The sequence below is a fragment of the Lepisosteus platostomus genome, chromosome 17 (genome assembly GCF_059453375.1).
Source record: "Lepisosteus platostomus isolate fLepPlt1 chromosome 17, fLepPlt1.hap1, whole genome shotgun sequence".
In the NCBI taxonomy this organism is placed as follows: domain Eukaryota; kingdom Metazoa; phylum Chordata; class Actinopteri; order Semionotiformes; family Lepisosteidae; genus Lepisosteus; species Lepisosteus platostomus.
Window position 1 is genome coordinate 5961200 of NC_142627.1, and position 67747 is coordinate 6028946.

A 67747-nucleotide genomic window follows, 5' to 3' on the forward strand; every position below is an offset into this window, starting at 1 on the left:
AACTTGTTCTTAGTTGGAAAATGTGTTTGTCCAAGAAAGTTTGCTTCTACCCGGTTCTGAGTTACTGTATGAGGGGCGGCAGCAGGTTTCCAGGTGAAAAATGCACAGAAGGGATCAGAGGTCTGCTGAAGGAGGGTGAGAGAGACTGGGTCTCACAGTGAATGTGGAGGTGAACGCTATCTGCTCACAAGCAGGGCAGGGTGCTTGAGCGGGACGGGTAGATAGAAAAATCCTGGTTGAATCCTGATGCCAGTTTGGCGTCCATGAACGAACGCCAAATAATCTTCTCCCTCCAGTGTCCCTGTTGTTGGTGGAGGTGGTTGGGAGCGTGTGCAAGAGAAACTGCCCATTCCGCTAGCCTGGCTCCCGAAAGAGAGACCGAAACTCTAAGATTTCCAGGTGTCCAGAATGAAACCTTACAGGCTGTACAATGTGTTCTTACACGAATGTCAGGAAAAATTCAAAACAACTCGGCATCTCTCAATACAAAAATACCTTTTTTCGAAACCATGAACTGTTTTTTCAGGAAGAACACAAAACATTACGCTTCGGTATTTAGGAATGTAGATTTTATACTGAAGATAACAGTTGCAATTTCCCATTAGGCTGAGCTCTTCCACCCAAACAAAGACACTTTCCACACTCCAGAGCTGTATAGATGTGAATGAATAGTTATGCACATTAACACAGCATTGTTAATGCCAGCGAAAAAAGCACTTTCATCTCATTACGTCTCTGATTATCAACTTGTTCCACCTGTCCTCCACACTGAGGTCCACCCTCCTGATTTTTAAAACAATAAAACGTGTTTATAAAATCAGAAGAAAACCGTTTGAAGATACTGGTGCTAATTAAAGAGCAGCCCTGGGACTACACAGATGTTTGTTTGTGGGAAATATGGTGGGAAATGAGTAGATTACTGATTCAAATTCTTAGAGTGGGCGGCTGACTCTCAGAATTGCAGGACTACAATGTCATAAAGGCTACAGATGAAAAGATACAAATCCATAAGATATTTTAATGCGGTGTAAAAATGTTGATAATTAACAATATTTGCTTCAATGTTTCTAATACATTTCCTACTCTGTAGAAGTCAGCAGATTTTTTCCTTGTCTTGAAAATTTCAGAGTTACAGGGGAAAACCCAAGCTTCACGGCTTATTTTACACACTCTGCCTGACTCAGTGCTTACTTCAGTTTGCTTGGGAGTTAAATTTTGTTTTGCTAAAAGTCTGAAAGCAGAAAGCCTCGAGAGAGAGGGAGTAGGCGTCCCAGAATACTGACAAGGGTAAGTTTGAGGAGTTTGTATTTACTGTTTCAGGAAATTTGCAACTTTTGAAAGTAACTTGTATCTGAATGACATTTTTTTTCCTGGCGTCATTTTTTCCGGCCGCTGGGCTCATGAATAAATCCTGAGAAAATGATTTGAGACTGGAGACGAAGTTGGGCAGGAAAAAGACGACACAGGATGAATTACCAGGCCCCCACCTATTTCCCAGCCCCTTGTTGCCACGGCAAATGTCACCGAGCGACCATGGGATCAGTTCATGGCCCAGCAGGGAGACGCAATGTACCGTTATGTGTGACATGATATTCAACAATTCCCATCCGTAGCAACTACATAAGAATGCTGCTCAGCCTACCGTTCAACAAAAATGTATGAAATCGCATTAATAAAAACAAGATTTCGAAGTCTTTGTCGAACAGAGGTTCTTTAACAAAAACATACCTTGATCAAAGGCTTCTCCACTTGCTGTAGATTTTGCAAGGGTGATGTTTTTGCAGTTAAGAGGTGGTGCATCCTTAAAAGAGTAGATTAATTCTGCCACATTGTTTCCCGAGCTGCTGGTCTTCAAATCCACAGATTATTACCTACAGTAACTCAAGCGTGAGAGAAAGAAAACGATTATGAAAAAGGCATCGTTAAGACAGAGTTCGCTATTGCCTAAATTCAGATAAACACAAGTTGGCCAGACTTCAATGTCTGAAGCGCTGTGCAAGATGTTACATGTGTATTTATATACAAGACATATACTGACGAACAGCAATAAACGGTTTAAACATTTCGCGTAATTAAATGCATATTTGCAATTAAATGAATATTAAACATATTTAATATTTAATTTGCAATTAAATGCAAATTTAATTGTTTCTGATAAATTTGGAATAAACTGGAATAAACCTTTCTATTAATTACAAATGAAAATGGAAAAATCTTGAATGACTTTTTCTGTATGCCCTTATTCTTACTTTTTATGGAGATTTGTGGCACTGGTTTGTCTGTACCAACTGGAATTAAATCCTCTGTGTTTCAGTTTCAATGTCACTTATATTGTGTGATGGTACACATCTCCTTTATAGAGGAAATGCTGTATGAGAGGTTTATTTAACAACAGAACCTGGAGAATATTATTACAATTTTCAAAACAGTAGAGACTGACTCCTCCTAAATCAATCTAGTCACATTTCACTGGTTTCACAGTGTGCAAAATTCTAAACCAAATATACAATTTTCTTTGCACTGTTCCATCAGTCTGATGGAAATGATGTATGTTAGTGTCTTGTTTTTAAGAACTGATAATGGTATCTATTGGAATGCGCTAGCAGTCAGTGCTCACTGCTTTAATTTGTTTTGCAGCTTGTTGATGCTTTTTTAAAAATAAATCGCTAATGGATAAAAGACCAATGCAAACCGCCAGGGAAATCAGAATCCCGCTGAGACAGAGACACGAAGTTTGTAAAAGTCTTAATAAGCTGAGGTCCCCAGAGTGTCTTCCTTTTGGAGAGCAGGCTGGGCTGTTCAGTGCACGATCACGGTATGAGTATGAGTCCTTAACTTGAGCACAGTCGCCTCTCTGGTCTGCTGATTCCCCTTGAACCTTGCAGTGTTATTAGTGAGAGCTGTTCCAGTCCCACACTCCAACCTGTACAGTATGGACTCCAGGAAACCAGTACTCCAATGAACACCTTCATTAATGTAGCTGAACTACGAAAGAGACCTTGGACAGTATAGCTGTGTAGTGTGACGGGGAAAGGTATACATTTAATATACAGTGATAAGATTGGGATGAATATTCTTTAACAAAATACCAATAAACATTGCAAAAGAGTGACAAAATTAACATTGTCTTCCCCTGTTAGTGCTGGCATGATCACTGCTGAGATTCTAAAAACAGCTCCCCTACTTTCTCTTGGCAAGCACAGCCTTGAAATGAAGCAGGGAGTGGATGTTATTGTGCCATGTTGCCTAAGCAGGTCACTTAATTGCTAATTTACTAATCAGATAGACCCGGGGCCGTTACATGTGTTCCTTCATTCTAGGTATTTTCCTTCTGTTCTCTCAATTTTGGCTGTGTCCGCACTAATTAAAGCAAAGCATAACACATTTGCAAAGTGTAGCATCTGGTTCCGTAGACTGGCAGTCACACATCCACAGAACTCACTCCAGCAACTGTAAAGGCCTGTTTGCCTTCTGCCGCTGAAAATCTGAGAAAAAAACAAAGGTTGCTTGCCCTTATTTGCGATAAATGTGAATTCTGAAACCAGGGTATAATGCAAACAGGATCGCTGTTGTTCATACCTGTGTATATCGCTCATCAGGAGAGCAGAGGGAGGAGGAGAGCTGAAAAGGTGGATTCTGCTGCTTGCATTATAATGTCAGGCTAATATCACTTCTGTCTTTGACAGCTTCATTAGGTTGGCTTCCAATAAGAACTTAAAGCAGATCTTAAGGTTGTTTTTTAAAAGTAATTGCTCAGTTAATTATGTGTCTCCCCTTTCAAACAGGCTGCCCAAAAATGTTTAAAAAAAGCTTCGTAAAGTGATTGTTTTGGCTACTTTATCTATGCATCTGTGGCCTCTTTCTCCCTTCATTTCATTTCTGATTCAGTGGGTTTTATTCCTGTGTCCTAAAGAAGACATTTGACTAGGTTTTCAAGAATTAGTTGGAACACACGGTTAGCTACATGACTAATGGACTGATGGATTCCTTTTCTACACTTGCTTGAACCTGCTTTGATCAGAGAGACTCCTATGCTCAAAAGAATGTCCTAAATGGGCAGGGTAACACTCCTGAGTATCTTAACTTTCGAACAGAGAAGATTGGGAGGGGACCTGATTCCAGTTTTCAAAATTCTTAACATCACTGACAAAGTCGACCTCCCGACCTTCTTCAGAAACAACAAGCCAGGAGACTCAAGGGAAGCGCATTTAAAACTGAGAACAGGAGGTGCTTTTTTACACAGTGGGGTTGAGGGAGTTTGGAACAAGCTGCCCAGACATTTCGTTGAAACCGGTACCCTGGCTTCTTTCAAGAATTCTCTGGCTGAGATCCTCGGATCAATTAAAACAGTGTAAAAATGAACCAAGTTAGGTAACCCGACTCACCTCCCCTCAGATCTTTTTTAATGTTGGTAAAGGGAGTGAGGTGTTTCCGGCAACTGGGACACGTAGTCATGGTTACTGCCATGCAGACATGTCCAACGTTACCAATTTTATTTGAACGACACACAAAGCTGATTTGCTTGCAACATTCTGATGATTCAGCACTGCAGTGTTCAATAACTGTGTAGTGAGCACTCCCCATCACAAAACTAGACATTTGAAAGCATACCTAAAAAACTAAGCATGCTTGACTTTGTAGTACAACCACTACTGAAAAAAAAATCTTCAAGATTTCTTTTTTGCTCTCCCTGGAATCAGGAGGTTACTGCAGGGATGGTGGTGGTAGGAGAAGTGAAAAAAAAAATTACATTGGAGAAAATCTTATGCCTCATTTTCTGTACAATATTGTGATCTTTTAATTATTAATTGTTTAAAACATATTTATGTGTACATTGCAAGAAACAATGCAGACATGGAAAGGGTTTTTATTTCACATTGAAACATAGACCTTTGAGGAAATGCATTTAAAACTGAGAACAGGAGGCACTTGTTGAAGAGTTGTAGGAGAATGGAACAAGATACCCAGCCTCATTGATGAAGCTGATACCCTGACTTTTGAATACAATCTTTGCATCAATTACTTAATGACAACAAAATAAGATAGAGGGACCGCCTTGTTAGTGAATCTTTTTATGTTCTTCTTATGTTACTGCTTTTAATTCACTGTTCCCCTTTCACATGTCTTTAGGTTGATAAAACTGTAAAAATCTGTTGTTTGTCATGTAAATGCTAATCAACTTACCTGTAAAGCGCTTTGAGTGGAGCATCCAGAAAAGCGTTATATAAGTGTAAGGAAATATTATTATTATTTATTCCCTTTAGAAACAACTCATGCTCATTATTTGCAACTGTTTGAACAAAGGAGTTTATTTTGTGCACAAAGCTATTCTCAGAAATTAGTCATGTAAGACACATTCACACGTGATCTGTTTCACTTATCTGTGCATTTGAAATACATCATCTTTCCAATTAAAATGCCTTTTAAAATACAGATTAAGGGACAAGCGGGTTGGTGCTGTAAACTAAGCAGTGCATGTTTATATTTTTACAGTACAAAATAAAAGTTGGCCAATTTGGCCCAAACTTGAAAAAGCTTATAAAACAGATTGCATGTGCCTGAGATTCTGTGGTCTGTCAGGCTGCATTTAAGTTCTAAATCCATTGTGATGTTATTCAGCTGGCACCCTGCGAAGAAATGAGCCTTTATGTTTAAAGATGATCACTAGAACATCTCCCTGCCTTCTTTCGAGACTGGGATGGATGAGGTTCTTGGATCAATTAGTGTCTAAATACTAAGCAGGCCAGATGGGCTGAATGGGCTCCTCTCATTTGTAACCTTTATTCCTATATTCCTATAATCACATATAAGCTTCCTAGAAAATCTGCATATCCACATCCAGAACAATCTCGGCTCTCATGTCAGGAGGAGGACAGACACATTCATCACCAATAATACCACAGACTCAAAGGCAAACCGCAAGCAGCCATAGTGAACCAAAGGGAGTTTGATGGGCCAAATTGGCTCCTCTCGGTTGTAACAACCCTTGTGCTCTTAAAGATCACCATATAGCCCTGGTGTTTGACCAATTATCTACCACCACTGTGGGACCTCCCATTAGTAGCGTACAGTAGATGTGGCATAGACTGGATTTGAACCGGAAACCTCCAGGTGATTGGCCTTACTCTGCAATCTGAGTACGCACCTTTAGAACAACTAAGAAATATGATCATTGTTTCATTCAAACTCTGAGCTTTGTTAGGACGCCACATCAATAAACACCACTCATGTACTCTAATGGCATGGCCTATTGCAATGTAAGCTGGACAGCTTTCCAATTATTACCGTTATTCTGACTCTTAGTCAGCTGGGAAACAGGAACACTTCACAAATCTCTTATAAGTGATTGAACTTTGATTCGTCTTCTTTTTTTCCAGTGCATTGCATGTAGCTGTGGAAGATACTGTACTGAAATACAGTAAATATGCTCCTAATCTAAGGAATGTTAATGCTAATCTCCACATTTCGGGAATTTCTTATTAATGATTTATTATGAGGCAGATGGACAGGTACTGTAGATTGACAATGGTTTGATTTATTAAAGCAGTTGTTTTTGTATTAATATCAGAGAGAGCGGGACACTCTTTGTAACTCAGAGCAGACCCATCAGGTTACTTCTGAAAGATGGTGGCCGTCTGGAACAGCAGAATGAAGTCTGCAGAGCAGGAGGTGTCTTTGCGTGGACTGGTGAGCCTCCTAACGCTACAGCGGTAGAGCAGCTGGACAGTCACAGCACTGCAGAAACTAGACCCGCATCCAACTCACCAGGGACTCGAAACTCTGGTCCGACCCCGAGCTGGCCGTGTTCTGTTCCTTCGAGTGTACTCTGGGTTTTAATTAAAACCGAACCTTAACCTAAGTCCCTTTTAATTTGAGCAGTTTTGCTTGGCATGCTTATGACGATGGAGAAGCTACTGTAATTGTAAAGAAGGAAGGGTGAGCAGCGATAGCTACAGATTATGGGGAGATACAGGGAGTTTTCGTGCTGTCATGTACATTAACCACACATTACAGTGACAATAAACATTTTATCTGTGCCTTTAATTTGATAGCTGTAAAAGCAACATAAAGAAGCTGTTTGTCATTTATGGATTACACAACTGGCCGCGTTCTGTAAAATCGTATGGTCAAATTAAGCAATTGGATTTTGTACACAGGGATAAATCTACTATACTCTGTTATTATTAGTTTCTGCTGGAATATAAGTCTTCCACCGGCAATTTGTAGGAAAAAAAACACTCTACATACAGTATGTGGACCACCTTAGCTTGGAAGAACAAGCTTTTTTTTCCGTAAAAAGGGGTTACACCGCCACCATGTGGAAATATGGAATATTTGTAATGCAGCAGGGGATCGGAGATACTTGGGGTTCTGTGTAGTCGAAGACGTTAATAAAAGTAGCAGTTCTTATTACTTCTCTGTGACGATGGTGATTATGCCAGAAGAAACAAACTGGGGAAAATAAAGGGGAAATGTGTGGTGACTTTAAGACTTACATGGGGTTGGGTACGTTACCACCAAACATCGTGTTGTTTGGTCTCTAGCGTTCGGCGTTTGCTTAGGTGCTGAGCCTGTCAGTACGCCTGGCAAACATCACTTAAGAGCAAGAGACGGGTGTGGTTCGGTAATTCTTAAACCCTTTTTTCTTCCACAGTTTCTCAAAAAAGGGATATTATTTATACTGCACAATGCAAATGAAGCTCTTAATTAGCGGCGACCCCCTTACCAAGCGAGCGTCCTCTTGGTCGAGGACCATGAAGTACCACTTTTCATCAATTTCAGTGGAATTCCCCATTTCCACATGACCTGCACTGCCTAAATAAATATTAAGACATAATAAGAATAACGTATTGCCATTGCTTCGTTTTTAAACTCTCCAAGTTTTTTTTAAGGAGTGAGTTTGTTAAAAAATATGTAATTGAGTAATGCAGTGCCTGAGATTTTAAATCCAACGGTGTTAATCGCAACCTGCTGAACACTGTTGTCGTTGGTTGGTATTCATTTATAAACTAAGAGCATTGACAAGGAATTCTTCAAGGTAGAGTAGCACAGTAACAGCTCTCAAAGCAGCTTTAAAGAAAACTGAGAATCCCTGCCAGGCTGGCATCATTTTAAGGACGAATCCCATTCGTTTTAATTATTTAAAAAACGGAAACAGAAACTCAGTCCATACGGGAACATACAGGGTAAGTGCCTTTATTCTGTATGTCCCCCACAACGCACATACAAGCCCACACATTTCTGAAGTGTAACTATGAAACCGCAAATAACCCACCCGAGATCTCATGCGCAGCTTTGCAGAGTCCTGAATAATTCAGCGCCAAGCAAGGAGCGCGAACTGGAAAATGCAGGTGGGGGGTAACAGATTCCTGGCCAGCATGTTGTACAGCAGTCGTAAAGAACATGCAGTGGCGTCAGGCCAGCGTTAAAGGACTTGATCTGGTCATCATCTCTTCGTTTCCTCTCATTCCTACTCTTACCTGTTCCTCTAGCTGCAGGGCACGTTCTGAGCAAGACAAGTCCTTTTCTGTTGGTTCTGCTTCGCTTTTCCATCTTGGTAACTACGTTTAGCCGTCAATAACACCATTCCTATCAATGACGTTCAACAAAACGTTCATTGCTTTCCAATACCAAGGAGGGTTCGCACGAAATAAGTAGTTCAGGTGGGTAGCTGCGTCAGCATGCGTAGTCCGCAAAGGAACAAGTAATGGGTTTATTCCACGCTGAAAAGAGAAGTGAGAAAACACAAAGTTTCGGCTGTGAAGCCTTCTTCAGGTGTTCAATTCAATTATTTTCTAGCCTCTTCATCCAATACAGGGTCACAGGGGAACAAGAACCTATCCCAACATGCCATGGGCACAACACACCTGAAGAAGGCTTCACAGCTGAAACGTATTTTCTCTCTTCTCTTTTCAGCAGGGAATAAACCTATTAGTTGTTCCTTTGCAAAATAAATATGTTCTACCTGTACATAGCAGTGCTTTAGCCTTGGCAGAGTAGGAGAAGCTGCTTGACTGCACAGCTTGGATAACAGGACCCTTCACACCTCTGTCCAAGGCGACAGCCAGGACAACACAGTAGCAGGAAGACTTCTACACTGGGGATATTTAACTTTGGTGTGAGCAGCACCCATTGGGATCCTCCATTTTTGTCACAAATATATCTGTTTCTTGCCCAGAAAATAACAAAATCACATTTTTTTTTTACCATTTTCCAGGTCATAAAACCAATCAAAACGAAACAGTAAATTTTTCACTGTTGAACGAATGTTCCTTGTCTGTCTTAATCTGAGAGACAGACAGTTAGACAATACGTCAGGATGGAACATTTCAGAAAAGTACATCTGGTGACAGTGTACAGTGTCTACTGCTAAATAAGAACAGAAGAAAGTATTCTTTCACTTTTCTTTCAGTGCCCTTTCCTACACCTCACAGAGACTCTACAGTGTAACCTGTTCCAAACAGGAAGCAATAATCAGAAATTCATTCTGGAGTTTTGGAGTTCAAAAGCCTTTATTTGTATTTGTAAAGTGTTTTCTTGCACTGCAGACAGAGGAGTGGGCAGCAGTTCACAAATGCAATGACAAAGGGGAATATGACTGCAAATTATTAATTCAGTTTTGGAAATAAACCAGTTCTCAACCTTACGGGTAGTCAATATTCACTAGTCAAATACTGCAATGTTTCATATTTTACACATCTAGCAAAGGATATGTATACGAAAATCCTGGGTGTACCGCAAAGGTTTACAAGTATGTAAAAATTAACATTGGTAACAGATTTTTATAATTTGTTTTAATACATTAAGGAGCATCTACTATGCAAAGAGAGGCCTACCCTGATTCTGCAGAGCCACAGTCCAGCGGATCTTAAGATCATGCCTGAATTAGCAGTGTGTACACTTGGACCAGATGAATGCTGATTAATTTAGCCAGGTTATCATTACCATGGCCTGCCATGATGGTAGCAAGCTTTAAGGCTACAGTGTGTTGGTCGTCATTTCAATTTCAATTTCAATCTTAATTTCAAATTAAAAAAAGAAATCACCTGCTTCAGTGGAAAATGTTCCATTGGTTTATAAATGGATGATTTAAGTATGACTGTTGTACAAGAATTGCACAGAAGAGGGCTCTGCTGCAGCGATTGTTCATTACGGTTTGAGGGCAGCCCATTGAAATTTGCTAATAATTAAAAAATAAATATCAGTGTCGTATCCTTTCAACATAATCACCTAAATATACACAAAAAAACACAACTGTGGAATATAACCGTGTTTGTGACCTGGAAAAAATACCCCAAGTGTGTCTTAACATTGGTTAGTTGTTTTTCAGCTGAAGTCAAACTAGGAACACCTGTATGTTTTATACAAGTATGTGTCATAGAAAATAGAAATGTCTTATCAACACTGGAGTGAAAAAAACATAGAAGATACTTGCCACTGGGTGAAGTGAAAAATGCATGAAAACGTGAAGGAATGTTATACTAAAAGTATACACTGCTCTAGTTAGACCTCACACATGATAATGTGTACAATTTTAATCTGCATAATACGGAAAAAAACAAAACATTTCCTGGTCTGAAAATCAGTTTAGAGAAGGGAAACCAGCTACTGCACACAGCTGAACAGAATGTACTACACTGACAGAGTTCTTAATCTTTTTAGTCTTAAACTAAAGACTATGCGTGGTGCTGATTTAATAATAATAATAATAATAAAAATAATAATAATTGCTTACACTTATAAAGCGCTTTTCTGGACACTCCACTCAAAGCGCTTTACAGGTAATGGGGATCCCCTCCACCACCACCAGTGTGCAGCCCCACCTGGATGATGCGACGGCAGCCATAGTGCGCCAGAACGCTCCCCACACATCAGCACTCAGTGGGGAGGAGAGCAGAGTAATGTAGCCAATTCATAGATGGGGATTATTAGGAGGCCATGATTGGTAAAGGCCAATGGGAAATTTGTCCTGGACGCCGGGGTTACACCCCTACTCTTTTCGAGAAACGCCCTGGGATTTTTAATGACCACAGAGAGTCAGGACCACGGTTTTACGTCTCATCCGAAGGACAGCGCCTGTTTACAGTATAGTGTCCCCGTCACTATACTGGGGTATTAGGACCCACATGGACTGCAGGGTGAGCGCCTCCTGCTGGCCCCACTAACACCTCTTCCAGAATTTAAGCTTTCAAAATCTTCAAAGACAATGCCAGACAACTCAGTGGACTTCCCCAGAACCAAGGGTGAAAGACTAACCAAAGGATGGAAAGGGTAACTTAGAGGAAGTGCAGTTAAAACAGAGGACACTTCTTTATGCACAAGGTTGGAGGAGGTCTGAAACATATAAGAAGTCATCCTGTCATGTTGTATAATTCCCTTGATAGAACCTGTTAACATGACTTCTTTGAAGAAATGTCTGGACGAGACCCTCACATCACTTGGCTATGAACAATTGAAAAAGCTTCGAGGGGTTGATTGGCCTCCTCTCATTTGTATCTTTTATTGTGTTCATATGGTAGGAAATAAGACCTTGTTTGCGCAGTAGCTTAAGTAATTCGAGCTTTTATTATTAAATAAAGCCTTATTTGACCTATTGTATATACAAACAGCAGAGACTGGTTATGTCTAGTGTTTTAGTCTAAGTATGTCAGAACATGGAGTTAAATTATATTAATCTATTTTCATTTCTGCTTCATTGGCCACAGGAGAACATGAGCCAACAGCTCAGCATGACGTGAGTCAAACTGCTGTACCACAGGGAGTCGTATTCCTTTCCTGTTATTGCACACGAGCAGCAAAACAATATAACAGTGCTCCACAACGGATACTTTAAAATAAGCCGCCACTCCAGGGTGACATGCAAGCAGCATTTGATCAAATCTTGTTGCCCAAACAAAATTCTCCGTTTCCCAGCGTGCTGAGGCCATGACACCTAACGTCATCCAGTTGCTCCTAGTTTATTCAGTGAAAGTGAATATTTGTGGGATAAACATGTACCTAAACGTTTCTCCTGAACGTTCCCTGGATTACACGCCCTTCCTGCTGCAAGCCTGCCTGACCTCACTGCTGCCAGCACTACTGTGATCTCAAGCTGATGGGGAATGCACAGCCTCTGAAACACTATACAGCAAAGGCACAACTGAACTCAGTCCAGTACACATGTCCAGGACAGGCCACATTATTCTAAACTACCTGTGCAGTATTAGTCCCAGAACACTGATGGAGACACACCAGTCTCTTTTAATGCTGCACAAAGGTCTGACTGTCTTCAAAGCCTGCCTTTTGGCAGTGAAATGGGTTCAGTTCAGTTCAGTTTATTTGACCCATAGTGCAATGAAATGCTTATTTGCATGAATGCCCCGATACAAAGACATTAAAGGAATCAGCAAAAAGCACAGAACAGCAGAAGCAACAACAAGAAGTTAAATAACATACAGCTTAAAAAAGGACAGACCAAAAGTGTGAGAAAATAAAAAACATCAATGTGAGCCAATGGTAGGGGCAGAGTTCAGTAATGTGACAGCTTGCGGACAGAAACTTTTTCTGAATCTGGAAGTCTGTGCTTTTATGCTCCTACAGTATAACACTTACCAGAGGGAAGGGGGGAGAAAAGTGAGGAACCAGGAGGATTGTCTCCTAGCCTTCCTGAGACAGCGAGTTATGAAAATGTGCACAACAGAGGGGAGCTGGACTCTAATGAGGGGCTGGGCTAACCTGATCAGCCCCTGTAATGCTTTCCGGTCAGACGTCAGGGTAATAGGCAGGGAATAATTATTTGCAATGCAAAGGGAAAACAAAACTCTAGATTGTATTGCAGCACGCGAGAAGAAGGATACAGGTTACTGTTTGGTTGCTACTGTATGACTGTCACGGATGTCGGAAGGGACAAACCGTGGAGAGGCAGGAGAGCGAAAAAGACCCTATGCGAGGCGGCGGAATGGGGAGTTAGCCCGGGCTCAGCAGTATAGAAACCTATGCCCTCAGGCCACGGACGTAGCGGCGACCTGGTGCTAGGCGGGTCTCAGGACATCCGAACGTCAATGCCGAGCGAGGCAGAATAAGTGACCCGGAAATATATAGCCCAAGGAAAGAGGGAAACCGGAAGGACAGCAAAGCGGGAAACTAGGGACAGGACAGAGTAGGAGCGCCCTCTGGCTGCAGAGCGCATGACAATGACAGGTAGGTAAGGAGTAACATAAGAAAGGAATTGCTACCTTCTTTTAAGGAACGCTTTTTTAATCTTAATGACCATGCAGCAGTTAGTATGGCCTAACTGAAAGCATCACAGCCAGTGATTTCAGTGAAGCTGAGAGCAATGACAGGGGAGCAGTGAACAGGACTCCAGACAATAGACAATTGTGTGGTTGTGGGTTCAAATCCAAGGTGAGAAATATAGGTGGCCTTGGATAAATGCATCTTTCAAACAAATAAATACAAGGGCATGCTAAAAAAAATGAACATCCTGAATCACTGCAGTCTGTCTGTTTTGGCAACGGAATTAACTTGATATAACCAGGGGTCTGGAAAAAAAACCCCATGGGAAACAGGACGTGTTTGTTATTCTGAGCTAACGCCCAAGACACCTAGCTGAAATGAGCCCACCCTAGGTGTAACAGAACGAAAACAAACAGGACACACCTTATAAGCAGTACATTCAAAAATGAAAAGTCTGCAGCTTTTTTCAAAGGAGATTGTCAACAAAATGTACGCCACATCATTCTAAAACCATAAATAACAAAAACATCATAAGCAAAGCAATGCTTCTGCACTGTTTCCAAAAGCACTTGCTGTTGGCTGAGAGCAGATTCCAGGGTGAGGCGAGAAATCGCCCAGCCTGCAGCAGGCCTGGAGCACGACCCAGCATCAGCGCAGCTGGACTCGGCAAGCAGGAATCAGGCATCTGCTCAGTAGAGGAAGGTTATAAATGTGTCTCCTGCATCTGGAAGTCCTGCTCGGGCCAAATGAAGGTTCGGGAAAGGAAAGCCGCCTTCACTGTCTCTGTGCGCTTGAACAGTGTAGGCCTTCAGAGTCCGTTTCCCTGTCAGAACGGAAAGGTGGATGATCGCAACCCTGGCCTCCGCAGGGAGGGGCCCCGCCGGCTCCCTGCCAATCACGACATCGTGGCTGGAGGGGTCCGCGTGCCAGTGTGGGTACGCAACGGACAGCTTCTCGAGCCGCTGGACCGCGAAGTAATCGTACGAGAACGCCTTCGCCCCCGCGGCATCACACTTCACCAGGGACAGGTGGTGCACCTCCGAGTTGTTGAGGAGTAGGGCGACATTGAGCGGGGAGGTGTACCACACGGTGATGTGGGTGCCGTGGACGAGGCCGGAGCTGCCCGAGCGCTGCAGGGCGGAGAACGAGTGGTCGTCGCAGTCGCACTCGCTGGCGTTGATCCTCCCGCAGGCCCGGAGGGGCCGGAGGCACGTGCAGGTGTAGAGGCTGAAGTCCGTCACGTAGGCCAGCTTGAACTCGCTCCGCAGGAAGCTGGGCATGGCCATCCAGACCAGGCAGGACAGCGTGGCGGCGAAGATCCCACCCAGGATCTGCATGTCTGGGGCAGCTCAGTCCGGACCCTCCCGGTACCTCTGCAGACTTGCTCTCAAGTCAAACGGGAACCGTTCGCATCGAGTACGTCGATATGAACTCTAGCTGAGGGAACTCGCCACTGCTCGGACACAGCCAGAAGGCACGCTGAAAGACGTGTCCGACACAAACTCAGCCCAAGACAAAGCTTCTGAATCTTCTACCTAACCCCTAAAAAACAAAAGGAAAATGTTTTATTTTTTACTTTGCTGGCCCTCATTTATAGAAAAATCTGTTAGGTATTACATGTATTAAGAAACAGCACAAGTTCAACATCAAGCCACCATTACGTCTGTTGGTTCTTTCATTCCTTCATGTCAAACAGCTATTATATTGTTCCCTGTGCAATTCTCTCATTCTTTCACTTACTGTCAAGCTCACTACCAATTTAAGAGAAAGCCTCATAAGAAGAAAACTTCAGAATGGGACAGTCTGTTCCAAATTTATCCCTCTGCTTCTCCGATGGGTGTGTGCTTTGAATTGCACATGTGTAGTGTGCAGGGTGTATATACTGTGGATTCCACACTGCCGGCAATCAATCAGAATGATCAGGTGAGCTGATGAGGTGGAAAACGGGATTGGGCCGCACAGACTAGTAAAGTTACAGGGACTAAACTGCAGCCGAGTAAAACAGATTTCAGATGTTCCCTGCAATGATTAGTGTCAACTGCACATGAACATTGTATTCCTGAAGGCAATCCCTCCCCTAACCAAGCAAAAAGACTGCAAGTGACCATTAGCAAGCATCAATGCCATCATTCAAATAACCTGTTTTGACTCATTTAGAGGGTGGCTCACTGTTCATAACAATCAGGGCACTCCCTTTCAACCAATTGGAACACCAGCATATTTCTGGCTGGGAAGACTGTTCATTGTTCTTTTCAATCTTGTTTCACCCAAAGCAATATACAATAAAAGAACATCCAGCTGCAGTTTTTCAGATTGCAAAATAACATGATTTATTGTACAGAACTGCAGGGCGTATCCAGATTCCTCTTGTATTTACATCAGAGGAAAACAGTGAAGAGGCTTCAGGTTTTCCCAGGCTTTTTTCCCCATTCAGGGAGAAGTCTTTTACAGAAAATATGACAAGATAAGAAAATCATTACCTGACGACATGGTGATACATTTTTGCTGTTTTGATTCATGTTGGCAAATCACCAAATCTGAAAAATCTGTGTTTACATCAGAAACTTCAAAAACCCCCAAACTGACCTGGAAATACTGCGCCCTAAGAATTACAGTGTTTGAAACTGAATATTGGTCACCTGGCTGTCCCCTTCTGTGTCCAGCTTTAAGAAATTTAGAGAAATGTATTTGAAATGCAGTGTTTAGTCCTTTTGCTTCAAGCTAAACACACCTGAAAAATGAACGGGGATGGTGGAGTTTAGGAACCTACACAGCTGAAAGACAAAAGACTTCATAACCCCAGAGTTAAATAAGATTATATCTTACTTACCGTACTCCCTTAAATTCTCTCCATAAGCTTGAGAAAAAGAATATCCTTTTAAATGCAAATGAGCGCTTCACTACGTATTCAGCATTTATATTGTATGTCCATATACCCCTCCTTGAACACAGTGTGTTCACACTCAAAGTGATAACATGCAGACACTTGATTAAATACTACAGTAAATATAGACGTACCTCCAGTGGTCAGAACTAGAGCTTGTGGGTGCAGCTGTATGTGTTTGCAGGAGTGGTGTGCTAGCCTCCTCAATGAGAATATGTGCATGAGATTGAAGGGTTATTTTCCCAAGCTGTGGTCATAGGAGTCAGAGCTCTTCCAGTCACATGAGAAGCAGACTATCAATACTGCTCAGCTTGCTGGAACTTACTGCAAGACTAATCCAAATGCATCATGCAAGAGATTGAGTGTCATAGACATGTCCCCAGAGCTTTTTTTTTTAAAGAAAATATTCTAAAAGATCTTTTAATTGTTTACAGACCACAACTTCCAGGGACTTTTAGTTTAAGTTAAGAGTTAGTTATGTAAGAGTTAAGAGTTTAAGGTTTGAAGAAATGAAATGCAGGTATTTTTAGAGTAGAAACAGAAAGTCCATGAACAATGCCTTTTTTTTAAACAAACAAACAAACAAACAAAGCTGAACACGCATTGCTTTTGTTTGCACTCTTTTCTCAAAATGATTCGCAACTGTCTCTGTGTTTGGTGTTTAAATGTCATTCTGAATTTGTATAAGGGAGGAAGGTTGTGCGACATACTGTAGCACTTGTATCACAATTCTCTGCTCTCCTTTCTAGCAGAAAAAGGACTCAGAAAACAACTGTCAAAAGCTCAGACTGGTTAGGACTCATCTCTGAACTCTAAAAGGAAGTGTTTAGAACACATCTTTCTGTTGATTTGGCTGTCTGCTTTTCTGGGATTATGTGCTGGAAAGGAGTCTGACTTACAGCACAAACACTCCCTGTCTTCCAAGACATGTTATGAATTAACTTATGGGTAGGCAGCCAAATATAGACTTAGACACTGTCTTCAGCAACTCGCAATATCAACCAGGCCAAACAAAACAAAAGGCTAAAGTACAGCTGCTACCAATGTGGATAAAATGGTCGTTCCTACTGAGTGATGTCATGAATGATGAGCTAAAACAGAAAAAATGGAACACTTAGTAATATTTAAGAGTACCTCTTTAGATTCGTGAAAAAAACTTAAACACAGTAACATTTCTTAGAATCTGTGATTCATTTAAGTTTAATTCTCACTTTCTTGAGCTTTAGTGTTGGTCACATTGCACAGTGTTAACCCCTGAAGCCCTGTCTATTTCCCACTCTGGATACTTCGCTCTGGGAAGTAATTTGTCACTCCTCCCTGTGTTTCTCCCAGCTGGGGCTGAACTTTGGCAATGAATAAAGTTGGGCCACTTCTGTATGTGAAGCTCTTTGGGGTGGAAAGTGCTGTATAAATGCAAGAATTTAAGTAATAAATAATATCACTGTACTACAGAGAATAAAGGTGCTATTATTTCCTTTGTAGTTCTCTGGAACCACATATTCCATTATACACTGTATATACAACACCTGCGTCTAAAACATTTTTATTTCACTGACATGTTGTATAAGTGAGTTTTAAGACAGTCACTGCCTAATCCTGATTTCTTACTTTATCTAATTTCTCTAATCGGTCAGCCAAGCGACAGCAATACCCCCAGAATAGCTTGTTTAATGGATTGAACCTCAGCTTTAATTGGATTCAGTAAAAGCTGTTTTATTCATTTTAACGGTTGCCCCACGGGTTTTAATATCACGGCGCTCTGAAACTGCTGAATGCCCCGTGCTGTCCTAACTGCCCGCAGACTTCCTACCTTGTCTTCTGGTGACGTTTGTCCTGTGGGTATCTCGAATTTACTTTTTCTTTCATGAAAAAAGCGCACATTCAACGGTGTAAATCCCTCTTGCTTTCCTGATCGTACTCTCATCACACTCCTTCCTGCATTCTATACACACAGACATCCGAGGGACCGCTCAGCAGTTATGGAAATGAATATTTTACAATGCCATTGGTTGTACTGATGTCGTAACTGACGGCGGCTGAAGAGATGCTCCGTGATCATCATCACTTGCTCTTGCGAATGCCGTGGATGCTGTAAGGTGTTTTAGGGACGTGAAATATACATGCTCGTTTTTTTAGCACAGGAAACGGTTTCTTTTAAAACCATAGAGCGACACTACATCAAACTACTCAAAGGTTAGCACACGTGGCAAACTGGGTACAGTACATTTACACACTGTCTGCTGATCAACGTACATCAGGCAACGCTAATCACTGCCCGCATGAACAACCTTCTAGTTTTCAAACTAACAAGTGAGAGTTTAAGTAATTCTGTTCAGAACTTACCCGGAATACGTTTTCGGGTTACCGAGAAACATTTGAACAGATCCAATTTTTTACACTTGAGTCACCGCCTCCCACACAAAACACACTCCCAAGTGAGATCCCAAATCTTTAAAATCAGAACTACTAATCCCAGCGCGCTTCAGTGCGCTGCCATGTCTCGCTCTCTATGGCATGATGGGGTTTGTAGTTCTACGCATTAACCCCAAAGACTTGCCACCTGGCAAAATACTGACAAACTTGCGTTTGCATTTATGGCTGTTTAAAAATATTTTAAAACAAATAATCTTGCAGCCTGTTCACACAATCGTACAGATGAAACACAACGTGTACACTTCTAGTACAGTGGAACTGCATAACAATTACATTGTGAAAAACCCAAAGGGCAGACAAATGTAATTCTTGATTTATTCAGTTTGATTCTGTTGACAAATGATGATCTTCATTGACTTAGCAGATGGCAGGACTGTACGGTTTTAGTTCAAGCACGTAGTAGATTTGTTGATGAGCAAAAAGTGGGCAAAATTCCCATGTGGCAAGTTGCACCAATGACAAAGAACTGGTTTTCAACATTACTTTAATGGCAGTGCACGGTGAAAAACGTTTTGCATTCCATTTAATGAAAGACACTTTAAACATTCTTTGTGAGAACCACACATTTTGTTATAGTCATTCAGAAGTTAAACTAAAGGCTCTGTTCAGTACAGGTGGGTAGGTTACATCACTAGGAGATAATGATAATGTTGATAATGTTTCTTTATTAGCCCTATACAATTTCTTGCTTTAGGAATTCATCTTTTCGCATACCCCAGCTTTTTCTCCATGGACACACAGACACACACACAGGGAGAGAAGCTTGGGGTCAGAGCGCAGGGTCTGCCATTGTACGGCGCCCCTGGAGCAGTTAGGGTTAAGGGCCTGTTCTCCATATACAGGAATCTCTGCGTCAGGTGCAGAGCAGCTCAGCACAGCCTGCAATACCCAAATGAACTGAGCAGTACGCATTTGAGCAAAGCACTGATTAAAGCAAATCTTTGACCCACTACATAGTGCAGAACTGCAGGTTTCCTATTAGTACAGTAAATCTAAGAACTATCAGGCAAACAATACACCACCATCAAACAGAAGATTTGAAATTTGAAATAGGTGGGTAAGAAGTTGAAGTTTTGATCGGGTCTTGGCCAGCATCAGATAATCTTTGTACCACTTTTAAAAAACAAATGAAGTTGTTTTTTATGGTCCCCAACAGAGATTCAAACCAAACCTTCTTGTATCTCCACCAGGTAGAGATCTCCTTAATATTGGGTCTGTTGTTAAAGCTGTTATACCTGTGAAATAGCCTATCGGGTTCAGCAATCAGACAATAGCACAGTTCATAAAGAAGTCATGTTCATGGATTATATCAAGACAGAAGATACAATGGAAATTCAAAAAGGCTTAGACAAAATTGAATACAGTATGACATTTAATGTAAACAAGTACAGTGTGTCACATACAAGCAGCAAAAATCGGAACTATAAATATTAGATGAGAAACACTGAATTTGAAAAAGTTACCTTTAAAAAAGTTTGGTCTGTACAGTATGTTTGCATCACTTTTCATCTTCTAAACAGCATGTATAAGCAATACAAAGTAATTAAAAATCAATTAATTATTGCTTACACTTATGTAGCGCTTTTCTGGACACTCCACTCAATGGGGACTCCCCTCCACCACCAGTGTGCAGCCCCACCTGGATGATGCGATGGCAGCCATAGTGCGCCAGAACACATGAGCTATCAGTGGGGAGGAGAGCAGTTTAATGAAGCCAATTCATAGAGGGAGGTTATTAGGAGGCCATGACTGGTAAGGACAAATGGGATATTTTGCCAGAAATTTGGTGGTAACACCCCTACTCTTTTCGAGAAATGCTCTAAGATTTTTAATGACCACAGAGAGACTGGACCTCAGTTTTATGTCTCATCCAAAGGATGGCACCTTTTTAGAGCGTACTGTTCCTGTCACTATCCTGGGGTATTAGGACCCACACAGACTGCAGGGTGTGCGCCCCCTGCTGGCCCCACTAACACCTCTACCAGCAGCAACCTTAGTTTTCCCAGGAGATCTCCTATCCAGGTACTGACCAGGCTCACACCTGCTGAGCCCCAGTGGGCTGCCAGCTGTGAATTGTAGGATGACACGGCTGCTGGCTAAGAGAAAAAAAAATCTTCTTGAAAGAGTGTGTTCTCTTTAAAGTTTACGTATTGTGTGACTCATCCTGTACTTTTGAAATGATGTTTGTCTGTAGAGAAAGTGAAAGGTGCTGGCCAGTTTCAATGTGAGCCTTTTGCATTGTTCAGCCAATGGTCTTAGACCTGACAGCATTCGGGCACTGCAACTGGTTTTGCTTTTAATCTGCCACTCTACTTCTGATTGTGACACCAGTGTCACTTGGCGAAAGGGAGGATAGGAAATTAGAAGCCATCATTTGATTTTCAAATTTTATTATACTCTTTTCCAAGTAGTATAAAATGGCAAAAATTAATCGGTTGTTCTGTTATGTTCAGTTAGTTTCCATTGGTGTAGCACTAGCAACAATTAATATTTAGAGAAAATGCAAGAAGAAAGCAAGATGTATGAAATAACAACAACTTTATATAAATACAGAGTTTCGTCATAATGCACATCATTGTTAAAGTACAAGCCCTAGCCTGCAATGCGATACGAAATTGAACCACCAGGTGGTTGTGTCAACATTTTTTCTAAATGACTGCCCGATCATTTCTTTACCCATAACATATTTTACCCATTTTTGTATTACGCAAAAAAAGAGGCATTCAGTCTTCAACTTGCCAGATTATTTATCCAATAGAAATGTATTCTTGTTCTGGCATGACTTTCTGTCAGTTATTGTCGGTCTACTCTAGATATGAATAATGAGCTAAAAATAATTATTTGCATATTACCTAAATTCAAAACATATTTTTAAGTGTCTTCTTTCTCCAACACCCACATGTTTTGCATATGAGGTGGTTTATAGTAAGTAAACTGCAACTCACAACTGGTAACCCCCTGAAGCTCAGCAGGTGTGAGCCTGGTCAGTACCTGGATGGGAGACCTCCTGGGAAAAACTAAGGTTGCTGCTGGAAGAGGTGTCAGTGGGGGCCAGTAGAGGGCGCTCACCCTGCAGTCTGTGTGGGTCCTAATGCCCCAGTATAGCGACGGGGACACTATACTGTAAACAGGCGCCGTCCTTCAGATGAGATGTAAAACTGAGGTCCTGACTCTCTGTGGTCATTAAAAATCCCAGGGCGTTTCTCAGAAAGAGTAGGGGTGTAACCCCAGCATCCTGGCCACATTTCCCATTGGCCCTTACCAATCATGGCCTCCTAATAATCCCCATCTATGAACTGGCTTCATTACTCTGCTCTCCTCCACACTGATAGCTGGTGTGTGGGGAGCGTTCTGGCGCACTATGGCTGCCGTCGCATCATCCAGGTGGGGCTGCACACTGGTGGTGGTGGAGGGGATCCCCATTACCTGTAAAGCGCTTTGAGTGGAGTGTCCAGAAAAGCGCTATATAAGTGTAAGCAATTATTATTATTATTATTATTATTAAACTATGGCTGATTTGGGATAATGGCAACATCTTTAATTGTTACACACATTATCTATAGTTCTTCAGGTGGGTAGCTGCGTCAGCATGCGTAGGCTGCAAAGGAACAAGTAAGAGGTTTATTCCATGCAGAAAAGAGAAGAAAATAAACACAACGTTTCAGCCATGGAGCCTTCTTCAGGTTTGGCCTTCGGCCTTCTTCCTGCATCGTGGACACCTGAAGAAGGCTCCACAGCCGAAAGTTATGTTTACTTTCTTCTCTTTTCAGCATGGAACAAACCTATTACTTGTCTATAGTTTACTATATCTATACTGTTCCAAAGAGACACCTTTTCTTTTCCTCCTTCTGCTCCTACTTGCTGTTATTATGGCCAGTCAATATGGCCTAATTCTGAAAGAAGATGGCGATCTGCACTCTTGTGCACACTGTGCATATAAAGAGTATCAGGGAAAGGAGCCCTCCTGGCAGCTGCTTAGGGGTCAAATCATTCAGAGAAAGGAGCCTGCAGTCTGTGGAAGTACAGTAGGGGAAATAATGGAGGTCAGTCTCTGGCTGTCACAGCACAGAGATTGCAACACAACACCAGATTGTGCAACATCTACTGTGCTGCTGCTGTCTTTTACAGGAGTGTCTTATACATTTTCCTCCTGATACAAGTGCAAGACTGCGCTGCATCTGACCATCTATGTGTGTCCACAGTGTCAGTAAGAGCCCAGGACTGCTTGATGTGCAGCGTACCTAACCCCCTGACAGCGGTCACTTCCTTACAATGTGGATCATTTCCTCTGCAGTCGCATTCCCCTGCTACTCCCTGCTCAGGGGCTCAGACTTGTCTCAGCTTCCTTTAGACAGTCCATCCAGATCTGTGCGCTGCAGGACAGTGTGCATCTGTAGTCAAATCCATAGACTTCTGACTTGTGATCCTGGGTGGAAGTTTAGGGGATTTTCCCATCTCGAATGTTCGTTTCTTCAGGTCCGCCACATTTGTCTGACTCACTTACAGGAGAGAAAAGGCAGCTTTAGTCCTTTAGGCAGGGGTTAGGGTATCTGGACTCTTGACTCGCAGGCTAGGGGATGAAACTGAAACCCAGCTGGGAATACCCATGCTGTAGACTGTCTCTGGCTGTATAAATTGGTATAAAAACTTTATATAAAATCAGGCAGCTATAAATTTTGGAGGTTGCTCTGAATAGGCTAAGCAAAGTTGAGCCTTGTCCGCAACCTGAAGAAGGCAACAAGGCCGAAACGTTGTGTTTTCTTTCTTCTTTTTTTCAACATGGAATAAACCTATTACTCGTTCCTTTGCAGCCTACGCATGCTGACACAGCTACCCACCTATTCTAATGAATGACTTTGCTGCTGACTTTAGTGAACACACGGTGAGTGTCCATGATTCATTATTCATGTGAATTAACTGAATTGAAGTTTAGTGTTGAAGTACAGGCTGTACACAACTATTGAAAATCAATACCATCGTCAGGGGTTGGGAGAATATGTCTCCACCATGTTCTGCCTGGTCATATATTTTGAGTTATTTTTGAACAAAAGCTAAAAATTGAAATGATTCTAAACAAAAATCTTTCGATCAGCGCATTATCTTGGCAGCTGTCACAATACAATCACCAACTTCTCATATGGACCAATACACAAGAGAGGGAAAAAATGGTCGAATCCAGAGCAAGTGACTCCTGATTTCTGCAGTTTATGATCGTTTTATAATCTGTGTGGTGAAATCGAAAGTGTTGACTTCTGGGTCTAAGTAAAATAGTGTAATCCACTATTACAGTCACAGGTAGCTTGTGCAAATGATTACTTTTAACATTAACAAGACTTTATGTGTGCGTGGGGGCGTGTAGAATTACTATGTCTAGCAATACACCATGCTCTTAAAATCAATTTTCTCTGACCACTCAATATTTTATCAAAGAAATCCGTTATACAAGTCATTTCTAAGTCTAATGGATTATTTTTTAAAAATATATATTTTCCCACCGCTGGTGAGGAATGAGAAAGAATTACAGGGGCAGAGAGGTACTGTGTGGAGGCTAACTGGATCCTGCGCTCTCTCTCTCCGCTCCAGTCGCGTCGGTGAGCTCAGAGCAGAAACCCAGCCCCACACGCGTCGACGTCTCATGTGCCCCTGTGTGCGAGTCAGTCATATAGGAAGTGTCGCCGTACTGCTGAAGCAAGACTTCAATCGCTTTAAAAAGCCAATGCTTGTTTTTTCTTTTTTGTTTAACTCAATTGGTCTCAGTTTTTTCCCCCGCCTTAACGCCGATCATCTGCTGTTCGTGAACAAGATTGAGGGGTTTTGAATAAAATGAGGGACGCTGCGCTGGCCGGGAGGATCAGAGCTCTGTCTTTTTCTGTCCTCATTTCTACTTTGCTGAGGACTGTCAGCGCTATGGGTAAGTACCCTGCGTGAAGTCAAAATTGTGTCAGCGATGAAGCTGTCTGCCTGCTTGTGTTTTTTTACTTAAATGTTCAGGACACGTAAACCCGTCAGTCCTGTGTTGGGAGGGAGCCGATCCCAAAATGTATCCTTGCGTCCTTGCGTACTGTATTCGCATTCAGTGTCGTCATTGTTAATCACGGAGCGCTTACAACCTAGACCATCCTTACAGGGAAAATAGGTATTTTAACTTTAAACGTACTGTTGTTATTCAGTGTCGATTCGCAATGCTGATTTTTGTTCTATGGTCTAAATGTGAATATCTACATTTCTTGGAAGCCAGAGAGGGAACCACCTCTGTTTACATGAGGTCAGTCCCAAAATAGGAGCACGTCTGTCTTAGAAACTAAGGGGAAAATGGTTGACCGGCACCATCGCATATTATAGCTTCATAGTTTGTACGAAGGCTGTGAGGTGTTTCACTTTCCGTCGTCAAGCGCCTCGTCGGACAACCCGTCGGGCCGGTCGAAGACCAGACAGGTGTTCAACCGAAGCGAAGCGCGGCGTCAGGAAAGACTCCGCTGTGGCCTCAGTCACGCTCGGGGGATTTCCAGCCGGGAAAACTGTTTCCTAAGATGGCCTAACCGTAAGGTCACTTAATGGAGGGGGTGTTGGCAATTTTTGTGGAAAGCGTAAATAGCTTTGTATTACTGCGAATGTGCACTGGGCGCAATGCCCGAATTCGTCCTGTACCTGCCTGACCTACCTGCGGCGTCTGCGAGCGCCCAGCGCGAGTGAAACAGCCTCTTGTGAATACTTCCAATATATTTTAACGAAATAGCGTTTAGGCAACGTGTTATGCTTTGTGGTATTAAACAGGTATCCCTTATCTGTTAAAAAAAAAAACGACATGCAATTCGGTTTAAGTGTTTCAACAAAAGGTTTAAATGACGTGGAAACCTTCATGGTAAAGGAATTCCAAAATCATTGATAATGCCTGACAGTACAGTTTTACAGAATTGATTGCTGTTCTAACCATTCCCTGCACAGATTTCCTCCTGGGAGTTAACTCTATGCATTTGCGAAAGGTTATCGTGACCTTTGCATTAGCTCCTTAGAATGATAACATTCTGTTGTGTGGGAAAGAAATCTTTCCCAGGTCCCCTACAATCCAGTTCTTCAAGTTTTTTCGGCGATGGCGAATGTTGGCTTTTCAGCTGGGCAGTGTTTGAGTAACATGGCCTCCAGACTCGGTCCATTTGTCTTACAAGGGATTCTGCACAGAGCTTACAGCCTGACGTGGGGCTGTTGCCTTTACCATGGGGCTGTATTTGAAGGTTTAAAGATAAATGCGTTTTAACTGGCAGAGTTAGAATAAGAATGTAAAAAATGTAAGTACAGGGCTCCCGTGCAGCTCAGGCAGTAACCTTTTGATAAACACGCTGTCTTTGTTCTCGAATGGTGAGCAAATGGAAAATAAGGGAGCTTTGAAATATACATATGTTGACTTTACATCGTACTGTATGGTAAAACAATAACAGTGCCTCTGTGGAGCTTGTAGAGTATCAGCCGATGAGCTGTGTCTAATGAGAGGGCCTTTCTGGAGGAGGTTGTCTGCACTTTCTCCTTTCCTCTCTGGGCCTATAGAGGTCATTCCCCTGAGCTGTGGCGATTCCAAATTGGATCGGTTTGTGATAAAAGATAAACAACGGACGATTCTAAATTCCTAGAAAAGAAACAATCTGGCAATGTGGATTCACAGCGAGGGGAAATCTGGATAAATATGCTTGGCTGAGATAAGAATAAAGTTTTTGACATTAAAGAATCTGCTCCAAAGGAAGTCTCCCACAGGGCAGTTTGTTCTTGTACAATACTGGATTGTATTCATAACTTCTGTCACAAAGATAGCTGTTCCTCGGAGACTTACTCCTCCAGCTGTGCCCTTCCACATAGTTCAGTTGAAACCGTCATTAGACAACACACACAACATCTATTCCTACATTCCCTGCCATGTTTTCATAACTCTCCTGCCTTGCCACCTTATCAAGTTCAAGTTCAAGTTTATTGTCATTATACTCATACACAGGTGTATGGTATAATGAAATGCTATTTAGCTAGCTCTCAGATGATAAGTAGTACAAAAAAACCAACAATACAATTGTATAATACAGTTGTCAGCAGCCATATCATCCTGCAACTCACAACTGGCATCCCACTGAAGCTCAGCAGGTGTGAGCCTGGTCAGTACCTGGATGGGAGACCTCCTGGGAAAAACTAAGGTTGCTGCTGGAAGAGGTGTTAGTGGGGCCAGCAGGGGGCGCACACCCTGCGGTCTGTGTGGGTCCTAATGCCCCAGTATATTGACAAGGACACTATACTGTAAACAGGCGCCGTCCTTTGGATGAGACGTAAAACCGAGGTCCTGACTCTGTGCTCATGAAAAATCCCAGGGCGTCTCTCGAAAAGAGTAGAGGTGTAACCCTGGCGTCCTGCCCAAATTTCCCATTGGCCCTTACCAATCATGGCCTCCTAATAATCCCCATCTATGAATTGGCTTCATTACTCTGCTCTCCTCCCCACTGATAGCTGATGTGTGGGGAGAGTTCTGGCGCACTATGTCTGCCATCGCATCATCCAGGTGGGGCTGCACATTGGTGGTGGTGGAGGGGATCCCAATTACCTGTACAGCGCTTTAAGTGGAGTGTCCAGAAAAGAGCTATATAAGTGTAAGCAACTATTATTATTATTATAAAAGAAAGACAGAGACAACAGAGGCAGTATGCAAAACAACAAAAGGTATCAGGTAATGTGCAAAACAACATCAGATGTGCAATAACATACATTAACAGAATGAAATAAAGGATAGAAAATTATGGGGAGTGAACTTATTGACGTGAGGTAGTGGTAGATTTCAATGTGTGTTTGAGATTTTGGTAAGAAAGAAGGCACTGTGAGGTTCAGATCATAGGTGAGAGAGGCAGGGAGTTTAGTAGTTTGATATTGCGAGGGTAAAAACTGTCTCTGAGTCTGGAAGTCCGGGCCCGAATGCTCTGGTACCATTTTCCAGATGGTAGAGGGTCATACAGTCTGTAGCTGGGGTTTGTGGGGTCTTAGGGCTTTCCTCAAACTCCGTCTGTCATAAATATCCTGTAAGGATGGGAGGGCAACCCCAGTGATGGACTGGGCAATTTTCACCACCCGCTGTAGGGCTTTGCAGTCAGCAGTACTGCAGTTGCCATACCACACTGTGATGCAGCCTGTCAGTGTGCTTTCTGTAGTGCATCTGTAAAAGTTAGTGAGGATCTGGGGACATATTTTAGCCTTCTTCAACCGTCTTAGGAAGTACAGGCACTGTTGCACTTTCTTGATCAGACGGGTGGTGTTGAGAGACCATGTGAGGTCCTCGGTGATATGGACGCCAAGGAATTTGAAGTTACTGACCCTTTCCACTTCAGTCCCGTTGATGTGGATAGGGGCATGTCCGGTTTGCAGTTTCCTGAAATCAACGATCAGCTCCTTGGTTTTGCTGATGTTGAGGGTGAGGTTGTACAGTATATAGCCCCACTCTGTGAAGTACCAGCGTGCAGAGGTGTGTGTCAGTACACCAGATATCCTTCTTACTTCTGAGGAATTTAGCAATCATGATAACAGACACTGTGAGGTCAGATAATTCAAGGAAACTGAGGGGTTATTGCGTACTTAGAATGGCAAATTTGTTCCGAAACGTTTTGCCCAGATTCTTGTCTTGATAAGTAATTAAACTGGAAATGAATATTCTGTAAATGTATTGTTTCTTGCAAAAACAGAAAAAAAACCACAAGTTGAGTTATTAGCCATTGCCCTACATTCTCAACGTCATTTAGGGCGGCGTTGGCACACACAAGATTAAGTAAAGATTGTTCTTAGTTTTACATGGAATGGAGCTTATCTTTAAATTCTTCAGTAAATCTTACAGCAAACTTATTTGTTCTGCTCCACCTTCCTAGATAAGGTGTTATGCTTCATAAAACCTATGCTGTCATAGTGTACTTTGGTACTGCCTTTATTATCCAAGTTGTTTTCAAGGTATACAGTAGCATACGTTTCCCGAACCCTTTGATAAACGTTATTGTTCTCAAATGGTCAGTTAGGCTGCTTTAGAATATTACTTTCTTGTCTTTACTTGTATTTACATTGCATGGTAGATTCTAAATGCAGAAGCTGTTTGCCTATCAGATTATTAAGCCTTCTTCAGGCTTAGGCTGTGGAAGGATTAATGGTTTCCCTAACAAAACCTGTGAGAATAATTAGCCCGTCTAAATGTAGTCACTCTCCTATTCTCGGAGGGCTTCAAAGCCATCACATCAAGTTCAGGTTCAAATTTATTTGTCATTCCAGCCATATACAAGTATACACTGGAACGAAATATCATTCCTCCTGGTCCGCGGTGCAAATACAGACAGGACACTGACAGAGACATTGTAGACAGGATACACATAGTGTCTCATGCAAATAGTGCAAATTACTAAGGCTAATGCATAATACAATGTACACAACACACTGGGTGGATTTAAACCCTGTTTAAAATATCTGTGCCTGTGCTGCAGTGGTCAGGCCCTCAGGGGTCTGCCCGTTAGTCAGCAGCACAGACCTGGGCTCCACAATGTGTCACGTCTGAAAGACAACCCTCATTTCCCGTGTCTCTTCATGGGGTTACAGTAGTGAGGTAAATGTCACGTGTTGTGGGCTGCTGACATTTCCCTTTCAGTGTATGACACGTCTGCTTGTGTGTTCGCTGTAGAAAAGAGGTCACAGTGGGCATGCGATTTCTCCAGCATTCCTCCCTCTGCTCAGGGCTTTTGACGGCTCCTTTTTTGATTTATTGGTAGTTTCAGTTTATATCGCATCATGAACCAGTCAGAACCAGTCAGTATTTGATTAAATACTGTGGTCGGAGGGAATATTATTTGCTTTATATTCAGGATGAGATGGGGGTCTTTACATGCAGGGAGTAGAAGAGATGGGGTCTGTAAATGTCTGTAATTACACAATAATAGCAGCTCATGTCTGTCCAGTAAGCGATTTCAGCTCCTCAGGCAGGAGAGAGGAACCAACCTCCTCAGCCCAAACAAATAGATTTACAGCGAATAACAAGGAGATCACTAGCGTACTTGTTCAAGCTATCCTTGCAGATTCATTTGCAATGGAAATCATCAGGCAGGCAAATATTTTAAATGTCTGCACGTGAAAAAAGAAAAATGCCATAGGAAGAGATAATGGATAATGCAGTAGATAAATTGTTGTGAAACTAATAAACTTTTAATTCAACATAGTACAGGAATATTTCCAAAAATAAAGTTATGCAAAGTTAAAACCAACTGGGCAAGCCCAGAAACTAATCCCCAGTTCTTTACCTAGTCACCAAACCTGGTAGACAAAACTCAGTTTTGGAGAAATGTAATTAAAAATTACAGAATGATTTATAACCATCTCATATGTTCTTTTGTAACATGGATCTGATGTAAGGCTTGGTGACGTGTTTTCTTTATTCATGGTACAGTACGTTACATTTCCAACATAGTGTTTTTATCCACTTTTTATTTCAATATGATATTTTTTAGTATATTTTTCAGTATAGGGGTGGAAATGTATTCAGGTCTTTAACATTTGTCAGGTAATATGTTTGAAAATAACCGCACCATAACAGGAAACTAAGCTTGGAAGATCCATAGTCAGATATCAACAGAGGGTTTCTGTGAATTTGCAGCACAAAGAACTGATACAGAGTGATTAACAAGGAAATAAATGCAATAGCTATGTACTGTCGGTTCAGTTCTTAGCAGTGAAGACTCAAGATCCTCTGATTTACGAAAAAATCATCAAGCTTTTTTTTGACGATTCTCGGTTTTGGAGAAATTTAATTGAAAATTACAGGATGATTTGTAGCCATATTGTATACTGGTGTTGCAGATTAACAGCATACTTCATCTGCTTTTAGATGCCACCTCTGGGATGCCACAACATGATAATCAGGATAGAAAAGAGTGGCCTAAACATCTCTGAAGCCACAACAACACAGGAGTTTGGAATGTAGGAGCCCAGGTAGAAACAGAACGATAGGGGGCAATGTGGTGGCTCATTGGGGGCGGTGTGGTGTCTCTGTAGCTCAGGATCTGCGCCTGTGGCTGGAAGGTTGCCGGTTCATATCCTGCGGCCGGCAGAGTAATCCTACTCTGTTGGGCCCCTGAGCAAGGCCCTTAACCCCAGCTACTCCAGGGGCGCCATATAAAAGTGTCTCATGGCGAGCAAGTTGGGGTCTCTGAAAAGACAAATTCCTAATACAAGAAATTGTATATGGCCAATAAAGTGATCTTGAATGTAAACTTTGTAGCGTCCTACTGTTACTCAGAGCAGAGAGCTCGTCCCTAGTTTCTGACACAGCAGGCCTACGGTATTTTGTACCCATTCCTCTGCCTGCTGTTTGGATTAGAATATCTGGTTGAGCTCCTTTTATGCCAGGAGTCCCACGTCTGACACACGATGAAGGGGTCTGCGTGCACAGAGCCAGAGTAATGAGATCCTGCTGATCACGTCTCCTCAGTTCCGAATCATGGTTACACAAACACTAAAGTTACTTACTGTGTGTTTGTTCTGAAATAATGAACACACCCCCTGACCCTGGGGTCACGGTTCTCATTGAGAACAGCACAAAGCTGTTTTCACACATGAAATCCCTATACAGTACATACTGGGGACAACAGACGTTCTGTAGGCCTGATGTGTCAGGAAGCAGGGACAAGCTCCCTGCACTGAGTAACAGTTGGACACTACAAAGGTTACTTGCAAGAATCGAAACAATTCCCTGGGCTTCTACTTTCTACCCACCTGTGTTAAGTGTTGTGACTCCAGAGATGTTTTTATATTGGCTGCAAAATCCCGATGTCCTTGCAGAGGTTTTGCCTCACCTTGTACCTCACCTCTTGTATTAGTCTGGCAAACGGCAGTTGTGTTTGAGGTTTTTTATTTATGTTTCCAAGTAAAGTCCACCAGATTGTAAGATGGTTTGGGGGACAAGGAAAATACAGTTTTAGGATTGTTGAGGAATGTCTTCCACCAGGATCCAGAGTTGAAGTACATCCACCTTCTTTAATTTTCCTCTTGTATGTAGTGCAAGGTGTAACTGAGGGTACAGTATGTACAGAGCCCTGTGCTACCAAGCTGCCTTTCACAGCCTTGGCACAGAGATGTCCTGCTGCTTAAGATATACAGTGACATCCGTGCCTGGTGTCACAACAGAAGGCTGGCATGACTTTCCAGGTGTTAAAGTGTTTTAGGAAAACAAGACTACTTTAGTGCTTATTGTAGGATTAAAAAAAATTGAGCGGCCATTCAAATTATGTATTTTTAAACAACCCAGTAACTGGGATCTAGTTTTGTGGAGAGACAGATGAGACTACATTTGAACATCATAATAATGCTGATCATACATTCATATCTGTAAATGTTCCTTCTTGTTATCTTTTCTAACTATTTGAACCGCTGAGCAACTATTAACAGCATTTAAACGTGCAAAAATCTGTTTGAAATAAATGACTAAGATGACCTTTGCTGTAAATATCCAGTGACAGATTCCAGCTTGTGTTACTTTACAGGGCTGAGAATGTGATAAAGTTCTTCTCTGTTAAAACAGGAGTTTGAATTGACTGTACAGATCAGATTTCAAGCCTACGAGCCTCCAGTACAGTGAAGTAGAACCATTTAATTTAGGTTACATATTATAAAAGCAAAGAAGCAAGTGTAGGCGGGGAAAGTTTTTGGTGTAACACTTGGTGAAGTGGTTTTTGTCTAATCATAGTACAGTACTTTCCATTTCTAGCATGGCGTTTTTATGATGTTTTTTCTTCAGTGTTATATTTTCTAGTATCTGGGGTGGAAATGTATTCAGGGCTTTAACATTTGTCAAGTAATGAGTTTAAAAACATCAGCACCTTAACAGGAAACTAAGCTTGGAAGATCCATAGTCAGATATCAAGAGAGGATTTCTGAATTTGCACACAAAGAACTGATACACAGTGAAGGACAGAGTAACGAGGATAAAATTGCAGTAGCTAAGTACTGTTGGTTGAGTTCTTAGCAATGAAGATCCTCTGATTTACAAGAAAATAATTAATATTCTTGTTAATGAGGTTGAAAATCCTACTTGCCTTTTTTCTAAGAATGTTGTAGTATAATGTGAAGATTTGTTTTCGCATCAGAAGTTCACTTTGCACATAAATGACTTTTAAATCTAAACATTTTGCATGAGTCTGATTGAATATTTGCATAAGGAGTCTGCTACAGCAGCATGGCAAGGCTTTTGGGTTTTCTTGAAGGTTTTAAAAACTGGTGACTGCTTTGGTCTCCACGTTTGACATCAGTCCTTAAATGCAGACGTTGGGAACTCATGACACCCAAGAATTTAATGATGAAGAAAGTGCTTTCTGTAGGTTTACAGATTCAAATGGCATCTTATTTGAATCAGCAGGGGCAGTCAGTATTCAAATTGGTGTTGTACTTTGCTGTGCAGGGCCCATAGGAGTTGGTGACGTGGTTGTTCCAAAAGTCACCAAGTCAGTTTGGGATTCAGCTGAGAGAACAGGTGCTGGGAAAATATAGAGGTAAACGTTCTTCAGGACTGGAGCTAGAAGCTGCTGGTGTTCAAGTTTTTTATTTTTATTTTACTACTGGATTACAGTTTCTAGTTACTCCTGTGTTTGTGTGGTGGGTTTTGTTTTGTTCCTGTCATTGAACAGATGCCGAATCACATTGAAGTCAAACACAAAAATAACCTTGTATTACATATTCATATGATGATGATGATGATAATTACACTCAAACTTGTAGAGGGTGGGTTTCAGACTCGTTGTTTTTGTGGCAGGAAATGGAGCATGGCCAGGTTCTGAGTGACAAAAACAGGGATCTTTTTCCTTTGCCCATTCCTTAAATCTTTCCGAAATGGATTGAGCATAATGCAGCCAAACATTAGAGGGAAACCTGTTTCAGTCCTTTCAGCCGCACCGTGACCCAAAGCAGGAGGCCAGAGCTACGCTGAAGTGGCCTAAGAACAAGAAAGTGAATGCCCTTGAATGGCTCGGAGTTCTAACTTGAAACCTGCTGAGAATCTGTGAGAAACACTTGGAGGCTTCTGTGCAGAAACGATCCCCAAGCAGCCGAGAGAGCTTCAGCAAATCTGTGAAGAAGAAGGAGCTACGAACTGCACAAAGCTGGTGTGCTAAGTTGGTAGAGACCTGCCCAAAAAGATGAGCGACTGTCCTTGCTGCCAGAGGGGCTTCTGCCCAATGCCGAGTTCCTGCTTCTGAGCACTTATGCAACCAACATATTTCTGTTTTTTCCTATTTAATTTTTTGCTGACATTTACTTCTGACTTCATCTTTTCCATAGATGTCTTCAGTTTGAGGTTTGGAATGAAATGTTCAGTTTGACAAAGCGTGTGCTTTAATTGGTAGTTTTACAAAAAGGGACATCATGTGGAAAGACTGAATTCTTTCGCAAGGCTCTGTATGTACTGCACAGTCGACCAAAGTGAAAAGCATTAAGACGTTCCATTCTTCTGCATGAGAGGCCTGCCTGGGTCCTCTCTGATTCGTGTCTCATTTTCAGAGAGGCATTTATAACAACGAAGGGCCTATCCAAGTGCTTTGCCATGACTAAAATGCTAAAGTGGGCCTGCAGTAAAAGTGTTTAGAAGGATATGCAGTAGAATTAAAGTAGACAAGCTGTTGATGTAGGAAGTTCAGAGTGTTTTGTTGTTCATGGGTTGAATGGAGGTATTTGAATTTGCAGTTACACAGAATATGAAAAAGCTTGATGCAGCATAGTGCTTTAAATAGAGAAATGTGTGTTGACCTGAAAGACGTTTATGTGATGGGGAAATATCACAGTGGTTTTGTGAAGGGTTGTGGGGCAAAGTCAAAGAGAACCAGTGCACCTTCAGTACAGAACGAGCACGTCTGAGATGGGCATCTCTCCCTTAGGCATGGAGACTGCAGGTCCATGGGCGATCAACAGCTCGGAGAGGAAAACGCCGCTAGTGTTGTAGGAGCACCGCCTTGATTTCGAAACCCGAGGGACAGGCAATGCAAATCAGGCTGTTGGGGGCGCAGTGTATTGTGTTTTTGTCAGTGGGCACCTGGAAGACGTCTGGGTAACAACATTCAGTGCCCTCTGCAGTAATGAGCGAGGCTTGGACGCAGTCTAGTGCTGTGGATTTCCATAGGGGAGGAGCAACACAAGCAGCAAAGAAGCAACTAGGAGAAATCCTGTCTTGAGATATTTCCCTTTATCTTAAAGACCTGATAAACCTTTAACTGGCTCTACCCACTGCAATCTTTATTACCGTCATGAGGAAGTTAAACATTCAAGAAAAAATAAAGAACTCGTTCATTTGTTATCAAGTTGTGCTAGATTTATGTGTATACTGTAGCCTGCCTGAGTTGTAAATGAATCATCTTTCCTCTTAAGTGAACGTGGTGTTGGGACACATTCTCACGGCTGCCTCTGGGCATTGAGGTGGCACGTTTGAGAAGCTGAAGGAGGAAGTTCAGAATGTTCCATGACAGTAAAACACAGAGCTGAGGACAAGCCCAGGTGCGAGAAAGAGCGCTCCTACTCTTTAATTCATCCCATCATCAGGAGCTTCGCCCACCTGGAGCAGTGCCAGGCTTTGAAGACGTAAAACCCTTCTCGCAGGCCTCACGCAGTATGGTAGGCACTCGCAGAAAGGGAAACCCAGAGACGGCTTCTGGAGCTGGCCTTTCCAGAGCACAACCAAGGAAATAACAGAGTCATAAGACAGGAATCACTTCTGCTTTTTTTGTTGTCTAAATGCTTTTTCACAGCTCCTGCCGATACCAAAAGCCTGTTCTGAGATCTTAAAAGTATGAAGTCTGTCAGTGGAGGTTTGAAGCTGTGTTCAGACAACAGGAATTTGCAGGCCCCACAGTGATGTTGTTAGTATAGTATATATATATTTTTTATATAGTCCTATCTAATTGTGCTTTCCTGTAGATAGTGTGATTTTGTGATGAACACAGCAGTATTTAAAGGTGCAATAAATATTTATTAATTCTGCATGGTCTGGAAACCATGATACAGAAGTGCTGATATACCTTTTTTTCCAGGAATCGTTTCATTGATATTATATATTGCGTAACTGTTTTATTAGCTCACAGTAAAGCCTTGGATGATGTTTCAAAGTGTATACCTTTTTTTTCTAGACCAACCCCACGTATCACATTATCAGTGGCATTTCACCACAATCCCACTGAGACCTTTACTCCTTCCCCTTGTGTGCCAGGAAATACCTTTTAACCAAAGCAGAGGGGACTTTCTTATTTTGACTTTGATGTTTAAACATGCTCCTTCAGTAGTCCACTGGGTACGCCGAGACTTTTGTTGTCGGGTTTTTAATTACACCGAAACAAAGGCGTCTTTCCTGTACCTATATCCTGAGATGGTCAGTGAGTTCATCTGCTGGTGAGAGTGCTGAATAATTTGCTGCAGCTCTATACATCCCTGGATGAGACAACAAAGACCTACTGCCAGCAGCCATATCACCCTGCAACTCACAACAGGCAACCCACTGAAGCTCAGCAGGTGTCAGCCTGGTCAGTTCCTGGATGAGAGACCTCCTGGGAAAAACTAAGGTTGCTGCTGAAAGAGGTGTTAGTGGGGCCAGCAGGGGGCGCTCACCCTGTGGTCCATGTGGGTCCTAATGCCCTAGTATAGTGACGGGGACACTATACTGTAAACAGGCGCCGTCCTTCAGATGAGATGTAAAACCGAGGTCCTGACTCTCTGTGGTCATTAAAAATCCCAGGGCGTTTCTCGAAAAGAGTAGGGGTGTCACCTTGGCGCCCTGGCCAAATTTCCCATTGGCCCTTATCAAACATGGCCTCCTAATAATCCCCCTCTATGAATTGGCTTCATTACTCTGCTCTCCTCCCCACTGAGTGCTGCCATCACATCATCCAGGTGGGGCTGCATACTGGTGGTTTGAGTGGAGTGTCCAGTTATTATTGTTACTGTATTCCAGTGGGTCCTGTCTTTTTCGGGCTTACTTAACAAAATACCATACACTAGAGGCCGCTAACATGAAGACCACCTGGTAAATGTCTTTCATGAAATGAAATCATATGAAAATGGAAATGTTCGGGGGCGTCTTGCAGTTTTATTTTGCTCTGAAACCTCCTGTCTTCATGGGGCTGGGATTCAACCAGAAGGCTTGAGGTAAATTCTGAATGAACTAAAAAGCTCTGATCAGGAAAGTTGCTTTTTAAACAATGAACCGAGAGAAAACTGAACGGCGACTTACTTTCTCTTCACCCATTTGTAATTTCTTACACGTTATGAAATGCTGCTAAACAAACTGGTTTCTTCCTGTCCTGAGTTTTCAGCCATTTCTGAATTGGAGCTCTGAAAATACAAGAAATATTTCAACCAGTACAGCATGACAGATATGGTCAGGGCCTGCAGAAATAAAAAGTGGCAGTGAGTTTGAATATTTTGCAGGTGATTCATGGAAAATTATTTTTGGTTAAATTTCACAAATGCAGTAAAAATTCTTCATTCATTTGTTCAGTATTTTTACAGTCTCTTGTTAATCAGGCTGTTGTTTTGTCACCTTATACACTTACAGCATAGGAATGGTATTTACAATACAAAACAATTTATTGTTTTGTAAAAATGGGAATTTTACAATCTGTTCTTCTGTTGCACACTTTATGCCATGAATGCTGTTCACAAGCAGAAATCCAGTTAAACAGCATTACACAAAAGTAGATTCAAAATGAAACACCTTCAGATTCTAAACAATCTGGCATTGCAGCATTTCTGATGTTGTTTGGGAGCAAGTTCTGGAAACCAGACACACAGAAACTACAATCTCACTTTCCAGCCCACTGAAACTGATGACTGGGAATAAGAGGTAAATCACACTAGCAGATTCCCAACTCTGTGAGTAATTTGGTGCAGGAGAACTGAGCTGCTCCTCAAGATTGGAAGGTCTTAATTCATGAAAACGTACAAGTTCTACTATGGCCAATTCAAAACTTCCCAGGCATCTAGTGTAGAGACCCCAGCACGGGGGTAAAGTGATCAGACTGGCAAGTGCTACTCAGTAACATGGGCAGCGGCTTTCTGAACCCATGTTCAGGCTATTTCAGTTTGTCAGGATAACCAGCAGATCAGGAGAGACAGGAAGGGAGGTTTGTCCTGTTTGTGCTTAGCCGTGTTCCTGTGGTGGTTCCTCTGGTGACTGAAATCAGTTCTAGTTCATGATGCAAATGTAAATCAAAAGAAAGCTTAGCAGAAAGTTGGGTTCTTAACTCATTGGGGAAAATAGTCCTGCATCCCACTTATCTGTACCTCCGATTTTCCATCTTCAAGTTCCCCATGAGAGGTTGTTAGAGCCATTCCTCTGTGATGGGAGAGACCTCGATTGACCTGGCTGAGGTGGGGGCCCTGGGCAGACACAGCAGTCTGAACTATGGAGTCATCACCAGGGAGCCTCCATCTTGGAGTGCTGCCCCAGTCTTCTGGGCTAAGGCCACGCTTCCACTGAGCACATCCTCTGCCCAAGCCTCACCAGCGCTTCCACAGCCAGACCTTCCAGTTCCTGGACAGCACTTCCCAGCAGCTCCTGGACACGGAGATGTGCTGCACGGAGGTGTGCCTGCCCTCTGAGAGACACAGTGCCGAGGGCTGCTCCGACAGCCAGAAGATTCTAGTGACTGAGAACCCAAATAACAATAATAAAAAACGTTATTCTATATAGCGCCTTTAAAGGGGGCTCATCAAAGCGCTTTACAGAATGACAACAGCAGCAACAACAATTAAAAATAAACAATAAAAAATGAACACGAGAGTATGCAGAGGAGACACTAGATGGAGGTACTTTTATTACAGTAGGAGCAGAGGGGTAAAGAACAGAACCAGTTCAGTAAAGACTCTTCTAAAGAAGAAGGTTTTGAGTCTGGATTTGAAGAAGTTCAGAGAAGGTGACTCTCTGAGATCCTTGGGGAGAGAGTTCCAGAGCTTGGGGGCATAAGAGGAGAAGGCCCTGTCATCAGTGTAGACGGGCTTGGGGGACAGTTGGGAGACCAGAATTAGAGGAGTGAAGGTTGCGAGGTGGGGAGTAGGGCGATAATAGCTCAGACAGGAACTGAGGTGCCAAGCCATGCAGAGCCTTGTAGGTGAGCATGAGGATTTTGAAGTCGACACAGAATGTGTCGGGAAGCTACTGCAAGGATAATTTGCCACTTTGAGGGAGGGGATTGTCGCAGGCCAGAGTCCCTGAGAGACATTTTAATGGAATGTAGTTTAACTATAGATTTTTTTAGATGCTCATGTTTGTTAATGTGTCTGCGTGAAAGATGATTGTGTGTTGTTTTTATACAGCACAATAAAAAGCCAAAAACAACAACATGGGGACCGTAATTAATGCTGCAGGTACTACATTGATCATGTTTGGGGAATTTGCATTTACAGCCCATCAATAATAGTTTTTGTCTTGTCTGGGTCTCACTTCCACCAGCTGGTGCCCATCCATTCCATTCCAATTGAACACTCGGAGAATAGACTCGGTCATGTCAGATTGGGCTGGACAAGACATGAAGAGTGCAGTGTCAGCAACACAGAAGTGGAGGTGGAGTTTGTATTTCCTCATGTCGTGGGTGCTAGTGTTTACACTTAACGGCAAGGGACCCAAGACTGAGCAACTCTCAATACAGATCAACATTGTCTACTGAGGAACAGCAATAAAATATTAAGAGCATTGTGGCCACTGTACATTCCTCTAACATTCCTCTGACAGATGTAAGAAGATGGTCAGAAAGTTATATGGCAACAATATTCAATTATCTTAGCGGAAAGGGAGGACTGGGGATTTGCTAATGGTTTCCTCAGGCCTGGCAAGAGAGAGGTCAGTGGTTTCTGCAGGAGGGGTTCTTACCCTCAGTGTCAAAGGGACAGTGCCATTTAACCAGCAGGTATTTGATAGTCCCGTTTGGGCCACCAAACTCAACAACAACTCTCAAGTCCCCCGAGACTTTGACATGCCCCATTGTGATTTTGAAAGTGAATTGTCTAGTTTCATTCTTTGCTCTGCTACAGCTTTTTTTTTTTAAAGTGCCACCAACAGCAAAAAATCTCTGTTTTTAGTCCAGTTCCTGTTTGTACTTTGCATGTCTTCTTCTGCTCATGGTTTTCATTCTGAGGCTACCCAAGAGGTCTGGCACACTGCCCGCCCTTGTGTTCAGTACCTGCTGACTGGTATCATTCCTCTTGGGTGGCTGAAAGCAGTGCAGCGTCCCACTGTCCGCACCGTGGCTGTCTCTCCTGCTGGAGTTTGAATTCTTCTGCCATATCTCTCTGAATTGGCCTGGATTCCTGGCTTCTGAAGATAAGTCCTGTCCATGGTCAAGCATCAGAGAACAAATGAAAAGCTGAATATCATTCAGGGGCATTGGCTTATCTTTGCCGCTGCCCCTTATAAATAGTCAAAACTATTCAGCAACTGCAGGCTGGTGCCACCCTGATCAGTGCAGTGTAGCCATGTTGTATCTCTGTGCAATTGGCCTCCCTACAAACACAACAAATAAGTCCAAAAGTCTAGGCTGTACTTCCCACTGGACAGCCTCAGTAGTTACAAGATGAGTATTTATATAGTTACTAGTTACTACTGAGTAGTTGGCACAAATGGAGCAGTATTTTGGCTGTGCACAAAGTGCCGTAGCAAAACACTGACACTGAAAGATAGAAGATTGCTTTGTTTTTGCTGATGTTGCTGCTTCCTGTTTCCCAATCCATCCAGGCGATCATCTCCATTTGACATGATAGCTGTCAGCGATCAATTTTCTCTGCATGTGTGAATAAATAATAAAATCAGATTCTCTTAATTTAACCACCGTGTGAGAGATACATGTTCTGATCCTTTTTACAAGGGAAGTTGGTAATTAATTTCTTTCAGTTTGAATTGCTAACCACTTGCATTTCTTGCATTTATCACGGTTATACTTAAAAAGGTTAAAATGAGTAAATTAGTGCAACTCCTTAGAATAAAAGACTGGTGGTTTATTGTGGTATTTTGTGCACTACTAATACATATATGTAGAAATACCCAGCTATTGGGATATACTGTATGTCCATCCTGGTATACAGTATATCAGGTGCACTACTCTGGTGCATAATATATCTAAATATAGGTATCGACACATATACAGTGTTTGGAGGTTGAAATAATCTCCTCTGGACTATAACAGATGTCAGATGTGAAGAGAGTCTAGTCCTTTCTTGAGTCTTTTGTTATTGCTGTCGGCTGTGATCAGCTGGCAGTATGTGCAGCAAAGCTGAAGAAAACCCCCTTTTGTCCTTTTTCAACTAAAATGTGCCTCTTGTGCTTTTCGAAAGCTGCTCTGTCATCTGTGCCCAGTCTCCTGAAATACAGCTACCACAGATTTCCAGCTTCTGAGCGCCACAGTCCACCAGGTGTTACAGATCTCTTTAAATCGGCCGTTATGTGAGGTAACAGAAAAGCAAAACAAAATATGGGACTGGCTACTTAAACCAGGGCTCGGATATAGTGAAATCCCGGAAGGACAGGAGTGTGGTAAACACAGTCTCTTCAGCATATCTCTGTAAATGTGACTGATTTTGCCTTGACGTGGGTCCGAGGTTTCTGTATGTAAGCTCTGATTGGAGATGAAGTGACTTTCATGTGTGAAACGGGTGTTAGAGAAATCAGGCCACGCATTCCTTACTGGAAATCTGTCAGACTTGGCTCTGCTCCCCATTATGACTCTTTACCAGAATGACTGTAACAGTGCAAGTCCTGGCAGTGTCCTGACCTGCCCCCGGCTGCGTGCTGTTGGGGCAGTGCAGCATGGCAGGCAGATTCAGGGTCATTATTAAACTGGCAGTTTCCTGAGAAAGAGGCCTGGATTGCCTTCTCAAATTATGGCAGCGTGAGTGTTCAAAACTACTTGTTTACTTACACTGTTATGCTGGACGATCATTTGATGTGAGGAAGTAAATGTGGAAGTCTTCCGGCCTGCCTCTTTTGTATCCTGTGACTGCAATTCCCTTTAAGTATACAAACCAAACAAGTCGTCGCATGTTTACAAAGCTGTAGCACAACTGTTTTGTTTATTGCGGAGGGGAAATTGCTCAGTGTGCTCATTTCTGTGTGGGGAAGTGGGGTGGGCTTGTGTGAATCAGAGATTTTCGAAGCCCTGGTGTCGGTTCTTGTCACAGGCACATCACAGGTTCCTCATTTGTATAAAGAGCCCTCTTTCCATATCGTCTTTTCGCCACTGCTACACAAGAGATTCCTTACCCTATCGTTCATCGGCTATTGATAAGTTAAATGAGCTTTGAGCTCTCCCATCGTTTGTTTATGAACTCACTGCATGTTCTGATGGGAGTTATTTCTGGCAAGTGTGACACGCACTGTAGTTTCTACCATGCAGGCATGTCCAACATTTCCAATTTTTATTAATCGACTCAAAATGATGTAAACAGAGTTAAAAGGTTTCTAGCGAGCTACCAGGTTTCTAGTTCAGTACTCACACAGGCCTCTCGGTTCTGAGAATACTTCTTGGTACCTCTGGTGTGCAACACTAACGCCCTTGTTTTCCTTATTTCTCACCCTTGTACTTCTGCTGACCACTCTGTGGCTTAGCAACACTGGTGATAATGATTCCCCCCAACCTGCTTATGATATTATATATAAGCTAGAAAGACCCACTGTAATGTGAGCTTCACTTGCTATCCTGCTAAGTGCTTGCTCCTTGTGTACACAATAAAGACTGCTTTCTCTGACCGAACCCAAGTTCATTTTCTGATTCAACAATGCTAACAACATTGAAAAGCTATTTAGTGAGCAGTGCCCCCACACTTGTCGGTGGGATTTTGTCTTATCTTCTGTACACCCACCACTGAGAGTCTCCTCAGAATATTTTTGCCCTCCCTGGACATTAGTGCAGAATTAACAAGGGATTCCTGCTGGTGGTGGGAGAGTGGGGGTGAAATATTTTTACCTCTGAGCAAATAGCTTTAAAATTTGCAGGTAAATTGCAGGAGACAGAGTATGCATGGCAATATTTTTATTTCTCATTTAAAAAAATAGAACTAAGTGCATTTAAAACTGAGATCAGGAGCCACTTTTCACAAAGTGTTGTGGGGGTATGGAACAAGCAACCCAGCAGTATTGTTGAAGCCAATACTCTGATTTCTTTCAAGGCACAACTGGATGAGATTATTGGAGCCATTTGCTACTAACTGACAAATGAGCCAGAGGGCCAAAGGGCTTCCTGTCGTTTGTGTAGTTTTGGAAAATTGTATGGAGTTTTATCTGGACAGGTTTGCTCTTGTTATGTTATGTTCTGTTTTTTTTTTTAATTCCCCTGCCATGCGGGAATTTTGGAGGTGGGATGTGTCCCTAAATTGGGTCTCTCTCTGGGTCGGTTGAAGAGAGCGGTCCGGTTTTTAATGCCGGTACGGGACGTCCGGAGAGTGGTGTGGAGCAGAGGTGTCAGTAGAAGAAACGGCGAAAACGGGAGACGTGTCGGATTTGTTTTCTTGGCCGTGGTGTCAGGTTGGGATTGTTGTGGCTTCCGTGTTTTTTGTAGTTTCCCGTTATAGCTTAGTTTTAGTGTAGAGGAGACAGATAGCTTGCGGAAGACTTTTCTTTGGCTTTGCCACCCCTTTTCTCGGGAGACAGGTTTAGCAGGTAATTGGGTTGTCGAATAGTGTCGTTGTTTTTTATTTCACTAACCCCTGTGTTATTTTTTGCTTCCCAGCGTTTTCCATCATCCTACACGTAGTTGTGTGTGTATTTCCATCTGTTAAACCCTGACTCATATGTGAGACCCCATTCGCCTCTAGACTGAGCCATATTGGGGACGTAACAGCTCTGTAACAAGCTTTGAAATTACTTTCCTCTACGTGGTTACTGACTCGTGGGAACTGTGCCTGAATTAAGTGGCTGGGCATTCTGTTGCCAAGACATGCTTGCCTGGCAGTGGGGAGCAAACCATTGAAGCAAATCATTTCCTGTATTTCTAGACAACGTGAGCTGGGGGACTGTCTCTGTGTCCAGATTTCCTTTAACCCAGGAATAACAGAGTCAGGGAATTGAAGATATATATGGCGAATTGGTACAGATTTAACAAGTGGAAATAAGGCATTGTGCCATTAATTAAGTTATAGGTGGGTCAGCAAAATATTTAATACATTGTTGAATTTCTCCTATGAAAGTATTTTGGTACCTTTCAATGGAACTGGATCATGTGCGTTTAAATGCCTCACTATGGAATCTGAAAATTGTAGCTTTGACCTTCAGCTCAGACTTGAGTCTAGGGGACTCTCTGACCTCATTTTGAAAGCTGATAACGTGTACTCTTTACCACAGTACACGTCAGTCTGTAGATAAATGATTGTATTTGTTGGAAACCGAGCAAATCTTCCTCATTTTTGTAGAAAACACATAAAATCCTGAAATACGGACTTTTCTTCAGTTTTACAGGAATGACTCATGCCTTCAAGTTTTTGGTTTGTTTTTTTGAAAGAAGTTTCCCAGACCCAGTTGCAAACAGTACGCCCCCGTACTTCTAGGGTGTACCAAACAAGACTTGATGTCATTTTCTTAGCATTGAATACATTCTTTTTTTAAATTGAACCTCACAAAGCCTTTATTCAGCAGTATAAGAATGCCTTCTGCTTTAGCCTGGTGAGACTTTGACGAAGAGAAGGCCTGATGTTCATTGAATTAATAGCGGTATGCAAATATACGAGTGTGTCAAAGCGCATGTGGTTTGGTGGCTGGGGCTGTGGACTTAACTGGAAGGTTGCGGGTTCAAATCCAGGGTTGGAGGCTGCAGTTGTACCCTTGAGTGAAACACCTACAGTAGATTACTGATCCAATAAGTACCCCAGCAGAATAAACATGTATGAATTAAGTTGCATTAGATGAAAGTGACGGCCAAATAAGTTAGTCAGAACAATAATGCACTTCATAACTTTTCTTCTGCGAGTCAGAACTCATGCAAGGTGATGCAACCATCCTGAGAAGTAGCCCAGCCCCGGGCTGATGGAAGTGTAATTAGATTGCTACACATCCAGCTGCTGTGTTGAGCCTGTCTTGACATTAGCCTGCGCTCATGGTCCCACCTGCTCTCTGCCTCGAGTCTGTCATCGCTTCCTCTGTCGCTGTTCGCACAGTGTGTGGGCTTTCACAGCCGCGCGGGTAGGCCGGCGTGCGGTTTCTCGCGCTGTCTCGGCGCATGTGAGCGCCACTTCCTGTGTGAAGAACGTGCCTGTGAGGGATGTGATGACCCGTACATCCACCTCAGCCCGACACTGTGAAGCTACTGTGCTAAAGCTGTGGTTAGGGGTTTGTCACATGCACACCTCTGTGTCTTTTTCTGTTGTTGTTTATCATCAGCCCTGTTAGTGAGATCATTTCCTAGATGTGCGAGACAGGGCGGTGGGTTGCTGTTATTGGGGCCCTTGTGCTGTGTAGATTCCTTACCGATGCGATTCAGCCCAGGTGTCTCGGCCACTGGGTGAATGGAGGAGTACTGGAGGTCAGCAGTGCGGATCCTGTTGCTCTGTTTGCTTTGAAGCAGATTTCTCTCTCTCCTGCCTGCAGTGGTCTGGTCCGACTCGGATATCTGTCCAGCACACAGGGGAATTCCAGCCCCAGATCCCGTCGTCTTTGCCACTACACACCGGCCACCCAAGTGGGAGGACAGGATCTGGGCATCTCTCGCCTCTCGCCACCTTCTGGTCTCACTGGACTCCTGCTTCCTGTCCTGAATTTGTTGTGATGTGGGAGTGAAGCGGGTGAACACACAGGCGGTTTCATTTCACTGCTTATTTTGGCCCGGCAGTGACAATCTCGGGGCCAGAGACCAGGAGAAGGTGGAGCCCTGCCGTTTTATTTTGAGGCCTGGTCATTTAAGTTGTGCTGTTTGTTGTGTGGTTGTGAGTGACCATGCTCATCAAAACGCAGTGAGCGGTGAAGGATAAAGAGGAGTAAAAACCTGTCCAGGAGCCTCCGGAGAAGCAGGAAGTCTCAGGAAAGCAGTATGTTCAGGATATTGTGGAGCATGAGACAAGTCAGCACAGAGCACACAAACAGGCCGTCCTGCAGCGAGATCCCTTCAGTTCTTTGTCTTCGTAATGATTTTAGCAACCTGGTGGTTTCTAAGAGAAGACTCTCAGATGTAGGACAGGTATACGCTAGGAACTAACTCGCACAGCAAAACGTCATGATAATTCAGTTTGGCCATACCTTTATTTTGAAAATGAAGTCATATAATTGTTTTTAGTAAAGTGTGGTCTTGTGGCTTCAATTTGGGGAAAAAAAAGGTGATTAGAAATACAAGATATTGAAAACTAGAAACCTAGAAGACATCTGACTTTATTACATTACCCTATTAGTAAGTTGTCATTTAAGAATCAAAGACATAAAAAAGGACAGAGACGACTATGATTTGCAAAATCAATGCTGACATTAATTTCTTATTATTTATTAGAAGAGTGCTGTTGAAGTAAATACAGCCAGCAGCCTCTCTTTATCTGACTTCTTAAATCTGCATGCCGGTTATTAGGAAAAAGAACAGTCAAAACTGCTGAAATTGCTGGATGATTTACAACGAAATGATTTCATCATATTTCCTGTAAGGCACAGCCCTTATAACTGTTCAACTGAGTGAGGGAGCACATGCAACTGATCGAGCTGATAGAAATTAAAAGAGTGCAGTTAACTCAAGTATAATGAATTTAGCCACACCTGCTACTGTTCGTTTTAAAGGGACCCAGTTTCTCACACCGGTATTAAATCTTGGAGACGAAATAAATTGATGATATCGTAAAATTGTACAAATTCTGAATTAAGCACAAAACTGGACTTTGCGAATGTACTGGATAGTCACCATGTTCCCACGAATTGCGACGTGATGCGGCCCTTCCTGCTCACTAGTCACTGTAATCACTAGTGTAATGCGTTGTTCAAGCGAATAAGTACAGGTTGTGCAGCAGTTATTTCACCACAGAAATGTCCCAATGTCATCTGCATGCAGAGTTAACAAGTAGTTTTTGTCTACAAAACCCTCTCGAAGTCGAGAGCAATATTTCTGTTGGATTAGGAGAGATGTCTTCACAAGCCTGCTTGTTTACAGTGTAATAGGGCCTCATCACCGGAAGATTGTGTTGCTTCGTTCTGAAACGCAGAATATGGCACTGCGCACACCTGGAAAGGTCGCAGATTGGAGGTTTTACGCATTACTGTGCTGTGTACATTTTACTTTCATTGAAACGCACTCATCAATGCCTTTCTAACTCCGAAATACAAAAATAGCGCTGCAGTTGTCCTTTAATCTCTAAATTGTGTGTGCACCCTGTGTCTGGAGTCTGGGGACAGAGTCTGTGCAGCTGTGAACCCTGCCAGGATTAAGTGGTGGGCTTTTCACTGGTTTACTTGCTGATAATAAATATACAGTACAAGGTACTGCAAAGGAGCTCCATGAATACATGCAAAATCAAAGATCTTGTTTAAAGCACTCGAATTGCAGTCCTAAGGAGAAATTCTGTGTCCACTTTAGTACATTGGAATGCAAATTTCTGAAAGCACTGTGGGGTCCCATGGATTGGATTTAAAATCACTTCGCTTTAACACTTCTGGACAAAATGAAGCCGGATTTAGCTCCCATTGTCCAGCTTTTGTAGTACATATTTTTTTGCCCGTTAATATGTGCTGTTCCGAAGCACAGAAATGTCCAGTTGGTGTTGCCTTAGATCCGTGTCACTGTTTAATATGTGGCGCCAGCCTTCCCCCTGTAACTGCAAAGAAACGGTAAATTCTGTAACTGCAAACAAACTGTAAATTCTGTAACTGCTGCGACTCCAGACTTCATAACGGTCTGCACACATTTCTGTGAGCCTTGCCTGGAGTTCAGAGGTGAGCAGTGGTCAGTTAGGTACTAATTACCACAGGATTTGTGTGCTGCGTGGAAAACGTCCTTTCAGTTATGTACTGAAGGTTTTCCAAGTAACAGCTCACAAGCGACTGTGGGCGGACAGACTAAAACGTCACTACTTGAAGATGGCGCTGCTGCTGTCCCAGTAGTCTGCATTAATTTAATGGGTTCCTCGACCCCTTGTAAATCTGTGCTCCATGAGGCGCCAGCAAGACATGTTATTTTTATTGTGCTCTTGTCAAATTGTCAGTCATCTGTGTTATGTAAGGGGTGTAGTGATGGGTATGGAACTGTTAATGTTTTCAGGTCTCACTGAATTTTTCACCAGCTGCAAGTTGACCGTCACTACTTGATGCAGCATTGTTTGTTGTTGTAGAAGTAATGTTGTTCTGAAGAAGTTCAGTTCTTTTGGTTTTGTTGTAAACTTCCACCAGCAGTGAACACTGCTGCCCCCGTGTGGATTCCCAGGGCACTGTTTCGCTGAGCGCCCTGCAATCCGTGTTTCTCAACCTGTTCACCTGAATTTAAAACCTCTACTACTCTACAACACAAATAATATATCTATAATCACACCTTAAGAATTCCTTGTGTGTTTTCTACTTTTCAGCTTGGAATAAACCTTTACGGTACACAATCCTATATATAAACAATATTTAATTTATTTGTGTTTTTCTCATGTGATTTTATCCAAAACTCCATGGCACAGCAGTTATTGTCTGAATTTCCACGGGTTGAGAAAACTGCTCTACCGTGGAGCCACAGACAGAGCACCGGGGTGTAAAAAATTGTCATGTTGGACTGTTGAACTGTAACATTATTTTGACTTTAGTTTCGTTTTCCAGGTTCAGGTCTTGATGTTCTTGAAATGTGCTCTGACTTGTGATTTTTGCTTTGTGACGGATTAACACTCTCACTTTTTTGTGCTTTTTTTTTGCTCACTTTTTTCCAGACACTCCAAGACTCCCCCTATCCTCACTGTCTGTGAGTTGCCGTAATCTTGAGACTGTACTGTACTGGAACTACAGCCACGCTGTGCGTAGACCTCTTTTCAGTGTGAAGATCTGGTCATACAAGTAAGTGTATTAGTCATTCATGGGTGGCAGGGAGTAAACTTCTATCAGATACCTCTTACTTTGTTGAAACACAAACTCTGGAAAATCTGGCTTTTTTTGCCATTGGATGCCCACAGATGGGGCCAGGCTTCAGGGGCACGTGTGCTCTTCTGCCTCGCTCTGTCTCACCGGTGTTTCAGGCCCCAGACAGAACACCCTGAGGGTAGCATGACCCCAGCAGTGGCCAGTGCCACTGGGGTTGCTACACAGGATGCGTCCTGAGTTATCAGCCCTCCACGGGCACAAACTGTTTCACCCCGCGAGAGGGGGAGGCACAGATCCGTTGTGTAATGATCCTTCTCTCGGGATATTTTGGAAGAACTAACCTTCACCGACCCCTTTTTTATGTTGCATCTCATTATAGTTGTTTAAATTGTGTTTTCCAGCGATGGTGTATGGAGAGCAGTGGAGAAATGCACAAACGTGACTCGCCATCATTGCGACGTCTCCTCGTCCATCACGGACCTGAGCGACACCTATGCGCTCTGCGTGAAGGCGGCTGCAGGATCGGAAGAATCGAGCAATTGTTCCGAAACATTCACCTACAACACTCAAACGAACTTACAGAAACCATGCAAGTTGAACTTCATTCCGTTTTTTCATTGTTTCACGATGTGACAGAACATTGCGTTTTCGCTCTGGACGACTATCGCGATTCCCTCTCTTACATTCTCACCGGTTAGACTCATTGACGCTGAAGGCAATTTAAAAGCAAATTCCGCTTGCTGGTGATTTTGCACAGGGCTTCACAGCTCACCTACTCACGTCTGCTCTGGGCTGTTACTGACTTGCTGGTGTCACTCACAATACAGTGAAGGAAAAACAAATAAGTGGTAGCTCTGAAATACAAAACCCAAAGGTCCATATGTAGCAAGAAAACGCCTCGATTTATGGAGTTGTAATATTATAAATATATCTCTCTTTTTCAGGAAAAGCAGCAGTTTAGTTGGGTAAAAGCTGGATACAGCACAGAATGTTCAGTCCTTCTTTTGTTCTGATGATAAGGTGATAAAATCACAGGAATATAAGAAGGAATACAAATGAGAGGAGGCCAGTTGTTCTGTCTTGCTCAGTTTGGTGGTCATTGATCACAGATTGATGCAAGATTGATCAAAGATCTCATCTCGTAATTTCTTGAAAGAAGCCAGGATATTGGCTTCAACAAAAAGGCTTGGTAGCTTGTTCCACACTCCCACCACTCTTTTGGTAAAGAAAGAAGTGTCCATGCATGCAGTGTCCACATGTGTCCTCGGGTTAATGTTTCATTGTTCATTATGAAGAGATTAGTTTGGCTTTCTCAGTGCCTTTTAGGGTTTTGAATACTTGTATCAGGTCTCCCAGTAGTGTTTTCTGTTCAGGACAAAGGAACAGAACCTTCAGCCTGGCAGTATACAGTAGGTATCTGCCGAATGCAGTGTTTTCTCAATCTCTGAGCTAAGTTGTTTCCCAAAGCCAGTTCCAAAGTAACTTCAGATTGTCTGCTTTTCAGGTTTGTTGGACTTCCCAGCTGTGAACATTACAGCACAGGCAAAGGAAATAATTCTGAGGTTCCCTCATCCGAAGCAGGTTTTCAAAAGACTGAAACAAACCTTGAAACCGCCGAATTTGAAACAGTTTAACTATGAAGTCATTTACCAGGATGGAAACAACACGGAAGAGGTGAGGCACCAGGCTGTGCTGCAGGAGGTCACAGCTTGATGAAGATTGTTACACGGGTGCAAATTAAAGAGCCAAACCCCACAGCAGGGGCATTTTGTACTTTTATTTTTATTGAGCCCGATTTTCTTCACGCAGTAAAACAGATGAGCTAATGAGACGTACAGTAGTTTGGATCGCTCTGCGTTTCCAGTTTCCTAAGATGAGAAAACGATCAGCCCAGTAAATATTGCATGATTTGAGGACGTTATATGTGAAACAGGTGAATGGCTTGTGTTGAGCCCTGATTCCCACTCCTGAAAAAGTTTAGTATTCTGTGTATATTTTAGAAAAAGATCTGATGCCTAAAGGATAACGTACATCCTAGATCTAGTGTGGTTGGGCACTCTGTATTGTTATTGAGGCTGGTAGTTAGAAATATTCTGGTTTTATAGCAAATACCATATTTTAAAAACCTACCAAAAATAAACATCAGCCGATTATAAATAAAAGTTACATACTATAAATGCAAAGCAGAGAGGCGGTGACTGAACTGTAGATAATTATCACCCCATATAGATGGCCTGTATTCATAAAACTACACAAACAAAAAAACACATTAGCTAGTCATCATGCAGACAGCTTCAAACTCACTACAGTACTGATTATAATGCAAATTAACACTTACTGCATCCTTCAGATTTAATTTGCACTTTTTACTCTTCTTATTTTACAATTACAGGTATGTGCTTACAATCCTCTTTGCCAGAGAAATAAATGTTGTGGTCCTAACCATACGGTTTCCACTCTTAGTAGTCAGATACTATGAGGTGTTTTGATGCTTTTGTGATCATCAGGTGCCAGTTTTGTTATGCATGAAATGCACATTTTTAGTAGCACTAATTTTGATTTGATTGCCACTTTTCATAAGTTTGTAGGTACAGTATTATGAATTGCTGCTCCATTTTTTATTGATTAAGTGAAATAGACATGAAAACACACAAAGCCAGCACCCATGTCACCCTGCAACGTACAATAGGCAGCCCACTGAAGCTCAGCAGATGTGAGCCTGGTCAGTACCTGGAGGAGAGACCTCCTGGGAAAAACTAAGGTTGCTGCTGGAAGAGGTGTTAGTGGGGCCAGCAGGGGGCGCTCACCCTGCAGTCCATGTGGGTCCTAATGCCCCAGTATCGTGACGGGGACACTATACTGTAAACAGGTGCCGTCTTTCGGATGAGACGTAAAACCGAGGTCCTGACTCTCTGTGGTCATTAAAAATCCCAGGGTGTTTCTTGAAAAGAGTAGGGGTGTAACCCTGGTGTCCTGGCCAAATTTCCCATTGGCCCTTATCAATCATGGCTTCCTAATAATGAATTGGCTACATTACTTTGTTCTCCTCCCCCCCTCCCACTCCGACGGCAGGCGGAGTGACGCGCCGGTTGGAGTATTTCTCAGTCACATTTAATGGCAACGTCAGCTCAAAGATTTGGTTCCAAGCACCAAATGGAGACAAGCGGACCCTGCTGATGTGGGATTAACGCTAGGATGAGAGAGAGAGACATGAAAACACACAATTATAACAAACATTACACACAGGCAAAGGAAATCATTCTGAGGTTCCCATGTCTCCACGCTTAATCCCTGTTCTACATCACAACGATGAAACAGTCCAGGGTTGGTCTTACAATTTGTGAAAATTTGCCCGGTTAATAGAATTTCCTTCGTGAGTAGAGGGACATGAGGACTAGAGACGACTAAAATTAAATTTTTGTACTGCAAATCTTGCTCTGAGATATCCAATCTTAAGTGAGATACTTAGATTGAGTTTGTGTGACTCAGGGGGACTTAAGGTCACATTTAACCGGTAGTGAATTCTGCTATCATTTATAATGCACTTTAAATGGATATATAAAACAATTTCAGTCAAAATAATGTCAAAATTGCTTATTTAGCTGGAGGGGGACATTTTCTTCTGAATTCCAAAATTGATTAGTTTTATTTTTCCCCGCAGCATGTCCATAAATTTACCTGCAATCAAAGACATTGTGAAGCAAAATTTCCATTTATTGAAGAGAAAGGCCAGCATTGCATATCGGTTAAAGGCACATTGGATTATTTAATTTTCAACTCAGCCCAGAAGATCTGCACAGAGGAACAGCCAGAGAAGCCAATTTTAGGTAATTCAGCGTTCATAAAGTCCAAAATCCAACATTTTAAAATAAAACATTATTTTAAATTTTTTAATTTATAAACATTTTTTTAGTGAAATGTTGGTAAGGTGCCATTGTTATTTTAATAATAGCACTATATTGTCAAGTAAAATCAAGCTGCAAATGAGTTTTTGTGACGTATTGGTTTTGGCTATTGAGGAACTATATGAGGTTTCAGGCACAGGGTCAGGAAATCTTAAATCACAGAACAAAGCTCGAATCCTATTGGGTGTTATCTTTAATGTGCATCTTTATCTCAGGCTGTTCTTATTAACCTGTAAGGACGTCTTTGCTTCTTGCTTGTAGAAATCACTCGATGATCAGGTTCTTGAAGTGAGCAGGAAAGCAGACCTTGATGTGTGCATACAGGAGCACAGTACAGAATACAGTTCTGAATCTAGCTCAAATTGAATACAGCAGTTTCCCTTTTTTTTGATGGTGGAGACATCTTTTCTCCACCATCAGCAGACTGCTCGAGCCAAACTGCCCTACCACATTACCTGCCTCATCACAACTTTGCAACACATTCTTAGATTTCTTTAGTTCTAAGATTGACAACATCCGGCATCACATTCTCTCCACTACGGATATCATTTCCATACTTCCTCCCTCCTCATCCAACTTCTCTGGTACCCGTCTCTCCAGCTACTCCCTTCTTGACTCAGCATCCCTAAACAAACTAGTTACGCGCATGAAACCCACCACATCTATTTTAGATCCCATTCCCACCACTTTATTCCAGTCCTGTTTCTCTCTGTCCCAATGTCCTCAATATTATACATGAATCCTTGAGAACCGGCATTGTACCAACGGTCCTCAAAACTGCTGCTATTACCCCAGTGCCAAAGAAGCCTAACATGGCTCTCGACAATCTTAACAACTTTCGCCCCATCTCCAACTTACCCTTTCTCTCTAAAATTCTAGAACATGCTGTCACACTTCAGTTACATAACCACCTCATGACTAACAACCTTTTCAAACCCCGTCAACTTCACAGTACAGAAACCGCCCTGGTCAAAGTCACCAACGATCTCCTAATAGCTTCTGATTCTGGTTCTCTTTCCATACTCATCCTTCTTGATCTCAGTGCTGCCTTTGACACTGTTGACCATAACATCTTACTTTCTCGTCTCGAGACTGTGTTTGGAGTTTCTGACGCTGCCCTCAAATGGTTTAAATCTTACCTCACTGATCGCTGTCACTTTGTCTCTCTCAATGGGTACAGGTCTGAAATTGGTCTTGTCAAGTCTGGTGTCCCCCAGGGCTCAATACTGGGCCTCTTGCTCTTCAGCATTTACATGTTCCCACTTGGTTAGCTTTTAAGATCACATGGCCTCAGCTTTCATTTTTACGCTGACGATACTCAAATATACATCCATACCAAACCTGACACTGATGTGGCTGTCTCTATTCTATCTAATTGCATCTCTGACATAAAAATTTGGATGACTCAAAACTTCCTTCATCTTAACTGTGACAAGACTGAAGTCATGCTTATTGGTACCCCCCATCAACTGCAATGACTACACAAACAAACTGACTACTGCAATGCTCTATTCGCTGGGGTATCTAAATCTACTCTGAACAAACTGCAGTATGTCCAAAATTCAGCAGCCAGAATCCTGACCAGGTCTAGTGCAAGTGTTCACATTACTCCTATCCTGGAGTCCTTGCACTGGCTTCCGGTCAAATTCCGCGTAGACTTTAAAATCCTCATGCTCACCTATGAGGCTCTACGTGGCTTGGCACCTCAATACCTGTCTGAACTATTATCGCCCTACTCCCCACCTCGCAACCTCCGCTCTTCAAATTCTGCCCTTCTTACTGTCCCCCAAGCCCGTCTACATTGCATGGGCGACAGGGCCTTCTCCTGCTATGCCCCCAAGCTTTCGAACTCTTTCCCCAAGGATATCAGAGAGTCACCTTCTCTAAACTCCTTCAAATCCAGACTCAAAACCTTCTTCTTCAGAAAAGCCTTTACTTAACTGGTTCCATTCTTCACCCCTCTGCTCTTCTTAGTACCACCTTCCACGGTCTCCTCTATTGTTATTGTTGTATTGCTGTAATTGTAATTGTGTCTTATTTTGTTTATTCTTCTTGTTTATTGTTGTAGTCTTCTTGTTTATTGTTATTGTCATCCTGTAAAGCGCTTTGAGAAGCCACCTTTAAAGGTGCTATATAAAATAAAGTTTATTATTATATTATTTTTATAAAGTGAGGGTCCCAGCAATTTAGTCATAAGAGAAGCCAAAACAACAGCAGATATTCCAGCAGAAAAACATCCACAAGATATTTTCTTAGGTAGTTAAAATTGTTTGCATTATTTTCAAAACGGAATGTCTGTTAGCTGATAAAAGAGCTATTGCAGCTATCAGCCACTCGCCAAGGCTTAGGATAATGAGAAAAGGGCCTGTTGTTCTTTTCTCAGAGCACAAAATTCTTAACCTTTTGGATTTCTTCATGCTCTTTTTCAGATATAATTAAGATAACAGTCATCGTTATCAGTCTCACCGTGTCTGTTGTTGTATTATTGCTTGTGATTGGATGGTTCGTCTTCCAGTGTTTGACAAAGAGACGGGTCTCTTTACCAAAGTCTTTGGTAAGTATGAGTCTCCATTGATCTCTTCCTCTTTCTGCATATGAAATGGTGTGTTGCACATTCTTGGGAGAAGTCTTTACTCAGCTGTTGGAAACCAAGTATTAGATGGCCATGGTTACACTTTGATCACAAGGCTAATTGGTTCCTTGTGCAAGCACTTGGCATCCAGACCCAAAAAGCCCTTAAAGGAGTGAACGGAGTAAACTAGTTTTGCTTGGTGTAGACTGAAAAAAAACCTCTAAGGGAAATGCAACTCCTTAATCCACTTTTCCAATAACAAATGAATGCCTTGCACAGAAGAACTTGGAGTGGCAAATGTGCAGTCTCATTGGGGATATTGTGTGCATTGATTTCAAGGTATTGCATGCATCATGGGATGCATCTTTTTTTTTTGTCTCTGAAATCTGTTTTGTCCTTGATTTTTTTGTACCTCTGGCTTATAAGCTACACATTATCAGGGTAGTAACTCGGTTAATGTTAGTGTTAAACCTGAATTGTATTTTGACATGAGAGAATAGGCTGTGTTTTGAAACGGCATGAGCTTAATGTTGAGCTGTGCATATTGGGAACATTTACACATGCAACAAAAATGCGTGTATTTATAAAGCCTGAAACCTGTAGGACAGTATAGTAAACACCAGGGGGCAGCAGTATGTCTCTTTAGGACTCTCGTGGCGTTCACGTTGCAGTAGTGCCCTCTGTTGTATATTACTATCTTCCAAGCAAGGATGTTTTTTTTTGGGTTCTTTATGGTTCCATCTTTTACTTGGACCAACTCATCAGCTACTCAAGCACGCCTGAGGCACTGTAATGGCATACTCTGAATATGTGATTGTTTTATATTAAAATCCGCCTTCTTAAATCTTGTTTTAATAACAGGTCTCGCGCTTAAAGCCAGGATTTAGGCCGGCACCAACCTTAGGAAGAGGTGAGGAGCACATTTCCCAGGTGTGCTCTGTAGGAACGTCACCCTGCTCCACTCCTCTGATACAAGAAGACAAGACAAACAGCTTGACGGGAGACAGCTTGTTGGATGACTGTCTCAGGTTTAAAATTGGCCCGGAAAACTGCGGGGAGCTGAATGAGACCCTTGTTGTCGCCTTGCCAGAAGGAACTGACCACGGCTTGGGCACGGAGGAGGGTCAGTCGGTCAGTGCAGTTATGGATCAGCAGGACAGCGGGGGCTCAGCGGACCTCTTCACCACAGGCTTTAATTCTTCCGGGTACGACAGGCCTAAAGTCCTCACAGTGGAAATGGGCCCTGGGGATACAGCAGAGGGCTACAGCCACACGCAGCTGTGAGACAGCGGAGTTCACCCTGCGGTATAGAGATGCTAGTCCGTTCGAAGTGGTTTTGCCTCATGCAGCGAGTTGCTGTACGGAAGAGTCACCCTTATGTAACATTGCTTGCCTGATACTTACCCACATGGCTAAACTGCTGGCCTGTCTGGAGCCGGGCTGATAAAAGCATGCAGAATTCTGGCAAGATGAGAATTTATCTTACAAGGGAATGATTGAAAGATAAAAAAAGAAATTCAGCCTTAGCTGGAATTGGATTGGGGTTACTGTCTTCTTGGAATATGGAAGTCTCCATTTAGCATCCGCTCAGGAGAATCTTCCCAGAACCTGGAATTATTAGGTCCTCATCAAAGTGCTTCAAATTCCCACATGCTTCTACTATTTAAAAAAAACAAATGTGTGAGTGGGATACGAGGACAATCAGATCTTTGTTTTTGTTATGAGTGTGGCGCAGCTCTGAGTCTGTGCCTTCTGTATGTTATCAGTTGCACTGCCTTGGTTAAAGGCTCAGCTGGTCACAGCTGTATGAAGGCCAAAGGGAAGACTAGAGCTCATTTTTCACATGTTGGGTTTAGAAAGTCCCGGTTAACTACTGATCATTGTGATTTTTAATCTGAACATGTCCACTCCCCAGCACTCATGAAGGGGCAGTGTTAAAGGGCTACGATTTGGGTACAGGTATTTTTAGAAAGAGTCACGGACAGGTCCTGAGAAAGGACAATCAATACGGAAGAAATATACATTTAATGTGGTTTTTCCTACAGTACATCAATACAAAGGCTTTTAAATACCATATTAAACAATGTGATTAATTTGCTAGAATATAACTACTGATAAGATTGATCGTAGAATTTAAATTGACCGTGTGCTTACAGTACAGCTATGACAGTGATGCGATGTATATGGTGCCTGTACATGTCTGTGAGCTTTCCAGGTAGCTTTTCGTAGTACGGTTGTCTGGGACGTGCAGTAGGCTCGTAAACGTCTGTCCCAGGATGCACCGGCTCTACATTCCAGACAGTAACAAGCTCGTTCTCTCCCGTGGCCAGTCCCTGGCCTATCTGAGTGCCTTCTGTTCGTGCCGAGTTGCCTCAGTCGCAGCCTGCTTTCTCCTCGTAATCTGTGGGAACTTTCCACGCTGGTCAAAACATGCCTTCCACCCCTTTGACAACCCTGCATGGCTCTTGCTTCTCCCCTCCGGCAGCCGTGCTCGGAGCTTGCATCTTGATATGCTTGGCATGGCCATCAGTCCCCTCCTGCATGGGCGCCCACTCGGTCCAGTGCCCGGTTGCCACGCCTGAGCCCGGCTCAGCAGGAGAACGATCCTCGACTGTTCTGCAGGAGATTAAATCCTTTCATTTCCAAGTGGAATACTGTTATTTCATTTTTCAAGAATTCACCGACATCCATGAAAATCACAGAATCTGTGACCTTACGTTCCAAGATCACAGTTCTAGAATGATGTGAAGATAATGCCATAATTATCCAGCATAAGCCTTGAGCAACTGCACGTGGGATTCCTGTAGTCTGCATTAATATGAAATCATCCATTGCAATTAATTGACAAATGTATCAGTTGAGCAAAAGAAAAGTTTACTTTTTTTCCACTTTGTCTTGTCAGTGCAAATAACAGCCTGTTCTGTTCTGGTGATGGAAACAACTTATTTTGTAACATGGCTTCTACGTGTAGGTTCTACGACCTGTATTGTTATTTCAAAACATACCACTTTTAATGTTAAGGATATAATAAACATGCAGAAAGAATCAATATTGACAACATGTCTTCAGTTTTTTTAGTCATATGTTTATATCACCAGCTAATGCTGCTGTAAGTGATTTTGTAAGGTTTCGTAATGCATAATTGCTAGTGTCTGTGTTAGCAGACTGGCGTTTGTAAATAAAACAAAATCAATAAAATTGCTAGTAAGTTGTCATTTTATCTGGGATTAAACGGGGGGAAAAGGTTCACAGGATCATGCAAGAGGTATTCGGTACATAAGAGTAGTAATTTTACAGACAATAGTATAAAGGATTCATAGATACTGTAAGTCTTTAAGTAAACCATTCATGTACAGTGTACAGTAAATGAGATTTAATGTAGGAGAAATACAAAGGATAATCTGTACAATTCCAAAGAGGAATTTAGCTGAAACATCCCTGATATGATGAACTGTGCTACTGCAATGATAATGAACATAGATCCTCAGGTAGTCAGGACCTACAGTATGTTGGCACCCAACGGTCAGCACCTCCTGTAGTACAGTGTTACATCATACTAGGACACTGTGGTATTTTTCAATAAGCACGCTTTGATTAACTTCAACACTCTTTTCTGTAATGTTAAGAACAGTTAAGAACAACTTCTCAAACGGCAGACTCACAATCTTACACTCACTTTGCTAGCAAGAAAAGGCGAACAACCAACAGATCTGGCAATAACAACAGTAATAACTCCTTAATGGCCTTGATGCCTCGCCTGACAACTGTGTCTCAGTATCATGAGCAACAGGAACAGGAGATGTAGGAACAGGCTGAACACCCTGAGTTAGATCGCTCAGATCGATGGCTGAATCTGCTCCCAGGTCTGGAGTAGTTGGTTCTGGTACCTGTTCTGCTGTTCCTTCCAGTTCCTTAGTTTCACTCTGGTCTGACACTGCTGCTTGATCTGGAATGGCCTCTTTTACTGGAACATGACGCAAACAGATGTGATCTTGATGTCAGCATATCAAATGCCCATTCATCAGTCGTACTGCAAAGGCAAGCGGACCCTGCTTTTTAATAATGACCCCTGGTCTCCAGTAAGGACCACTGCCAAAATCAACAATCAGTGAGGTACAGTTGAACCATTTGAGACCAGTGTCAGAAGTTCCAAACACCCTCTCAAGACGAGAAAGTAAGATGTCATGGTTAACAGTGTCTAAAGCAGCACTGAGATCAAGAAGAATGAGGACAGAAAGAAAACCAAAATCAGAGGCTATTAGAAGATCGTTAGTGACTTTGACCAAGGCAGTTTCTGTGCTGTGAAGCTGTTGGGACACCAGATTGGAGGGGTTCGAAAAAGGTTGTTTGCAATGAGGTGGTTATTTGACTGAATTGCAACAACGTGTTCTAGAATTTTTGCAAGAAAGGGTAAGTCGGAGATGGGGCGAAAATTGCTTAGATTGTCCAGAGCCATGTTTGGCTTTTTTGGTTCAGGAGTAATGGCAGCAGGTTTGAGGACCGTTGGTACAACACCTGTGCTCAAGGATTAATTTGTTATATTGAGGACAATGGGACAGAGGGAAGTGAAACAGGACTGAAATAAAGTGGTGGGGATGGGGTCTAATATACAGGTGCTGGATTTCATATGTGAAACACGTTTTCTGATGGTTGCAGAGTCAAGAAGTGAGAAGTTAGAAAGGAGAGAGAATGTGATGTTGTGGAACTTGGAGCTAAAGAAATCTAAAAACGTGTTGCAAAGTTGTGAAGAGGCAGGTAATGTGGTGGGGCAGTTTGGCTTTAGGAAGCTGTCGATGGTTTTTAATGATGTGAGAGAAGTAGGTGCAGACTCTATCGTATCCTTATATTCAGACAAGTAATCTTGCCAAACCTTCCTTATCCAACTGTGAATAGTTCCTTTCCAAAACCAATTGGCTTCTCAGATCTATTGTCCATCAAGTGGGAAAGCACCGCTCTGACCCCGTATGGAGAAGCATCACAAGACAGAGCAAGCTCTTTGTCCGGATCAAAATGAACTAACAGCGTGTCTGACTGCAACAGTCCCTTCACTGTCTTGAAAGCAGCTTCCTGTTCCGCTCCCCATTGCCACTGACAGGAGTGGTGGAGCAACTTGTACAGAGTTGGTTGGAACTGTGGATAAGTCAGAGAGAAACTTCCCATAATAATTAACCATCCCTAGGAAAGACTGAAGTTCGGAGACAGACCTGGGGTGTGGAGCCTCTTTGATGGCTCTGACCTTCTCTGCAACAGGACGCAGGCCTTGTGCAGTGATTTGATGACCCAAATACGTCACACTTGGAGCCTGGAAAATGCACTTACTTCTCTTCAACCACAGCCCTGCCTCTGCCATCCTCTTCAGCACCTGATCTGAGTTGTTCTGGTGTTCCTCCCCAGTTGTACCTGTTGATGAGTATGTCATCAAGATAAACTGCGACATGGGGGATTCCTTGCAGTAGGTTTTCAAAAGTCCTTTGAAAAAAACTGCTGGGCTGAAAGACACACTAAAAACAAGGCTGTTATATTTGAACAGTCCCTCGTGTGTGTTAATTGTGACACTGTTTTGACTCCTCATCCAGCAACAGCCACTGATAAGTGTGGCTCATATCCAGCTTTGTAAAGGTTTTGCCCCCCAGCCAGTGTAGCGAACAGGTCCTCCACCCGTGGAATGGGGTATGCAAGAGTGGAAACCTGATCAGCTTGTAATCACCGCAAATGCGAACTGTCCCATTGCCTGTCAACACAGGAACAATTGGAGCTGCTCACTGTGAAAACTGGCCAGGCTCCATGATGCCTAGTTTCTGCAGCCGCTCTAGTTTTATCTCTACCTTGCTTTTCATGGCACAAGGCATGAGGCATAAGGCATGCTCTGGGCTTGAAGAATCATGGTGTAGCCTGAGGATCCACCCAGAGCTTTACCGTCATGCCTTTCAAAGTGCCCAGCTCCTCCTTGAACACATCTGCATATCTTGGTCCAACATTTGGACTTTGCAGGTCCATTCATGTCCCTTGTCCTTATGGATGCACACTCCAAGTGGCTCGGGGCACACATCATGACCAACTTTACTGCTCCAGTGACAGTAGAGACTTTACATCACCTTTTTGCTACCCATGGTTTGCCAGACACCATTGTAGTTCTATCTCTACCTTGGGTTTCATGTCATGAGGCATAAGGCATGCTCTGGGCTTGAAGAATCATGATGTAGCATGAGGATCAACCCAAAAATATACCGTCATGCCTTTCAAAGTGCCCAGTTCCTGCCTATCTGCCTATCTTTGGTCCAACTCTGGTACTGTTAGTCCCCTCATATACTTAACTTGACCCCAGTCTAAATGAATTTCTTTAAGCCAATCAGGATTAGCCCTGAACCCTTGACCACTGACAGCCGGCCGTTGTCTTCTGGCCATGTTGCCAAGCAACGGTTGGAAACACGGGTGAATTCACCAGGGGCGGGGTCGTCTCATTGTGGGGAATCACATTCTTCGGATTCTCACAGGGAAATCGCTCAATTGGCTGCACCTGGTGACTTTAGCTCCCTATAAAAGCAGTTCCTAGGACAGTCAGAGGTTGTCTTTTCACAGACCCTCATGGTTTAGTAAGACATATTCAAAGAGACAATTCAGAGATAACGGTTTTGTTAAGCACTACAAGTCAGAGAGGAACTATAACGGGATAAAACTGGTAGCAGCCTCGTCGTTTTCCGGGTCGGACGCTGGTAAATAAGAAGACAGTTAATGAGCTCACCTGGCCAACTGGAGTTGACCGAGAGAAGCTATTGCCACAGCTATCCAGGGAAGATACAGTTACGGTTCATGCAGAGACCCCTTGCCACGCTCAAAGGGGGATCTTCCACAGGCCACCATATTCAATTGCACTGCCCCCAGCAGAGGAATTGCTTCTCCAGTACTGGTTCTTAGTCTAATGGGAGAATTACATAGAGCAGGAGCTTGACCAGCAGTTCACAATTTTTTTATAAGTTTCTTCACTTAAGATTGAAGCTGATGCTCCTGTTTCAAATTCCATCTTAATGGCTTTGCCATTAACACTAACAGTAGCATAAAAAAGGCTAATGACTCAGTCACCTTAAACATTGTATAGCTGAGCACCCCCTGCTGGCCCCACTAACACCTCTTCCAGCAGAAGCCTTAGTTTTTCCCAGGAGTCTCCCATCCAGGTACAGACCAGGCTCACACCTGCTGAGCTTCAGTGGGCTGCCAGTTGTGAGCTGCAGGGTGATATGGCTGCTGGGAAGAGCACCACCTACTGGTCTACCAACAACACTTAACTGCAGCATCCTGGTTTGGAGGTTCTCCCCTCCTATTACAGATGAGGCACATAATCTGACAGTAAAGTAAAGGAATTTTAAAACTGAACAGAAAAGCACTTTTTACACAGTGGATTGTAACAAGCCTGGAACATTGTTATCAAAGCTGATACTCTGACTTTCAAGAAACAGCTGGACATTCACAGATCAGCTACTTGCTTGATGTCTTCTTCTGATTCAGAATCCTTATCATGGTCTGACATCTTCGCTACCTGCTGATGTCTTGCGGTTCCCAAGAGCTACAATGAGCAGATTTTTTTCTTATCTGACTTGGCTTGACAAAGTGGCTGAAGCATGTGGGAAGGGCACTGTCAGGCACTCACAATAAATTTTCTTGAGTGCCGCATGGACCTACTGATTACAATCAGCCATGTCACTGAAACAGTAAACCTAACTGAGAGGAGAGGTGTAACCCACCACAGGTTGCATGCTAATGTTATCAGTTAAGAAGGTTGTGTTGGAAGAAGTATTAGAAAGCAGAGGAGTACTGCAATTTCAGGACTGGGAAACACAGCTTTAGGGTTCTGTAGGCTTCTATAGGGCTATACTGTATAAAGTAGGGTTCCACACCTTGGTCCTGTGGTCACACACAACTACTGGTTTTCATTTCTATCGAGCTCCTAACTTTAACTAAATCCTTAATCAAACTAAGAGTTTCTTGACAGGAACCTATTCAAGTCTTTTTCTCACTCAAAGGAGATCTTGAGTAACTTATGAAGCGGAGTAGTTAAAAGGAAACCAACTAAAAACCATTAAAAGAAGGGCATTCAATTTTGTATTCGAGAACTCCTCTGGAATGGTTTTCACGCATTTCTTCAGTTTGTTAATCTTATACATCTTCTGACTTTGCTGAGTGCTTATTTGTGGTAATAACAAGCCTCCATGCATACAGGGTCCTTGTATAGTGCCTTGCGAAAGTATTCGGCCCCCTTGAACTTTTCAACCTTTTGCCACATTTCAGGCTTCAAACATAAAGATATAAATTTTTTATTTTATGTGAAGAATCACCAACAAGTGGGACACAATTGTGAAGTGGAACGAAATCTATTGGATTTTTGAAACTTTTTTAACTAATAAAAAAATGAAAAGTGGGGCGTGCAAAATTATTCGGCCCCTTTACTTTCAGTGCAGCAAACTCACTCCAGAAGTTCAGCGAGGATCTCTGAATGATCCAATGTTGTCCTAAATGACTGATGGTGATAAATAGAATCCACCTGTGTGTAATCAAGTCTCTGTATAAATGCACCTGCTCTGTGATAGTCTCAAGGTTCTGTTGAAAGCGCAGAGAGCATCATGAAGACCAAGGAACACACCAGGCAGGTCCGTAATACTGTTGTGGAGAAGTTTAAAGCCGGATTTGGATACAAAAAGATTTCCCAAGCTTCAAACATCCCAAGGAGCACTGTGCAAGCGATCATCTTGAAATGGAAGGAGTATCAGACCACTGCAAATCTACCAAGACCTGGCCGTCCCTCTAAACTTTCAGCTCAGACAAGGAGAAGACTGATCAGAGATGCAGCCAAGAGGCCCATGATCACTCTGGATGAACTGCAGAGAACTACAGCTGAGGTGGGAGAGTCTGTCCATAGGACAACAATCAGTCTTGCACTGCACAAATCTGGCCTTTATGGAAGAGTGGCAAGAAGAAAGCCATTTCTCAAAGATATCCATAAAAAGTCTCGTCTAAAGTTTGCCACAAGCCACCTGGGAGACACCCCAAACGTGGAAGAAGGTGCTCTGGTCAGATGAAACCAAAATCGAACTTTTTGCCCACAATGCAAAACGATATGTTTGGCGTAAAAGCAACACAGCTCATCACCCTCAACACACCATCCCCACTGTCAAACATGGTGGTGGCAGCATCATGGTTTGGGCCTGCTTTTCTTCAGCAGGGACAGGGAAGATGGTTAAAATTGAGGGGAAGATGGATGCAGCCAAATACAGGACCATTCTGGATGAAAACCTGTTGGAGTCTGCAAAAGACCTGAAACTGGGACGGAGATTTATCTTCCAGCAAGACAATGATCCCAAACATACAGCAAAATCTACAAAGGAATGGTTCACAAATAAACGTATCCAGGTGTTTGAATGGCCAAGTCAAAGTCCAGACCTGAATCCAATCGAGAATCTGTGGAAAGAGCTGAAAACTGCTGTTCACAAACGCTCTCCATCCAACCTCACTGAGCTCGAGCTGTTTTGCAAGGAAGAATGGGCAAGAATTTCAGTCTCTCGATGTGCAAAACTGATAGAGACATACCCCAAGCGACTTGCAGCTGTAATCGCAGCAAAAGGTGGCTCTACAAAGTATTAACGCAAGGGGGCCGAATAATTTTGCACGCCCCACTTTTTATTTTTTTATTAGTTAAAGTTTCAAAAATCCAATAGATTTCGTTCCACTTCACAATTGTGTCCCACTTGTTGGTGATTCTTCACATAAAATAAAAAATTTATATCTTTATGTTTGAAGCCTGAAATGTGGCAAAAGGTTGAAAAGTTCAAGGGGGCCGAATACTTTCGCAAGGCACTGTATAAATCATTAAGTGTCAAAAGCATATTGTTTTGTTTTTGCATGTAATGTACGGGCCTGTGTTATTGACGTATCCACCATCATTGTTGGGTTTATGTAATTTCAGCTCATCTGCACAAAAGGAAGGGAAGTAAATATTGTTTTGAAACAAAAGCACACATCATAGAGGGCAATGAATACCATTTCCTAAATAAAGAAGTGTACTATAAAAACACATCCGCATTTCCATCTACATCCTGAGAAATGTCCTGTTGCTTCTCGAAAAAACGAGACAGTCAGGAAGTCAATATGTACTGTAGATGAGGGCTGCATAGTTTATGTGTCATTCATTATATTGTGTAATCATGAGGATTTTCTCATTTGCAGTGACATGACACATTTCGAAGAAAAGGAAATAGGACCGAGAATTTTTTTAAAATAAATATCCGATTTTGGAAATGAACACAGGGACAGGGAGGGGGCTGGTTCCACAATTCATGGTGAAAAGGTAATGCAAACTGTGACTCCCTTTCACGAGCAAGTCCAGGGTTAATGGGAGAGAGAGGCTTTCAGACAGCAGGCACTGTGTTGACATTCTGAGGCATCGTCTGTCCTTAACATCATTGTCCCAATATCATTCCTACCCACGGCAAGACCCCAAAATAACATTTCCACAGCGCAACACACCCCAAACCCACTAAAATTATTATCTATTAAATAATGACCAAAGCTGAGCTCTAGAAAGACTTGTTGAGCAGTGGAAGAGAGGAGAAAGTGGGAAATAGCCTGCCAGTTTTTTCTGCAGCTTTTGAGGACAATGCACAGTTGGACTCAACAGATGCTCCGTATTTGTCACCATAATAACGAAGTGAAATCAAAAAGGAAGACAGAGGGAGGAACAGCTTTAAAGGTCAAGCGACATTGTATTGTCTGCGTCGGATACAATGACTTCCACGAGGGTGTGATCGCAATCGCATCTTTCCAAGAGATTTACAGTGATGTCATGGCTGCTTTTCAAAAGGCCTCCAGTGATACACATACTTCTCTCACCTTTGGGAGCTGGGTTCCATTTTAAAAATGAGATTTGTACGTCTCCTTTACCTCTAATTTGTCCATGAACAGGTGATGCAGCATTGAGGTTCGCATTGTACATGGAGTAGAGAAGTGTGCGTGCAATGTCTGTGGTGAACGCTGTGCTGAAGTTCATTTCCCAAAGAAGTGGTTTCACTGAACCTCAGGCCTTTACGGCAGCTGCAAAATCCTTTGTTCTTCTGAGCGCTTTCAAACGTCACTTCAGCATTGAGGAAGCGTCTACTTTCCTCCTAAATGTTCTCAGTGATGTTGGCTGGTCATTACACAAGCCCCAAGGGTTGGGGAGGGTCTCACGCACTGAAGAGACAGGAACTACAGAAATAAGTCACTATGACAGCTGCAGTCTTGGTTTCTGTTTTCAAAAACTGATTGACTGAGCACTTGGCCGCAGTTTGTAGTAGGTGTGGTGGGTCCGGGGTAGGGGCTCTTCAGATTGAAAGAGCGCTCCACCGGGCCGATGTCGCTAGCTGGGATACTCCCTGAACCCCAGCACCCCCCCACCCTGTTACATTTCATTTTGCTTGAATTCCCTGCTTGTTGCTTGTGCTGGCGCTCAGCCCCATGACCTTCTGCAGGAGCTTGGAGCTGCAGAGAGGCTTGGCTGGATGACAGACCGGATAGTCCAGATGGTTTTGGAGTGCTATCGGAACCTCCACTCAATCTTATCCATATTCTGGGAGAATAGCACATGTGCCTAAACCTTAGCCCCCGTTTTAAGCACTTTCAAACACAAGACTAAACCACGTGTCCCGGGATTCCGAAACACCAGACCTTATACCACCATGTCCTCTGAAAACACAGCCAGGTCAATGTGATAATTAATACAATGCTTAATTTCCCAAATACAAGATAGCTTGCACTGTAGGTTGATCTGCTTGAATTCAAACCAGGACAACTTTGGTTTATTAAAATGGGTGAGTTTCTTAGAAATAACTTTAATACAAACAAAGGCTTATGAAAGGAGATGAGAAAATGGATTAAAATAAAGAACTAGAAAAGTGCAGGATGGTGACATATAAACTTGAATCCTAATTTGAGGCAAAAGGCGTAAGGTTAGATTAAACTCTCATGCCAGCAGCCATATCGCCCTGCAGCTCACAACTGACAACGCACTGAAGCTCAGCAGGTGTGAGCCTGGTCAGTACCTGGATGGGAGACCTCCTGGGAAAAACTAAGGTTGCTTCTGCAAAAGGTGTTAGTTGAGCCAGCAGGGGACACTCACCCTGCAGTCTATGTGGGTCCTAATGCCCCAGTATGATAACAGGGACACTATACTATAAAAAGGCGCCGTCCTTCAGATGAGATGTAAAACTGAGGTCCTGACTCTCTGTGGTCATTAAAAATCCCCAGGGCGTTTCTTGAAAAGAGTAGGGGTGTAACCCTGGCGTCCTGGCCAAATTTCCCATTGACCCATACGCACGCTTCGAAGCTCAAAACCCTGAACCAACCACCTGGACCACTGACTCCCCTACCACCCCACCCCCCAAACTATCGAAGCTAGATGTGTGGAAATCACTAAATAGAGTGAACACACATAAAGCTGCTGGACCTGATGGTATCCCTGTCCTGGTACTCAGAACATGTGCCTGGCAGATAGCTGATGTCTGTACCGACATCTTCAACATGTCCTTGGCCCAGGCCACTGTACCTAGCTGCTTCAAGATGACCACCATCGTGCCAGTACCGAAAAAATCAGCCCCCACATGCCTAAACGACTACCGCCCTATTGCACTCGCCCCCATCATAATGAAGTGCTTTGAAAAACTACTTATTCCGCACATCCTCTCCAGTTTGCCTATCGCACAAAC

At 42.7% G+C, this 67747-nt stretch overlaps 2 protein-coding genes across 5 annotated transcripts; one reads left to right on the forward strand and one right to left on the reverse strand.

Moving 5' to 3' along the window:
* Positions 1–9493: 9493 nt before the first annotated feature.
* LOC148645983 (uncharacterized) lies at positions 9494–18582 on the reverse strand. Of its 4 annotated transcripts, none has more exons than XM_088609949.1 (2): positions 18443–18582; positions 9494–14757 (listed from the first exon to the last, which is right to left on the reverse strand). In XM_088609949.1, exon 2 carries the CDS (start codon positions 14550–14552, stop codon positions 13905–13907), a length of 648 nt encoding a protein of 215 aa, XP_088466075.1. In that variant the 5' UTR covers positions 14553–14757; positions 18443–18582; the 3' UTR covers positions 9494–13904. The 4 variants fall into 4 exon arrangements, with proteins under 4 accessions (XP_088466075.1, XP_088466076.1, XP_088466078.1 ...); XM_088609950.1 differs by lacking the exon at positions 18443–18582 and adding an exon at positions 17910–18430; XM_088609952.1 differs by lacking the exon at positions 18443–18582 and adding an exon at positions 16234–16965.
* Positions 18583–24150: 5568 nt separating this feature from the next.
* Positions 24151–58217, forward strand: ifngr1l (interferon gamma receptor 1-like). The gene is made up of 7 exons (XM_088610711.1): positions 24151–24443; positions 48395–48518; positions 48944–49131; positions 50047–50216; positions 52204–52369; positions 54877–55001; positions 55881–58217. Exons 1-7 carry the CDS (start codon positions 24356–24358, stop codon positions 56301–56303), a joined length of 1284 nt encoding a protein of 427 aa, XP_088466837.1. The 5' UTR covers positions 24151–24355; the 3' UTR covers positions 56304–58217.
* Positions 58218–67747: the final 9530 nt, after the last annotated feature.

Coding starts and splice junctions, on each gene's coding strand:
- LOC148645983 (XM_088609949.1), bottom strand. CDS start 14,552: ATGCAGATCCTGGGTGGGATCTTCGCCGCCACGCTGTCCTGCCTGGTC.
- ifngr1l (XM_088610711.1), top strand. CDS start 24,356: ATGAGGGACGCTGCGCTGGCCGGGAGGATCAGAGCTCTGTCTTTTTCT. Junction 48,519..48,943: donor GTGAAGATCTGGTCATACAA/GTAAGTGTATTA, acceptor TGTGTTTTCCAG/CGATGGTGTATGGAGAGCAG. Junction 49,132..50,046: donor AACGAACTTACAGAAACCAT/GCAAGTTGAACT, acceptor TCTGCTTTTCAG/GTTTGTTGGACTTCCCAGCT.